General features: G+C 41.4%; 1 protein-coding gene and 13 non-coding genes across 14 annotated transcripts; 8 read left to right on the top strand and 6 right to left on the bottom strand.

The window, feature by feature from the left end:
* The first annotated feature begins 3,875 nt into the window (after positions 1-3,875).
* Positions 3,876-3,949, top strand: trnat-agu (transfer RNA threonine (anticodon AGU)). Its single transcript has one exon. It is a non-coding gene; the product is annotated as a tRNA-Thr (tRNA).
* Positions 3,950-4,553: 604 nt separating this feature from the next.
* trnat-ugu (transfer RNA threonine (anticodon UGU)) lies at positions 4,554-4,626 on the bottom strand. Its single transcript has one exon. It is a non-coding gene; the product is annotated as a tRNA-Thr (tRNA).
* A 12,114-nt stretch (positions 4,627-16,740) lies between these two features.
* Positions 16,741-17,648, bottom strand: LOC116683921 (cystatin-D). The gene is made up of 3 exons (XM_032510015.1): positions 17,373-17,648; positions 16,930-17,187; positions 16,741-16,827 (listed from the first exon to the last, which is right to left on the bottom strand). The coding sequence occupies exons 1-3, from the start codon at positions 17,586-17,588 to the stop codon at positions 16,741-16,743; spliced, it is 561 nt and encodes a 186-aa protein (XP_032365906.1). The 5' UTR covers positions 17,589-17,648.
* A 5,982-nt stretch (positions 17,649-23,630) lies between these two features.
* On the bottom strand, positions 23,631-23,712 carry trnal-uag (transfer RNA leucine (anticodon UAG)). Its single transcript has one exon. It is a non-coding gene; the product is annotated as a tRNA-Leu (tRNA).
* A 2,847-nt stretch (positions 23,713-26,559) lies between these two features.
* LOC116683924 (U5 spliceosomal RNA) lies at positions 26,560-26,676 on the bottom strand. Its single transcript, XR_004330731.1, has one exon. It is a non-coding gene; the product is annotated as a U5 spliceosomal RNA (small nuclear RNA).
* Positions 26,677-34,911: 8,235 nt separating this feature from the next.
* trnas-uga (transfer RNA serine (anticodon UGA)) lies at positions 34,912-34,993 on the top strand. The gene has a single exon. It is a non-coding gene; the product is annotated as a tRNA-Ser (tRNA).
* Positions 34,994-37,522: 2,529 nt separating this feature from the next.
* trnat-agu (transfer RNA threonine (anticodon AGU)) lies at positions 37,523-37,596 on the top strand. Its single transcript has one exon. It is a non-coding gene; the product is annotated as a tRNA-Thr (tRNA).
* Positions 37,597-38,197: 601 nt separating this feature from the next.
* trnat-agu (transfer RNA threonine (anticodon AGU)) lies at positions 38,198-38,271 on the top strand. Its single transcript has one exon. It is a non-coding gene; the product is annotated as a tRNA-Thr (tRNA).
* Positions 38,272-39,092: 821 nt separating this feature from the next.
* trnas-uga (transfer RNA serine (anticodon UGA)) lies at positions 39,093-39,174 on the top strand. The gene has a single exon. It is a non-coding gene; the product is annotated as a tRNA-Ser (tRNA).
* Positions 39,175-42,721: 3,547 nt separating this feature from the next.
* LOC116683923 (U5 spliceosomal RNA) lies at positions 42,722-42,838 on the top strand. Its single transcript, XR_004330730.1, has one exon. It is a non-coding gene; the product is annotated as a U5 spliceosomal RNA (small nuclear RNA).
* A 278-nt stretch (positions 42,839-43,116) lies between these two features.
* Positions 43,117-43,307, top strand: LOC116683922 (U2 spliceosomal RNA). Its single transcript, XR_004330729.1, has one exon. It is a non-coding gene; the product is annotated as a U2 spliceosomal RNA (small nuclear RNA).
* A 4,652-nt stretch (positions 43,308-47,959) lies between these two features.
* LOC116683925 (U5 spliceosomal RNA) lies at positions 47,960-48,070 on the top strand. Its single transcript, XR_004330732.1, has one exon. It is a non-coding gene; the product is annotated as a U5 spliceosomal RNA (small nuclear RNA).
* A 2,090-nt stretch (positions 48,071-50,160) lies between these two features.
* Positions 50,161-50,233, bottom strand: trnak-cuu (transfer RNA lysine (anticodon CUU)). Its single transcript has one exon. It is a non-coding gene; the product is annotated as a tRNA-Lys (tRNA).
* An 8,905-nt stretch (positions 50,234-59,138) lies between these two features.
* On the bottom strand, positions 59,139-59,212 carry trnak-cuu (transfer RNA lysine (anticodon CUU)). The gene has a single exon. It is a non-coding gene; the product is annotated as a tRNA-Lys (tRNA).
* Between the last annotated feature and the right edge of the window lie 1,411 nt (positions 59,213-60,623).

Here is a 60,623-nt window from a genome sequence, read left to right as displayed (position 1 = left end):
TCTTGAGAATGTCCAGTCCATGCTGGACAAGGTTACTTGAAAGGGTTAACACCTACTTTCTTGACTTTGTAATGCTTATGTCCGGTGTAAAAACGTAAACTGAGTTAAGCCTAATTCATTTTTTATTTCTAACTACCTTTGCTTTTTCCCTACTTTGACATGTGAGGTGGCATTGTTTTGAAAGCCCATCTCTACACATCCATGTTCCACTCCCACAGGTGTTTCCACTTAACTAATCAGACTGTATGGCCTTTACAGGCTCAGCTTGATTGCCATGTATTAAAGGGTTGGAACGTTACACTGAAGTCCCGTGTGGACGGGATGGCGCGTTGTAACGAGGTTTGCGTACATACAGCAAATACTTGAAGCCAGGTTACTCTACGAGTGGATACGGGGCGTTGAAGGTGATGTGGAAATCCTGATTGATTCAGTGATTTTTTTGGCCCTATTTGTTCTAAAGGCTGGTTAGCACTGTAGGAGGAGACGCTGGACAGTTTTTTTTGTCTCGTTCCAGTGATTGGCATGTCTGGGTGATGGCGTGGATATACGGTTTGAATCCAGCCTGAGGCCCTTTGCTGCATGTCACTCCCCCTCTCTCTCCCCCCTTTCATATCTTCAACTGTCCTCTCAATTAAAGGCCTAAAGCCCAAAAATAATCTTAAAAAAAAAAAAAAAAATCTGAACTTATTGTTAAATTATAGCCGATAGAGAGAGATCCACCCATTACCTTAATTTATATGCGTTGTACTTTTCCCTTACCGGTGAGTTAGGGAAACTGTTACAGCATAGCAGAGTTTTCTGTCCACCTCCACACGCGTAGTCTTCTCTTCAAGCAGACTTACTGCCTCCTGGTCTTGTCTTGACCTGGTTACCACTTTCTCATTTTGTGTGGCAGCACATCCAGCTGCAAAAGATTCTCAACAATCTGGAAGAGCTCCATGTTGGAAGGAACAGGTACGTTCGGCCGTACTGTTGCTCCACGATCCGTGCAGGGCTCTGAAACGTTCCCCCCAGTCTGGTTCAAATGGTGAGTGTTCCATCTGGTGGACCGAGCTTCACTGGCTCTATGGGGTTGAGATGTGGATGATCAGCACCAATTGGGAAGGAGTGGGCTGGCGTTCTCAAACTGCTGAAGGAGAGACCTGCCAGTACTTCTACCTCTTCTGCAGACTGACTGGATAGGATTGATCCGCCAAGCCTAGGCGAGCTAAGCCATTACTCCCAATACTGCCAGTCAGTGTACTGTATGTTTAGCTTATACAAGGTAAAAGACAAATTAAGACTTAACAGGGTAGCTACTTATGGAGGTGCTGTGGCTTAGTTGGTTAAAGTGCCTGTCTAGTAACGGAGCTCCTGGGTTCAATCCCAGCAGCATTGTTGTTGGAGAGATTACCTCTTTTGGCGTGTCATCATCAACCCAATCCCTGTGAAAGTACCCTGGTAGCAAATAAAAATTGCATGTTACATTTACTCAGAAACACTAATAACATGCCCAAAAGGTGTTCTATTTCCTGATAACTAATGAAATTATTAATAAATGCGCTACTTTGGCTCCACTACAGTTCTGTGTCAGTCAACTGCTCCATTTCACTCACCACTGAGTTAGACTTAATGCCCCGCCCACAACAACATCTGATTAGCAGGCAACTTAAAACAAGTCTGGGGATGAAAGTAAACACAGGCAATCTCTGCAGCAGCAAGGTGCTGCTGGGATTTGAACCCAGGCACTTCTGCTGACTAGACAGGCACTTCAACCAACTAAGCCACAGCACCTCCGGGGATGAACACGGATGCATGGCCATTATGGAGGTACTTGTGTAAACAACTGAGGTGGTTGGGTCATCTGGTAAGGATGCCTCCTAGGGTTCTCCGTAGAGAACTGGTCCAGGCACGTCCAGCTGGGAGGAGGCCTCGGGAAGACCCAGGACTAGGTGGAGAAAGTACATCTCCAACCTGGCCTGGGAACGCCTCGGGATCCCCCAGTTGGAGCTGGTTGATGTGGCTCGGCAAAGGAAAGTTTGGGGTCCCCTGCTGGAGCTGCTGGACTAAGATGGATGGAAGGAGGGAACCCTTTTCACTAGCTCATTGTATTCTTGCAAGACGGGCTTAGTTGCAGGAGGCGCTGTAGCTAGTGGTTAAAGCGCCTTTCTCGTAAACAGGAGATCCTGGGTCCAAATCCAGCAGTGCCTGGTCATCACGGTATGAAGTGTTACCACATGGTTGCCAATACTTAACGTGTGCAACCCAGTTATTGCCTGATTTTTTAGATCACTAAAGTGACATGTGATGTTGTATTTGTACCCTAACATTACATGTGTCCATGTAAAGCGAATAAAGCCTTTTATTGGGGTGTTTTTGTGCAACTTTAGTGTGAAGATTATAAAGGTTTTATTATCATGAATTTCAGTCTTACCTTGGAACTTAGGGCTCCTGCACACTGCCTGCATGGCGTGAGAGTGTCAGCTGAGGTTAGATGCCTACCGTATGGTCAATACTGTTACATGGGAGAAATAAAAACAGACGCCACACAGCAACACTATGTTGACTGTGAGGAGGACTAAATTAGGACTGTGTTTTATGCTTTCCATGGCTTTCCATGAGAAATGGCATGATGGGAAAGGGTCTCTCATCTCTCAAGGTCCTTGCATAAGACTTCTGTTGTTCTCGGTAGGCCTGCCTATCAACAGTGAGTCCTGAAGCGTCGCTCAAGGACACGTTCAGCTGTTTTCATTTGCCGGAGTTTGTAGGGGTCCCCTACTGGAGCTGCTGGACAATGATGGATGGATGGAAGCACCCTGTTCATTAGCTCATGTATTCTTGCAAGACAGGCTTATCTGTAGAAGGCGCTGTAGCTTAGTGGTTAAAGTGCGTGTTTTGTAAACGGAGATCCTGGGTCCAAATCCCAACAGTGCCTAGTTATCACTTAATGAAGATCCTGGGTCCAAATCCCAGCAATGTCTCATTATCAGTTAATATTTATGTTATCTGCACTACAAAGTGTATATATTTGTTATTTATTTTTGCTAAAGTGCTTAACAACCACAATTAATTTTGCCCAGTTGTGGCCTGTTGATGGGCAATACATATCTAAAGGAAATGGATTGGACCCATTTTTTAATGCTTTTAATCCTTGTTTTGTTGGGGCTGAACATGGCCCAGGTGTACACCAGTACCCTGTGACATCACTGTGGGTGAGTTTCAGGCGTGTGATGCTGACTGAGGTCAGAGGTGAAATAAACATGAACTTTACCGGCCAAGGCACTTTGGGCGCTGACTGTGTGATTTTAACGTCTTCGATGCTTCTGGAATGAAAATAATAAATTAATTATTTGATATTATTGACTATATCGGGATATGCAACTGAAGGAAGAATCACCTTCACCGCTCTATTACCTCCTCAGTTGAGGTCAACCGCCAATAAACTGTAATTTCTCAAAATATCATCCTTCCCTATATGCCTTTGCATCTTGGATATTATTCTGTTGTTTAAACATGGCTACATTGACATAAAGTATCCAAAGTGCACAATACTCCACTGTACTCTGTTCAGTTGTTTACTGAAACGTGTTCATCCCCAGAGGTGCTGTGGCTTAGTTGGTTAAAGTTCACTCAGTGGTGAGTGAAATGGAGCAGTTGACTGACACAGAACTGTAGTGGAGCCAAAGTAGTGCATTTATTAATTAATTTCATTAGTTATCAGGCAAATAGAACACCTTGTGGGCATGTTATTGGTGTTTCTGTGTAAATGTAACATGCCATTTTCATTTGCTACCAGGGTATCTTAACGGGAGTTGGGTTGACATGATGATGACACGCAAACAGAGGTAGTCTCTGCACCAAATAAATTAAGACTTAACACGGGTGGTACTCGTGGAGGTGCTGTGGCTTAGTTGGTTAAAGTGCCTGTCTAGTAAACAGGAGATCCTGGGTTCAAATCCCAGTAGCACCTTGTTGTTGCAGAGATTACCTCTGTTGGTGTGTCATCATCTCCTCTGGGGATAAACTTGGATTAGCAGCTACGAGGAACTTGGTGTAAGCAACTGAACAGAGTGCAGTATTGTACTCTTTGGATACTTTATGTGAATGTAGCCATATCTAAACAACAGAAAAGCATCCAAAATGCAAAGGCATAAAGATTCTTCCTTCAGTTGCATATCCCAATATAGTCAACTAATATCAAATAATAAATGTATTAATTTTTATTACAGCAGCATCGAAGATGTTAAAATCACACAGTCAGCGCCCAAAGTGCCTTGGCCTGTAAAGTTCATGTTCATTTCACCTCTGACCTCAGTCAGCATCACATGCACCTGAAACCCCACCCAACAGTGATGTCACAGGGTCATGGTGTACACCTGGGCCACGTTCAGCCCCAACAACAAGGTTTAAAAGCATTAAAAATGGGTCCAATCCATTTCACTTTAGATATTTATTGCCCCTCAACACGCCACAATTGGGCAAAATTATATAATGCTTGTTAAGCACTATAGCAAAAACAAATAACAAATAATACACTCTTTGTAGTGCAGATACATAAACATTAACTGATAATGAGGCACTGCTGGGATTTGGACCCAGGATCTCCTGTTTACAAGACAGGTGCTTTAACCACTAAGCTAGAGCGCCTCCTACAGGATTGCCTGTCATGCAAGATTACAATGAGCTAGTGACCAGGGTTCCAACCATCCATCTTTGTCAAGCAGCTCCAGAGAGAGCTATAGAGAGAGAGTCTTCCGCTGAAGGCTCTACCACATGACTGTGTTTCACCAATCAAACGTCGTTGTGCAGTCACGTGACCATACTCGATCTCAGCATACTCAATTTTTACTTTATTCAAGAAACTCATGCTTCAGAAGCAGACGCGTCATTTTGGAGGAGTCAATGGGGAAGAGATGAGTAGTTTTAGGTAATAGGTCGGCAGGGGTCGCTATACTGCAGGGAAAGTTCAAGAAACCATCCTCTGCTATAGGATTTAGTAGAGAATAGTTTTGATCCATTGACCTCTGGGTTATGGGCCCAGCACGCTTCCGCTGTGCTATTCTGCTCTGCTGCTTGCACTTAGGGGTAACATGTAACATGTAAAGCAGGAGCTCTACCACTGAGCTACATACCCTGAAGATTTTCAGATTTGTTGACTTTTTTCTGAGACAGACTCAGACTTATCTTTATTAATCCTTTTGGGATGACTTACCGCAAAGAAATTGAAATACTACAGAATAAAAGAAGAAAACTGGGTAAAACATGTAATGTTAATGTTGTATATGTTGTATATGGTTTCAAAACATGGCGGTGGCTGGAAAGTGAGCCTTGGCAAAATGCTTGCACTGCTATGGTGTAAATCTAGTCGAAAAGTAACACATCTGTTGCCCTTCTGCTGGACAATACAACACTCACTGCAATCTTGTAACACATCTGGGCATTGAGAAATGCACTGGTGGAGACGGGTTGCTTCCAGTACCTATGAGATAATACAATATTGTTTATGAAGCCACAAACTATGTAGGGTGTTGTTTTAATGCCCCGGATCCCTAACAGGGGGTCTACCTCCTTCAATGTTGAATTAGTTTTCTGATCGGTTAAGATTTCTATGGGGACCCCTACCCGGGAAAAATGTTGAAGTAAACTGTTGGCCGCTTGTCTAGCCTTGGTGTTTCTGAGGGAGAAAGCCTCTGGGTAACATGTTGCATAATCACAAATCACTACGATGTAGTGGTGACCTGCCCTACTCCTACTGTTAAGGAGTTTAGATCGGTGGTTAGAGTCACCTGCTGCCTCCATGTCCCTGCTCGACACCCTCTGCTACGATTCTCTTCTCTCTCTGTCTGTCTCTTTCTCTCACCCCCAACCAGTTGAGGTAGACGCCTCCCCACCCTCTTAAAGAATGCAAGAATGCCTTTCCTTGTCTCAATCTCAGAAATAACCACAGAATCACAACTTCCATTCATGTGCTTGTGCCAGTATTCAACCACCTGAAAGTAGCTGTATTTCCAGCATCAGTTGTGTTTTTAAAACACCTTCCCCGTGTGAGGGTTGAACTCACAACCTTCAGATTATGAGACTGACGCACTGCCTACTGCGCCAAAGCTGGGGAACAATAGTCTGTAAGGGGGGAAGAAGAGGAAAAAGGGGAAGAGGGAGGGAAGAAGGAAAAAGAGGAAAAGGAAGAGGAAAAAGGAGGAAAAGAAGAAATGAGAGAAAAGATGAGAAAGATGCTAAATTACACACATAGTGTAAGAGTTTTATATTTCTATTAAGTCAGATTTTAATTTAATTGCTGAAATTTGAATGTTTCTGGGAAATAAGGGAGTTTAACATAGATTCAAAGGTCACAGGTTCGATCCCCACCTAGCACCAGATCTTAGGTTCCATCCCCACCTAATGCCAGAAAATCCAATTACACTGTCCACAACTTTATTGTTCTACTAAACAAAGTTTTGGAGGAATAAGATATTAGTAAGGTTGGGAAACAATTGAAACAAATAATTTATAACGTTTAGATTGACTTTTGAACAATATATCTGATTTTAGTACTGCATACATTTAGTAATCGTGCTATATTTGGTCAATATTAAAAGTTAGTCTTTATAATAAGTATTGTTTAGTAATAAATAATTTTCTTTTTCTTTAAACAATGTACACAGGAAAAACCGGAGAGTATTTTTTCCAGAGTAACTATTATTTTCCTCTAAGGGAATACTATTGAATCATTTTGGAGTGTAACTATAACCTACAGCCACTAGAGTGACAGCAAAGATACAGAATAAATTCTATTGGAGTAATATAGCATGGCCACACCCACTAACGTTCCTTAAGTTTTGCTTCTGCCATACCTAACAGTCTTTCGCGCACTTGAAAAGAGCGGACTTACCCGTGGAACTTGCAGAACAGAAGACCTTTTCCCAATTTCATTTCGGCATGAAATGCCAGGTAACTTTACGTTTATTATTATAATTGTTTAACTTAATGTATGTAAGGTAACATTGTTGAGCAACAATAGCATTGCAGTGTAACGTTAGGCTAGCTAGCTTACTGAACTGTTGGGCATTAGTCAGATGCTAACGTTAGCTTAACATTACACTAGCTAGCAAAAGCTACTTTTGGCAGTTTATGGGCAATATTAATGCCAAGTGAATCAGTGCAACGTCTGTATTACGTTCTCTACAGAGCAGTAGCTAGCAGACAACAGGTAACGTTAAAACACGTTTTACTCTTTAAAGAGAGCCTTAGTTTATAGTTATGGGAGGTGAAAGTTTTACTCAAAGTAGAATCTTGGTTTAAAGATTATCGGCCAGTTTTTTTTCCCAGTAAAGTGTGGTCATGCAACACGTGTGTTTTACTCTGAACAGAGTTGGACAATTTTTAGAAGTTTAATGTAACAGTCTCGGTTTTTCTGTTGGTAGTGCAACACGTGTGTTTCTCTGAACAGTGACAATTTGGTTGATTTTACACAAGTAACAGAGTTTTGAGTTTTCTGTTAGGCGGGACAGTTTTTATTTTAAGTTTAGTATTGCAACACGTGTGTTTTACTCTGAACAGAATCGGATAGTTTCTTTAAAAGTTAGGTTGATTCAACACATGTAACAGAGTCTACGCAGACAATTTGTAGGTGACGTTTTGTCATGCAACACGTGTGTTTTACTCTGAACAGAGCACTGCACTGGGTTGACTGCTAAAACAAACTTCAGCTGGGCTTGACTAGCACGTTATGCTTTGAAAACTGAATAACGAAAGCAATTAGCATAACGGAAGCAATTGGCGTTTACAAATGTAGCTAATGTTCAACTAATTGTAACAGTCCTATTTTTTGTTGTTTGAAATGTTCCTTTTTTATAATAGTTCATTACAGTGGAGTTATAACATTACTTCATACATATTTGTTTGATGTTTGCATACAATGGTATTATTAATTGTTCATTTTATTTTCATCAAGGATGCAGGCTCTATGAGTAAAGTACAGAGATCATCAGAAGTACATTTGTTTTGAGGGGCAACTGATCTTCAAATCCTTTTTGGATTGCGGTGAGTGAAAATCTTACTAATTTCTAATACTTTTTCTGAATTTATCTTTGGAACAACCTAGGTCAGTTTATTCTTTGCAACTGAAAGATGCTTTTCCCTGCATGCCTTTCCTAGTCAGTATAGGTCTTCAAATAAAGAGAACCTATGACTTCTGTCTTTTTATTTTATTTTTTTTCTCTACAAATGCACAACAGATTTACTAACAAGCTTGTGCAACGCTATTTTGTCTTTACAGTTGCCAAAAAATTTGACATTCCCACCTTGGACTTAAAGGTCTATGATGAATCGCAGACTGAAGTTGACGAGGAGGTGTTTGAGTTTCTTCTAATGAAACAAGACCTTGGTGTGCTGGAGATTTGTTTACCCCGAAGCCAAATCTTGATGGTGAGTTGCTTATTGGCTTAGAGCCTCATATATATCCACCCAGTCCTGCCTAGCCTGAAAATGGGACACAAGCAGATAAATCTGCTAATTGTTTACTATTTTGAAGTTCTTTTGTTTTCTTTGCTAACCTGTTTCATTCTTTCTTTAACATTAATGGGTTTAATGTAATCTAATGTGAAATATTTGCATTCAGTTTTGTCATTAACTAAGTCCTACAAATGTAATGTTTCGATTTAAATTGTTATGGTGTTAATTTGTTACAGTGTTAATCACACCAATTAAATGTTAATATGGTTTTTAGATTTGTTGAGCTCCCCTGCAAGCAGTTCCTTTGGAAACTTGAGTGGAGACAATTCAAAGGACTCGGATGACACCATTATATTGCAGCAAAGTCCTGATACAAGAAAGAGAGCTGAGGATGCTCGTCTAGGTCAGGTAGGCTCTGCAGAGTTTCCCAAGTCCATTCTGAGTGATACAAAAACTTGATATTTCAGTACTGTTTTAAATCCAGAACACCCAACATCTTTTTTTTATTTTTATTTTTTTATTCCCACTAAGATGATCGAAGGCGTTCTCAAAAACAAACCTGGAGGAGAGAGGATCTTGAATGAGTATGCCCGGACAAAAAGCCTAACAGATAGCAGAAGACGCGATATGGTCAAGATATTGGTTGCTCATATGACAAGTGAACATGGGTATGTTGTCATATGCCTACACACCAAAAAATATATAGATTTAAAAGGCATTACAACACTCGTCTTTTTGCAGAAGGTGCCATTACACAATTAAGTTTTGATCGCATAAAGTGTGTGTGTGTGTGTGTGTGTGTGTGTGTGTGTGTAGGACCAGTCCTTCGAGACATATTAAAGAGGATTATGCAAAGGGAATCGCTGCCTTGTTTCCATACCTGGCTGATCCTAGGAGCAAGTTTGGCTATGTAAGTACTTTGAAACTAAATCTATCACTCCCTACGTCTCTGACTCTTAAATGTTCAATTTTTGCCCAGAATATAAATTGTTTAATTAAAAGGTGATGTTTTTAACGCAAGATCTGTTAACTTTTCTGTATGCCCATTATCTCTAAGTTTAACTATGGTGCCCAGTTGAGTAGCAACTTCACGTCATTTGTAGTTTTTGTGGACAAAAATGGAATAACTCTCTTTTACTTTAGGAGCATTTTTACAATGCAGAAGATGGGAGTGGGTATCTGGCATGGAGACTGAAATTTGTTCAAAAGGAATCATCAGAGGGACAAAAGAAGACCCCACGTCAGTCACTGACAGGTATATATATTTTTTGATTCTAGTTGGACTTTTACAGGGTTCCCATGGGTCCTTGAAATCTTTTTTATCATTTTGAATTTTAGGGCGTACAATTATTGAATGTTTTTGAAAATGGATATAAAGTCATATGGTTAGTGGACATGGCACTAGGGATCCCCGATCCAACTTTTTTCAGTACAGATGCCTGGGCTTTGTATCTGTCAATTACCAATACCGTTGAATTAATAATAATCTGTGTACCTTCCACCTTATACTTTCCTTCCACCATGTGGAAGAGACTTAAGTCACCAGACTTTCCTAACTAAAACAAAATAAGTATTGAATTCTTATTTATTTGTACACTCAACCCTTCCAGCATGCAACACACGTGCAACAGAGGGGGAAAAACAAACACAACTGGATCGGTCAGTGGATCTATTCATTGTTCCAATCCTAATATTGGATTGGTGCGTCCCTACGTGGCAATAGTAGTTTACTTCATCCGAAATGCTGGGGTAAATGTAACGTTACGTTTGCTTGCATAACTTTTCCACTACTGTTGCAGGTGGTCCAATAGCTGATAGAGAGCCCTACAGAGAGGAAAACTGGCTAACCACAGAAAGCCTGTGCTGTGAGGCCATTGCACTGATGAAGCATACAGCTGATGAAGCAATTGTCAAGGAGAAGATGAAGCAGACATTCAGCTATCGTCAAAAGATGGTTCATGACCCAATTAAGGCCTCTGAAATATTCACAGCTTTTCCAAGATTCCTAGACATAGCAGGAATGGTAGGTGGACCTTTTAACTACCTTGCCCTGTAACTGTCATGATAATAGTACCACACCATAAGGTTTACTGTTGTGTCTTGACTTATTTCATCTTGTCTGCAGATTGAGCAGGATTTTAATCTTATGTTTGGTGGTGCCACCTCTGCAAAGTTCCTGGAGAAGTGGCCCACTGTCTACAAGCAGAAAGTCCTTGAACAAAGCCGTGGCCTCACACAGACAGGGGAACTTCAAGACCTGGTTCAAAATGCTGAGTCCACAACAGAAGTGGAAAATGGTAAGCATAGAATAAAAGGATTACACTAATGGAATGGAGATTGTTTTTGAATGAAAATGCAATAACTTAAATGCAATATTTTAATTTTTGTTTTTTACTTGTATTGTCAGGATGGGACAATGACATGTCATCCATTTTGGTTCTTGTCCACCTTTTGCCACCGTCTCCCCATGGCCGCAAGCGACCAGGAAAGCTCTCAGCCAAACAAGCCAGTGACCATCTTGTAAAGTTCATCAAGGTGAGGTTAAATTAACCATTTTAGGATTATGGTCAAATGTTTATCTGGAAAAGGAAAACATTTTTGTTTTTTGCGAACCGTGACTAACTTCAATAGACTAATAATAAGGTTCTATGGTCACAGACTGGGACCAGTGTCCAAGGGCATCTGGACAACATCATGGAATGTCTTCAACCCTATCTGCTTGCTGTGGGGACCAAGAGAAGTGTAATTCACACTTACTTCATTGTGATTGACAAACATGCAATACCATGTAAGTCACCAGACTCTCTTGCCTGTTTTGATGAGCTTTTCAAAGCCCATTTTGTCTTTGGTACCTCGTACAACCCAGATCTGGCAAACGTGTACAACTTTTTGCAAACCACCATTTATGAAATAGATGTTGATTCCACTAAGGTGAATCCTAGGGTTGCAGAGGTGAGGGCTCGGATGCTGCGCTGAGTCAAAACCTAAGATGTTGTGTTTCATTTGCAAAAGCCACCAGGCAAATGCCAATTCCCTAACAAAGCACTTAAAATTGATCCATGGACTTTGTTCAGGAAAGTCACTTCGTCTGAAATGCTGTCAAGCTGGTTGTTCACAAGTTTATGGCACTTTTTCTGGGTTTAGAAAGCATCTCAATAAAGCACATGAACCTTGTTCTGATCCTGGTGAAGGCCCTTCTACAACTGAAGATTTAGCAGCATGTAATTTTGAGGACTTGCCATTAAGAAGTTCCCCTTCTGACTCAGTAAGAGTCTTGTAGACTGCTGCGCTACAACAGTAGCTGAACTTAAAGTGGCAGGTTTAGGCGAAACAACCATTAACTCTTTGGTCATTTCCATGAAAGAGATTGTTGATGATATTCATAATCAAGCAAAAGAATCTCTGAAGGAGTGTCTGTCTTTACAGGAGCCTATCAAAAGTGACGTTGAGCGTAAAATTGATCAGTGTTTTGAAAAAATGGAAAACCCTTTTGGTTTATTAAATTCTGAAACAAAGAGAAGGCAGTATTTTGCAGAGAAGTGGGGAATACGTTCTTGGTACAAGATTTGATACACTGCGCAATCGGACTACTGAGTCCTATGATCAGGTTGTTGTTACCGATAAATTTGTTTATATCCCAATTTTGAAAACATTGCAGTTTATTTACAACCACCCTAATATAAAGGAGATGATGCAGACTGATTTTAGTTCAAGAGAAAATCTTCTTAATGACTTGTGCGATGGAGATCTTTTCAAGAATCATGCTCTATTTACAAAACAGAAGCATGCAATTCAGATTCAGCTTTTCTATGATGATTTTGAAACTGCAAATCCGTTAGGATCAAAACGGGGAATACACAAATTGGGAGCAATCTATTTCACCTTGCGAAATGTTTCTCCAAAGTACAACTCAAGTCTGAATAATATTCATTTGGTTGCTTTATTTCATGCTCAAGACATTAAAACATATGGCTTTTCTAAAATACTTGATCCAATTGTGCAGGATATTAAAATCTTGGAGAAGGATGGAATAAAGGTTCCCTTGTATGATCAGCCAGTGTATGGAACTATTGTTCAAGTTACGGGTGACAACCTTGGTCTTCACTGTTTATTTGGTTTTGTCGAGTCTTTCAGTGCCAGATATTGTTGCCGCTTTTGTCTTGCTGAGAAAAGAGGACTTTCAGACAGAATTTATTGAAGATTCACCCAAGATAGTTATGCGAACTAAAGCACTTCATGCAGAACACTGCCAAAAAATGGAGGCAAATCCCAGTCTTCCCTATGTGATGGGTGTTAAACGTTCTTGCATTCTAAACTCCTTGCAGTACTTCAATACGTGTGAAAACTTTGCTGTTGATATTATGCATGATATCCTGGAGGGAGTGGCACAATACAAAATGAAACTGCTTCTACTACACTTGATAGAGAAGTACACAACATCAAAGGAAATAGACAGGAGAATAAAGAGCTTTAACTATGGTTACATGGAACAAAACAATAAACCTCCTGCAGTGAAGTTAAGAGAGGACTCAAATGACCTGGGGTTAAATGCCATCCAATCTTGGTGTTTACTTCACAATCTACCACTAATTTTTGGAGACTTGGTTTGTCCCAATGATCGGCACTGGTATCTGCTACAGTTGTTGCTTCACATTGTTAACATTATATTTTCTCCAATGTTATCAAAGGGTATTACTATTTTTTTGAAACACTTGATCGCAGAACACCACAGGTTATTCAAGCGTTTATTTCCAAACAAGAGACTGCTACCGAAGCATCATTTTATGGTGCATTACCCTACATGTATTCTTAAAAGTGGACCAATTTTGCATAGCTGGTGCATGCGCTATGAAGCAAAGCATAATTTCTTTAAAAAACAATTGAAAAGCTTTAAAAATATAACTAAAACATTGGCAAAGAAACACCAAAGTCACATAGCATACAGTTGGCAGACATTTGACCCCAACAGAGTAATGATGGGTCCAGGTAAAACAATTTCTTTAAATGTGATGGAATGGGGCTGTGAGATAGCTGCGACTCTTAAGGTACCAATGGACACCAAGGTTTTAAATGTTAGATGGGCCAAACACCATGGAAATGTGTATCGTGCAGGTTTAGTGGTTTGTCTTAAAGTCAATTGTGAGATGCCAGTTTTTCACAAAATCCACCATGTTATTATTAAGGATGAGAGGTTACTGTTGGTTACTTTTGCCCTACAAACGATATGTCTTGATGAGCATTTTAATGCATTTAAAGTTGTGTGTACTACAGAGGGACCTCATGTAGTCAATGTCAATGAGCTTTTCTGTCACAAAGCATTTGATGTACAGACCTCATACAGTTGTGGTGATTCAAGTTTGTTTATTGTCCAATACTGTTTCCTGTGATATAAAAAGAATCCGCGGAGTAACCACTTTAAAGCCCAGACAGTATCTTTATTTACATGTTAAGGATTGTTTCTGTGATAGTCTGCACAGTTAGATAATTAAAGGCCAGATGTATATAAATATCTATTGCCTTTCTTTTTATTTACATGTATTAAGGGTAAACCGAGGCCAAATGTTTTTCTTGATGTTAAACTGTGAAACATCAAATGTTTATATTTTTGTATCTTAAAGAAAAGAATAAAGTGTACTTTGTTAAATAACATGACGTGTGAAATCCTATTTTGAGTAAAATACCGAACTATACCGAGGAAAAACAATTCTATGTAGAGTAAAATACCAAACTATAGCAAGTAAAAACTATTCTCTATGGAGTAAAAAACCAAACTATACAGAGTAAAACCTATACTCTGTGGAGTAAAAAACCAAACTATACAGAGTAAAACCTATACTCTGTGGAGTAAAAAAACAAACTATACAGAGTAAAACTTATACTTTGTGGAGTAAAAAAACAAACTATACAGAGTAAAACCTATACTCCTGTGGAGTAAAAAACAAAACTATACAGAGTAAAACTTATACTTTGTGGAGTAAAAAAACCAAACGATACAGAGTAAAAACTATTCTACGTAGAGTAAAAACAATGTAAAATGGCAGTAGAGTTGTTTTCATTTTATTCTATATAGAGTAAATTGTCATCATGTGGAGTTAAATTTAAACACTGAATAGAGTAGAAATAACTCTGAAAATGTTACTCTGAAAGAAGAGTAAATTTCACTCTATTTAGACTGAGACCAAATGTTATATTTTTTAGAGTAAAATTTTATTCAATTTGAGTAAAATTTACTCTGACAATTTTACTGTGTAGCAAACCCTTGTAGCACTCCAAAAGGTTCCATGGTGTAATGGTTAGCACTCTGGACTCTGAATCCAGTGATCTGAGTTCAAATCCCGGGGAAACCTGTTTTTAAGCCACAGCAAAGGGTAAAAAGATCAACTTTCCCCATCTAGTTTAAAGTGAGCTTACAGGTTTAATGTCCTTGGTCATTTAGACTGTAAACTCCTAAACCAGGGATTGTGAGTTCGAGTCTAATCTAGGGTTATTTTCAACAGAGTGGTGCAGCGGAAGCGTGCTGGGCCCATAACCCAAAGGTCGATGGATTGAAACCATCCTCTGCTAATTCAATTTTGCTAGTGACACAATGTTAGACTCTCTTAAAAGGGGGATGAATCAAGAGATTATGACCCTCAACCTGATTTCCATGGTGAGATGAATCATAATATAACTGCTGGAAAAGTTGTTGACAGTCCATGAATAGTGGCAAGTCATGTTCTGGCAGTTTACTGTCCATTTTGATGAATCAACATCCACTACCCTGTCAGAACCCTGTAGTAATGCTGAAGGAAGGAGCTCCACTTTTGATAGTATTGACTGGAAGTGATAGGCTTTGAGTTACATGGGGGATACACACTTTGCATTCAGTCTCGTAATCACCATAAAAATTAGGTATCACAGAAATTTGAACTTGTGTTGCTGCAGTCAGAGTATACAGTGCTCATCCTGAATGGGCCAGTATAGTTCATCAGAATTGCTTGTTGAATGGTCTATTAGCTTTGGAACCCCCCTTTCCCCACAGCTTTCAATTGTCAGATATGGGTGGGTGAGTGGGCTCTGTGTCAAACCCTTTCTGTGTAAAAAAACAACTAAAGAAGTCTCTTGGATGAGGGACAAAACTTCTGCGGAGGACCTTTCACCAAGTCCAGTTGCCCTTGGCCTAGTTGTGAACTTTTGGGGTAATTGCATGGATCAGGAACCAAAACGGACACATCTGGACTCAACATCCCGCGCAATGTATTGCCATTGTCAAGCACATTGCCACCCTGGTGACTTTCTTCCATGTCTCCATGAACGCCCATATATTTGGGCTGACAGTTGAGAAACCTTCCCTTATTAACTATGACATGGATGACTGAGAACCTCCTATATCATGACATGTTTAATTCACTATTATAATTTTTGAGACAGGTCCTACTGACTATCTGTTGAATCAGGATGGCCGAACACTCCATGGCTCTGCGTTCAGGTCGCAGTCTCCACATGAGGCATGGGTTCAAATCCCACTTTTGACAACTAGTGTTTTCATCTGGAACTAATGTCTGAGATATGAAATTGGGAATAAAGAAGTTAGTTCTTTGTATTTACGAGGACATGAATGTGCTCAATTGCAAGTACAGCATTTTTTGAGTATCTTTGTCAACACATGTAAAGTTACTATGGGTTTGTACATTGTAGACATATCTACTGCTGTATTCACTGTCTGTGGCAAGTCTTTTAAAACCTTTGGACTTGCTTTTCCCCACATCCTCTGAACGCTTAACTAAATGACTTAAGTTGGCCAATCATTTTTGCTTCTTTGTGAGCCTTCAATATCTCCATTTAGCAGCCATGTGTTTAACACAAGCAGAGTGTTACAGCAATTGTAGCAGGAGCCACTGTTGGCATGTTAATGTCAGCCAGACTCCAGCATGCGCCTCTAGTTCCCAATTCAGTTGTGCTTTGGACTCACCATGCATCAATATTTAGTCATGTGTTTTAATCCGACAGAGTCGGAATTAAACCTTCCAACAGCAAAATATACAAATGTGCATTTCTTGTCTGGGTAAGATGCTTGCCTCAATGCAGAGTCCCTAGAACTGTGGTTGCAGAGTGGAGGTGTAGTCTCGTCTTCATTTAGCGGCCGTGTGTGACACAAGCTAAGCTTTACAGCACAGACAAGCGTCCCCTAGTCACTCCCTGGAATAATGTATATCAAATCAGAAGTGGCATATCTGTGAGCCAATGACATGCCTGGTTTATAGTGGCCCATTTAATAAATATTGGCACAGAAACCCAGTTCAATAAGTTTATTCACAACGTCAGTCAGAATCAGTGGTTGACTTTACATTCCTTTTGAAAAAGGACACGTGAATCTTCCCAAGGGACTTCATTAACGGTGAAGGTGCACTTAAGTTCCTGAAATATAAAAAGTAAACAATTAGTGCATCTTATTTAACATTGATGCACTGGGGCAAACCTGTGTTTTTCCCCTGAGTTTAAAACAACCTGAAGTCTTACACTTGCCTTGGGTTCAGAGTTGGAATCACAGTCGTTAGCAGCAGCGTTGCCTTTAACAGCAGCAGCGTTGCCTTTAACAGCAGCAGCGTTGCCTTTAACAGCAGCAGCGTTGCCTTTAACAGCAGCAGCGTTGCCTTTAACAGCAGCAGCGTTGCCTTTAACAGCAGCAGCGTTGCCTTTAACAGCAGCAGCGTTGCCAGTCTTGCACGTTGTACGTCCCAGGAGCATTTCCAGGAAGTAGTTAAATCCTCCGACAACCTAAAGTGAAAGGAAACAGGACTCAGACATGTGAGCGCCAATAATAAGACAATGCAAGTCAGTGAATATGAAAGGATTAAGGCCAATGTCAAATAGAAGAAATTCATGAGTTCAGAAATTAAGTGATAAGTTTGACATTGGCCAGACTCCTCTTCCGTAGTAGAAAAAAGGTTTTTTTACGTTACCTGAACTTCAGCCGATGTTATGTCCAAAATTGCGTAATTAAACATGTCTTCTGTGTTGGCTTTGTTGAATTCATCCACAGCAAACTGCGCCGCTTCTAAAACATCGGTACGGTTCACCGGGACTTCTTGATAGCTACCGGGAGGCGGAGGAGATTGTTCGGTTACAAAGCCGCCGGTGAAAGCAGAAACAAAAACGCAAAACCAGACAAACCGCATGATCGCAACAGGTTGTTCTGCAGTAGCTATTAGGAGTTCTGTTATCAGTTCTGAGTGGACTGGTTCAAAGCCGAGTTAATATACCGTCTAGAGAAACATACACACACCTGTTTCCTATCTGTTGATGAACACCCACACAGGTGTTTCCAGTTAATCTGGCTGATTAGACCACACCCCAGGACTCTGTGGGTGTCCTTTTGGTGCGTTCATGCCACCTGGGAATATCAGGGACCGACCCCATCAGTACATTGTTTTTCAGACTGTCAGCAAATGTCTAATAAGGGAGAACTCCCAGTCTCGGGAAACTTCCGGATTGGTACAATGGGGCTTAATAGGGAGTGAGATAGGGAGTGAACAGATGCGTGTTCCTCTTTTCTGTCATATTGGCGTTTGGCATAACAACTTGTTGCATTACTGCCACTAACTGTTGGGCGTAGCCTAGAGCATCAGGTGTGCGAAAACATGGAGGCCACAATGACAAAGGACACCCCAAAGCTCTTTAATTAGGCATTACGTTCCTCACTACAGTGTGTACAAGAGCTCAAAACATAGATCTACTTGACTTGAGTTGGTTTACTGTTTACTGGCAATGGCACTGTGTGAATTTTGTATATTTAGGAAACGTTTCTAACCATTCAACACATGAAGGTACGTCAGTCACCAACTGGGAAACTGTTCTAGCAAAACCTAGCCCCAGTTTCCTACCTCTGATTCCCACATGAGTGACGTGAATGAGGACGTTTTCACTGGGAAAAATGTTTTTTTCCAATGCCCATGACGTCCACTGATTGATTAGGCCAGTACAAATGAGACCTTTATTGTTCTTATTGGTCATAAAAAGATTTGACATAATACCTTCTGTCTGATGTGGTGGTGAGTGGTACAGGGGTCCCACAGGGGACTGTGCTGTCTCCTTTTCTGTTCACCTTATACACCACAGACTTCCAGTACAACTCAGAGTCATGTCACCTACAGAAGTTTTCTGATGACTCTGCAGTTGTTGGGTGTATAAGGGATGGACAGGAGGGGGAGTACAGGGCGCTGGTGGGTGACTTCGTGGAGCCAGCGACACAAACAGACTGAACAAACTGATCAGGAAGGCTTGCACATTGTGTTTTCCCATCCTCTATATATTTGAATATTTGTTCTAATATTTTATTCTTATATTTTATTCCTATTATTATTATTATTATATCATGTATACTGTATGTATGTATATTTTTTCCTAGTATCTCATTTATATTTATATTCTGTGTTGTGTGACTAATGTAACTGCTGTGACACCGTAATTTCCCATTTTTCATCTTAATGCTGTTACAATATTCTAATAATCAATAATGCCAGAGAAAAATGACAAAGAGTGATAACATTTTTTAATAAAGTACTGACATTTTTCAATAAAGTATTGCCTTTTGACTTGCAAAAGTTTTGTTCCAATAACATTAACAAGCATACCGTTAGTTACATCCCTGTGTTTGTCATGATGTGGAGGATTAGTAAAGGCAGGTAGTGTGGCTGAGCGGTCTAGGGTGCTGGATTTAGGTTCCAGTCGCTCTGGAGGCGTGGGTTCAAATCCCACCACTTCTGTTTGTAAATATTAAACAGCTGGAAAGGAAGCATCGTTGTATTACTTCTTTGGAACTCTTAGTTCATGTCTTAAAGTAACTAAAGTCATCTGTACGCACAATGACCACTCAATCGTAAGTGTTCAACGTGAAATACTCATTCATTGTCGATAACTGTGACTGGATGCATGTCGGCCATCACGGTAGTGAAGCGCTACCTATCCTGAGACTGTAGGTTTAATGTTATAAGCTCCTATACTAACGTGTTCATATGATTTGATAATTTTCACAATGTTTAAAATCATCAGTTAACCTAGCCATTCTCCATTTCCCCACAGTAATCCCGTAGCTTTCTTGTGCGCACTAAAACTACGGTGATTTACATGCTACTGCTACATTCATCAATCCGTCATTCTGTTTAAAACCATACCATACGTCACAAACATTACCTATTTACAATAACCACGCAACACTCACATCTCTGTTAACTATGTGTCTGTTTATTTAGTTTCAAAGTGTACACAGATTAAACATTAGTCATATCAGCGTCTTCTCTTTCTGTTTTAAAAAGTTCGCCGTGCACACCAGGTTTATAAGACGGTAAGACGTCCGGGGTGACAGGAAGTGACCCGTATTTTAAATGATAAAAATTGTAACCCTCAATATTGCTTGTGGTGTGTTTAAACGTATATCACCATCTTATCACAATGTCCATGCTTGTGTCCGTGCTTGTGTCCGTGCTTGTGTCTTTGTTATGCAAATACTCTGGAAGTCTACTTATTAAGACTCTGCGTTCCCCTTTTTCCCCATTGATTATAAAACACATGCCTGAGATTGTTGATCTCAGAAATAACAATAGAATCACAACTTCCATTCATGTGCTTGACCACCTGCAAGTCACTGTATTTTCAGCATGAGTTGTGTTTTTTTCGTTTGCAAATCTCTTGGAAGTCTACTTATTGAGAGGATAATTTCCCTTTATTCCCCCCATTGATTTTAAAGCACCTGCCCCGTGTGAGGGTTGAACTCACGACCTTCAGATTATGAGACTGACGCGCTGCCTACTGTAAAAGTGAAAGCAATGGTTGGGAAAATTTCGGAAAAACTAACAATTAGGTCTTTAATCTCAATAAAAACACAGTTTCTGGAAACCTATGTACTCACACAAAAGGTTAAGATTGACCCTAGATGCTTTGTCATGACCCCATGAAAAGGCCAGGACAAAAGACCGTGTGCAAGGTTGAAGGAAATGCAAGAATATGACCACAACAAAAGAAATGATAATTCAATGATGGTGGTAGTCAGTTTAGTCAGTTGTGAGTGTGTTTGCATGGATGAGTGTGATGATGATCAGATGCTGATGTTATCAGGTTCCCAACTGTTGGGTCTAGATCCTGGTCCTCAAAGCCTTCATCTTCCTGCTCCTCCCCAATGTTGATATCTTCCAGCAGATAATCTGTCTTCTCAGAGTCTGGGTTCATGTCCTGATTGGGCTGCCCTGTCTGATTATACAAGTAGTCAACACCAATAAGCTCTCCTGGGAGGTGGACAAAAATAATGCTGCTGCTAATAAAATGCATTATTAACTAAATGCATTATAATTAACCAATATGTGGCATCATACCTGAGAAGGTTTCCTGGCCATACTGAGGTTGGGCTTCAGTGTTGCAGTATGTGAGCCACCGAACCGTGGTTTGAATAACTGCGGAAGGATGAAATGTCACAAGTTACAGGAAATGATCATAGAGTTGTACAGGCCAAAGCAATATACATGTAATTAAAGCTATTGTTTGCAGGCTTTGATTCTGTTTATACTTTTACAATAATGTCAATAGTTTAAGAATACAAACTGACTATGTGACAGATGTGTAATCTGTCATGTCCTGCCTTCTGAAGCTCTAGCCAGGCGCCATTCCTCGCCTAAAACAATATGAGTCATTCCAGTAAGTGAAAAGAAAACTCACATCTACAAAGATAAATTTGATGGCTGTGACTCCCTGATGGTCTAGTGGCTATGATTCAGCGCTCTCACCTCTGCGGCCCGGGTTCAATTACCGGTCAGGTAATGGTCAGGACTTGAAAGATACAGGCGTAACATTTGAAAGAGTAAGTTCCTGGAGTTGACTTACATTTTTCAAATTCTTCCTCATTAGTTTAACGCTAGAACCCCAAAACTTTTAAAGAGGACCATTTCCTTTAAATCAGACCCCCGACCGAGGATGTCTCCTTTTGTCATCATTGATGGGTCATAAACACTTCATCTGCCTTTATCTCAAAAACAATTATTTTCCTTTTTTCAAACAGTAACTTGTAATGGAAAATTACATTTAACCAATGATTTTCATATTAATTATTCATGATAAGATCTCCAATGCCTCTCAGAGTATATGACTTCTGAATCTGTCCTCAGTGTCTTCTCCTTGTAGGAGACAACTGAATTTGTTATGACTTTGCATTTGTCCTCCAAGGACAAAATGGCTTAAAGTCTGAGAGAAACAGTTGTCTAAAGCTGGGTTTATCATAGCAGGTCCCAGGTTGAGACCAGAGCAGGTCCCAGGTCGAGACCAGAGCAGGTCCCAGGTCGAGACCAGAGCCTATCCACAGAGACGAGATGTTCTTTTTCAGCTAAGATAGAACAACCGGTCAAGAAACTTGACACGAGGAGGGCGGATTCAGAAATATGTAATAGCTCCAACTGTCTGCCTGAGGTCCACTGATTGTTATGTTTAAGATTAAACTGTGTTCCATGCAAGGGTTTTTTCTTTCCTCTGGGGGCACTATGTATAAGGAAGTGTGTTACTGATTGTATTCACACAGAACTGTTGGCACTTTGTGCATTGTTAGAGCTGTTCTTGTCATTTTTTTGCAGAAAACAATTAAACTTTCACCGGAGACTAAACTTTGATCCAGTTTGCAGCCTGTCTTTATTCTGTTTCAACAGAGTCTCACTTCCAACCAAATTCCTCCCTCGCTGTACAGAAACTTCCACAACAAACTTGGCGTTGTCGGCAGGACTTCAAGGAGGAATCAGAAAGGGACTCTGCTGGTGACTGATGAGGGCATGCATCCAGGGATCTGATGATCACCTGCCTCTAAACCTCGCCAAACATCTTTTGACATCTTTGAGAGACATTTCAAACAGCAGGGCTAAGTTAAAATTTCAATTCTGCTGAATGAATGATTTAATTTGAACATTGAGACGTTTTGTTTCGTGAGACAAATACTGACTGTGATTGGCTGTGAATTTGGTGAAAAAATAATTCAGTTTTATAAATCCTGAGGTTGTACAAAACGGAAATAAAGGTTAGGTTCTTTGTTGCATCCAGTCTGTTACGTATAACAGATAAAAAGCGCAAATTGACATCATTCCATCCAATACGGGCAAGACGGGGTTGACAGATAGATTTTAAAATCCTTACAGATAAACAGTCATCGTTGCTGCAGGATTTCCGCAAAGTTTACCGAGATTAAAATTGGCCGTATAGTGACGATTATACGAAAAGAGAGAAGTACTTCCACTCGTTGTTACCTGTCGTTGCTATGGGTAACAAGAGTTCACAGTCACATGTTTCCTTAGGGGCCCGTAGTGGATGAAATGGTAAAACATTTGGCCCTGGATGCATAGAAGGCCTGCCATATTGAGCGACAAAATGTGGGTGTCCTGAAAAAAGGTTCTTTAACTCTATCTCCCTCACCTCTTTTTTTGTTTCTTGTTATGTCTTGGCATGAAGTATTATGCTTTTGGATCGTCCGTCCATCTCTACATCAGAATCAGAAAATCTTTATTGATCCCTGAAGGGAAACTCTGGAAAAGACTGCTCCTTCGAGCCAGATTTGAACCAGCAACCGAAGGATTTCAACTTTAAGCCTCTACACACTTCCCATTCTTGTGAATGTGATAACACAGGACCCCCTGGAGGGACTTTCTGAATCATCAGGGGCTGTAGCTCAGTGATAGAGTGCACTTTCAGTCTCAATGCCCAAATGTATTACAAGATTTGAAGTGAACATTATATTGCCCAGCGATGGTGGTATAGTGGTGAGAATAGCTGCCTTCCAAGCAGTTGACCTGCTTGGAAGGTCAACTGCTTTAGGTTGACCTAAAGTTTCTGGTTCGATTCCCAGCCATCGCAGTAGCTTTCTTTGAGTGATGTTACTTGCTTTTTTTAAGCAAAGTCAGCAGAAAGGTTACTTGCCCAACCTGGTTTTATAAAACAGAAGATCTCTTTGGGCTGCACGATTATGACCAAGATTCTAATCATGTTAATTTTGACAAATATGGAGACCATGATTATTTATTTTCTACTCCAAAGTGCTGGAAAGGAAGGTTTCACCAATCGTTGAACCTCAGGTCAATATGGAACAATCTCAGCAAGGTGATTGATGGATGATTCTAGTTACTTCACCAAGTTCAGCCCAAAAGACACAGCTCTAAGACATCACACTGGTTGGCTTCCAGCTATGTTATACATGCAAATGGCAGTGGTGGGATTTGAACCCACGCCTCCAGAGAGACTGGAGCCTAAATCCAGCGCCTTAGACCGCTCGGCCACACTACCTGCAAATATCACTTCCCCACATCGTGAGAAACACAGGGAACGTAACTAACGGTATGCTTGTTAATGTCATTGGAAAAAAAACCTTCTCAAGGAAAAAGCCAATACTTTATTAAAAAATGTTATCACACTTTGTCATTTTTCTCTGTCATTGATGATTATTAGAATATTGTAACCAGCATTAAGTGAGTAGGTTTAGGTCTGTGTGAACCTGGACTGAACTTGTGAACATCTTCTTTTGCATATTCACTGTAAAGAGCCATTACTCCTCCAACTGCCAACTATTGTTCCAGAGACAATAGGATATACAGTTTTAGATTGCAAGGTAACTGTCCAAGACCAAAGACTTCACTGAAATACCTCAAGTGATCAAAAGGTTTGTCAAAATTTGCAGCACAGATATAAAACCACTCTTTAAAATATGTTTATGTACCATTCAAAAAGAAAAGTACAATCATGAAACACATACTACTTAGATACTGCAGCCATCCTGATCACAGGCACGGGGGGATCTGCATGTGCTTTCTTACCAGCAAGTTTCTGGAGGTTCAAATGGCATCTTTGATGGCGGCAAAGTGTATAGCTGTAAATCTGCTCCCTAAAAACAATAACAGGTCCGGCACTCCTTTCCCTCTTTTCTCCTTTGGCTTCTTCATCACTCTTTTTTGCACAGGAAATAAAAGATGGCTTGTTCCAGGTCTAAAATCACTTACAAAAAGAGCTGATGAGTAAATCAAAGCTAAAATCACTGCCTTTTTTTAAACTCCAATGTGAATAGTCAACTTGTGAGCAACCAGGGGGCTGTTGCACGAAAGTAGAATAAAGACATCCAGGATAAATGAAAAAGCGCAGCTTGACTTAGTGTGATCTGCTCATCGCGGCTTAATTGGTTGCACGTTTGCCGAGCCAGGATAAACAGGTGGAGCAATGTCCAGCCAGATGGAGATAACCAGGATGAACAGGTGGAGCTATGTCAAGCCAGGTGTAGATAGCTGGGATAAGTGCACGTTCACGGCTTTCTCAAATAGACCACGGTATCGATTACAGATTTACTGATGCAGAGATGGAGAAGACGCATGCGTCATATGTTTCACCCAATGAGCAGCAGCTTCTCATGGAAAATAACGAGGACGGGAAGAATATAATATACAGGAAGGGAAATACGGCTCTTATCAAACGGAGAGAAAAAGCCCAACATAGTGGACCGACTGAATGTGTGGGGTGTAAAAATATAGCCTTCGCCTCAAAAGTGAGCAGAGGGAACTAATGTTCCTCGGGAAATGGACCATGAGGAATTAGGCTTAATTTCAAACCCTTATCCACAACGTGAGAACATGTTTTACAACGATATGCACAAATCTCTATAAGCTATATCTAATTCTTTGTACAATTAATGTTCATACAGAACAATCAGAAAGAGACAACAACAAGAAAAAGTAGTAAGTGACTTCAATACACGCTGTGAGCATATGTAAAACAATATTCATCTTTTTTTATTCTTCTGAAAAGTGACCGCACCAAAATAAAAAGATTAAGAAGCATTGTGGTGTTCCCGGTGTGATGAATGTAAACTACACTGTATATGACCAGTCGGCCATTAATATCATCTGGAATATCGCTACATTAATATCGTCACACTTAATCTTCGGAGCACGTCCTGTATAAACCTGAAGCTGAGACCACGGACGCTGCGCTGCTCATCTCTACTTTTACAGAGAGAGTGGACACTGACGCGACTCGCAGGTCTGCTGGCAGGCAATAGCCACCGGCCACCGGCCACCGGGCACCAGGCACCGGGCAGCAGCCACCGGGCAGCTGCCGTACGCCAGGCAGCCTCGACACACTACCGTCCCACCGGGAAAAGTCCCACTCCGCATCAGGGTGCCAGTGCAATCATTACTAACCATCTAAACAACTGTAGTAGGGTTTAAATCAAACTCACTACAACAATAGTGACAAGTAGGCTAATGGATGTTAGTAAAAATAAAGCCGCAGCTGATTTGACACATGAGACTCCAGGATTAATCTTAGCCTGGCTGTTAGCCTGCTCTGGACCAGGCTAACCGCAAAGAATAAATCTCCATGGTTACTTGGCTGGGTTTAATTAAATCTGGTTACGTACAACCGAGTCAAAGCTAAATTCATCCAGGATAACTTGAATATCGCAGCTTAATTTCTTATCCTGGTTTCATGCAACAGGCCCTAGTACTTATGAGACTACACAATATTGTTCATGAAGGCACATCTTTAATTTGGTATACTTAAACATGTCATTGGTTCACTATCACTCTTGAAGAATGCCTTTCGTTGTCGGCAGGATTTGAACCTGCGCAGGGAGACCCCAATGGATTTCTAGTCCATCGCCTTAACCACTCGGCCATGACAACCGGAAAAGCTGTACTAGACCTGTTTGCACAAAATAGAATTGCAGTAATCCATCTTAAAAGTAACAAATGCATGGACTAGTTTTTATGCATGATTTGATTTTTAGACAGGATTCATGTATTCGATGTGATGACTAGTGCACTATGGAAACTTCGGGGCCACGATTTCACGACAAGGAGATTTTTCCGTGAAGGTTATTGAGAGTTCAACTCTGAACTCTGAAGTTTGATTGTGCGAAGACGACAAGAACAAAGAAATGTGTGTCCACCCTATTTATGAGTAAAAGCAAACTCCTTACCCTCCTTTATCCTTTGGGTTCTTCATCACTCTTCTTTGCACTCGTTCCCACTTGGACCTCCACAGGAAATAAAAGATGGCTGGTTCCAGGTCTAAAATCTCTTTTCTGGGTGGGATGAAAACAGAGCTGATGAGTAAAAGCAATGATAAGCAAAAGCAAGTACAAAAGGCTCGGCCAAACAGCGAAGCTCACCAAAAATAGTTTCAACTCATCAGCGTTCCCCTCCAAGGAAGTCTTTACTAAAAGTTGAAAGACTTGTGCGTTATGAAGAGAAACCAGAGTGAGTACAGCCGTCTGCTCGAGAGCAGCAGAAAACCCTAGTGGACCCAGTCCAAACCATCGCGGTAAGCCTCACTGGGTGTCCAAACTAAAATGATAAGAGACAACTTGGTAGACTCCTTACTGATGTTTGTATCTGTACTCACAATAACCTGTTTTTAAAACACCAGCCAATCATAAGTGTTAAATGTAAATAATAATGCGTGAGAAATCAGGAAGCTCACATAAACAATAGTTGCAAGTTCTACCAAATGTTTAACTTTACAACCCGTAAACTGTTCCCTCAACCTTCCCTCAAAATGTCAATCACAGATTTTCCAGCCCCTGCATTCGAGCAGCAGAGAAGGGGTTGGCACAGCGGAAGCGTGCTGGGCCCATAACCCAGAGGTCGATGGATCGAAACCCTCCTCTGCTAATTCCTATACTTCGTATAAGCATCAAGTATATCAAAGCATCTATTGCTGCAAGTGTCTAAAGTAAAATGTCTCCACCTGCTGAAAAGTAAGCTTAATGGCATGTCAAGTTTATTTCATCCATAAAAGAAACTACAGTGCTCCTACCTCCTGTCAGTGTAATACAGTACATATGCTACACTACAGGTAATAAATACTGTAAATACAAACTGTAAAACATGTATGTTTAAAGTGCTTGTTGTGCTGTCCACCAGCCAGATTACCACAGGAGGTAATATCTGTTGCAGCTCTTTTAAAGACTCTACCATAACACCTGCTGGAGATGCCAGGTCCTCATACATGTAAAGCATGAGCTCTACCACTGAGCTACACCCCCTGAAGATTTTGAAATTCTTTTGACTTTTTTCTGAGATAGACTCAGACTTATCTTTATTAATCCTTTTGAGATGACTCCCGCAAGGAAATTGAAATATGCGGTGGCTTGAAATCAAACCTGGGCAAAATGCTTGCAATGCTACGGTATAAATCATAGTCGAAAAGTAACACACCTGTTGCCTTTCTGCTGGACAATACAACGTTCACTGCAAATCTTGTAAGACAGATTGATAAGAAATACATTGGTGGAGACTGGTTGCTTCCAGTACCTATGAGATAAGACAATATTGTTTATGAAGGCACATCTTTGCTACCACTCGTAAAGAACGCCTCTTGTTGTCAACAGGATCTGAACCTGCGCAGGGAGACCCCAATGGATTTCTAGTCCATCGCCGTAACCGCTCGGCCACAACAACCTGTAAAGGAGAGCTATACCTGTTTGCACAAATGTACATAAACTTTTCAATTGGTTACTAGGAGTTCCCAGAAACTGGCAAAGGGAAAATCATAGTGCACTGCCTGTGTCTGTGGATCCTCGTGGAGGCAGCTTGATTGATTGATATGCTCCCTTATTTGTGCCATAACAGAGATCTGATGTTTTGGGACAACACAATTTTCACTGAAAATCTTGTAACACATCTGGGCATTGAGACTCAAAATGCGCTCTACCACTGAGCTGCAGCCCCTAAAGATTTTCAGATTTTTTTAAATTTTTTTGTGAGATCACTAAATAAGAGAAGAGAAGAAACCTGGGTGGAATATGTAATGTTAATGTTGTTTATGGCTTCAAAACCTGGTGGTGGCTGGAAATCAGACCATGGCAAAATGCTTGTACTGCTATTGTAGAGCGGGCGACGTCGAGTCTTATCTGAAACTGCTGGCTAAGGATAAACGTAAATACAGCAAGATTGTTATTCACGTTGGCGTTAATGACTCCCGGTTACGGCAATCGGAGGTTACTAAGATTAATGTTGAATCGGTGTGTACATACGCAAAGTCAATGTCGGACACCGTAGTTTTCTCTGGACCCCTGCCAAATCTAACCAGCGATGACATGTATAGCCGCATGTCGTCATTTCGCCGCTGGCTATCAAGGTGGTGTCCAGATAATGATGTGGGCTTTGTGGATCACTGGCAGTCTTTCTGGGGAAGACCTGGTCTGATTCGGAGAGACGGCATTCATCCCACTTGGGATGGAGCAGCTCTCATTTCTAGAAACATTGACAAGTTTATTAATGGACCTAATCCTTGACAATCCATAGTTGGGACCAGGAGGCAGAGTCCCAGTCTAACACACTTCTCTGCTCCTTTATTCCAGGTGTTACCTAGTAAAAATCCCATCGTGACGGTGTCTGCCCCCCGACCATTAAAATTATTTAAATCAAAGGTAAACAGAAGAGGAGCTGTGCATGAAAACCTCATAAAAATTAAAACCACAAGTGCAATAGTTTAAAAGATTAGGAGAATTAAATGTGGACTCTTAAACATCAGATCTCTCTCTTCTAAAGGTGTACTAGTAAATGAATTGATATCAGATTCTAATATTGATTTATTTTGTCTTACTGAAACCTGGCTGAGTAATGGAGAATATGTTAGTCTAAATGAATCCACCCCCCCCAGTCATATTAATACTCACATTCCTCGAGGCGCAGGCCGAGGAGGTGGAGTTGCAGCTATCTTTGATTCTAGTCTACTAATTAGCTCTAAACCTAAACTAAATTATAACTCATTTGAAAGTCTTGTTCTTAGTCTTTCACACCCAAGTTGGAAATCAATGCAACCAGTTCTATTTGTTATAATGTACCGAGCACCTGGTCCATACTCTGAATTTTTATCCGAATTTGCAGAGTTTCTATCGAACTTAGTGCTAAAAACGGACAAAGTTATTATTGTAGGGGATTTTAATATTCATGTGGACGATGAGAATGATAGCCTTAGCACTGCGTTTATCTCTCTATTAGATTCTATTGGCTTCTCTCAAAGTGTACATAAACCGACTCACCGTTTTAACCACACCCTCGATCTTGTTCTGGTATATGGTGTTGAAATTGAACATTTAATAGTGTTCCCACAGAATCCCTTCCTATCTGACCACTGTTTGATAACTTTTGAGTTTATACTACTGAACTACACGCCGTTAGGCAAAACATCCTATACAAGATGTCTATCTGATAGTGCTGTAGCTAAATTTAAGGATGCGATTCCGTTAGCATTTAATTCATTACCAAGTCCCAAAGTAACGGAGGACTCCTATGCTATTAGTCCCTCCCAAATCGATCATTTTGTTGATAGTGCAGCAGGCTCGCTACGAATGACTCTAGACTCTGTTGCCCCTCTAAAAAAGAAGATAATAAAACAAAGAAGGTTAGCTCCATGGTATAACACTGAAACTCGCAAATTAAAGCAAATATTGCGGAAACTTGAGAAGATCTGGCGCTCCACCAAACTGGAAAATTCTCGTTTAACCTGGCAAGATAGTCTTAAAACGTATAGGAAGGCCCTCCGTAATGCCAGAGCAGCGTACTACTCGTCATTGATAGAGGAAAATAGGAACAACCCCAGGTTTCTTTTCTGTACTGTAGCCAGGCTAACAGAAGGTCACACCTCTACTGAGCCAAGTATTCCCATAGCTCTTAGTAGTAACGACTTTATGAGGTTCTTCAATGATAAAATTATAACTATTAGAAGCAAAATTCACCAAGACCTGCCTTTAACTGGCTTATCTCTAAACTCAGGAACCTTAGAAACAGCTGTAAAACCAGATACATGTTTTGACTGCTTTGCTTCACTTGATCTTTATCAATTTAATTCAATTATTTCTTCATCTAAGCCATCAACCTGCCTCTTAGATCCCATCCCGACTAGGCTACTTAAAGAAGTTTTACCATTAGTCAACACTTCTCTACTGAATATAACCAATTTGTCTTTATTAACAGGCTATGTACCACAGTACTTTAAAGTAGCTGTAATTAAACCTCTTCTGAAAAAGCCAAACCTTGATCCAGATGTTTTAGCCAACTATAGACCTATATCCAACCTTCCATTTCTCTCTAAGATTCTTGAGAAAGCAGTCGCCAAACAGCTGTGCGACTTTCTGCATAGCAACACCTTTTTGAGGATTTTCAGTCAGGATTTAGAGTTCATCATAGCACAGAGACAGCACTTGTGAAAATTACTAATGACCTCCTAATTGCTTCAGAGAAAGGACTTATCTCTGTACTTGTGTTATTAGATCTTAGCGCTGCATTTGATACCATTGACCATTATATCTTATTACAGAGATTGGAACATTTAATTGGCATTAAAGGGACTGCTCTAAGCTGGTTTAAGTCTTATTTATCAGATCGATCTCAGTTTGTTCATGTTAACGATGAATCCTCTGTGCACGCCAAGGTTAGTCATGGAGTCCCACAAGGATCTGTGCTCGGTCCAATCCTGTTCACTTTATATATGCTTCCTTTAGGCAGTATTATTAGGAAACACTCCATAGACTTTCATTGCTATGCAGACGATACTCAATTATATCTATCAATCAAGCCGGATGAAACTAATCAGTTAGCTTAACCCTCTGAGACCGAGATACTCGCCCAGAAGTAAAAAAGTACCCCTGATTCATAGTTTAATAACTGTTGAACCATACAAGCGATTTACTCACTTTTGGTTTTGTTTAAATCCTGACGTTTTCAGGTTTTCGGCGGTCTTTTCCGGGTCTTTCTAGCCTCTGCAGGGGATTTTCTTTCCAGCCTGGAACTTCCAGCTTCTTTGTGCTTTAAATCCATACTGTTATATCCAAGATTGGCCCACTTTATGTCCATAATTCATCGCGTTTTGGCTCATTTCTGCCGCTGAATTGTTCGTCTAATCTCTGGTCTCTCGCTCTGTGTCTGTACTGTCTATTTTTCAGGAAGTACATGCCCATATATGGGAGATAAAGGCACCCCTCTTGTATGGAAGGCCAGAGGGGACAAAAATGCCTATATATTCTATGGAAGGCCAAATGTTGCACTTTTTAGACACATATTTGCTTGTATAACATTGCTGTGGGTGTAATATCAATAAATATGACATTATGTTATTATTGGCATAAGTAAATGTCATGAGAGCAAAACGTCTTGACTTTTTTGGAAAAAATGCATGTATTTTGTCAACTGTATAAGTTATAATGATTATTTCTTCACAGTGTGACTCCCAAGACATATGAGAAGTGTTTTAGAAAGGAAAATGGCTTAGCTTTTACTTATATGTCTGTGATATCAATACATATCTGATTCATTTATTTATTTCTTTATTTATTTATCTTAAAGGCCCTACAACCATTTTTAACATGCAAGTGACCTCACTGCAACCCACATATTCTAATAGCCAAATTTGTCCTAAAAAAAATGATGTTCATATCTTGACTGTAGACAACAGGGTTGATGTTTTACAAGCTTTTATATAAAATAAATCCAGACGGAAATTAAACTGTAAAAATGGCCTCAGGGCCCAGAGGGTTAACTTCAAATGTGCCTTCAGGATATTAAAACCTGGAGGACCTGTAATTTTCTAATGTTAAACTCAGATAAAACTGAAGTTATTGTTCTGGGGCCCAAGCCCCTCCATGATGCATTATCCAAAGAGATAGTTACTCTGGATGGCATCACCCTGGCCTCCAGCACCACTGTGAGGAATCTTGGAGTTATCTTTGATCAGGACATGTCGTTTAATTGTCACATAAAGCAAATTTGCAATAGTGCAAAAGAATAGGAGAATTAAATGTGGACTATTAAACATCAGATCTCTCTCTTCTAAAGGTGTACTAGTAAATTAATTAATATCAGATTTTAATATTGATTTATTTTGTCTTACTGCAACCTGGCTGGGTGATGGAGAATATCAGTGATCAGGCGGTGGAACCGGGCTATTGATGTCCCATCCATGCAACCGATGGATATGATCAAAACCTGTATACAGCCCAACCACTTACCAATCACATCACTGGAAAGTCAGCATTACTACAGGGTCTTGACAGGGTAGTGGATGTCAATTTTTTTAAATGGACAGTAAACTGCCAGAACGTGATTTGCTACTTTTCATGGGCTGTCAACAACTTTTCCAGCAGTTATATCATGATTTATCTCACCATGGAAATCATAATCTCTTGATTCATCTCCCTTTCAGAGTGTCTACCATTGTGTCTCCAGCAAAACAGAGCTGTCAAGTCAAGCTGTCAAGTCAAGCTGTCAAGTCAAGTAACATTCTAGAACTGTAACATTTCAGAAGTTTTAAGTGAAATTTTTAGAGAGTTTTAGAGAGTGGGAATGCCTGAGTTCTGCACCGTATAATGTGGCTGTATTGGGGCAGATCGTCTGTCAATCGCAAGATTAGCAGTTCCATCCCAGTGTAAAAATCCCTGTAATTTACCAGACTAAAATGTGCCTGCATTCTACAATCATGGCCTGTTCTGACCTCCTGTTCCTCAGATCAAACTAAAGTCTGGTAACAATGCATGTTCAAATTCTAAAACTTCAACCTATTGTTCTAGAATTGCAGCTTAACATTCTAGAACTACAATGTAACATTTTAGAACTGCAATTAACAGATCTATCTAGAACTGCATCTTTACATTCTAGAACTTCAACGTAACATTCTAGAACTGCAGCTTAACATTCTAGAATTTAAAGCTAACATTGTAGAATGGCAGCTTAACATTCTAGAACTTCAACCTAACATTCTAGAACTGCCAAGTAACATTCTAGAACTGTAACATTTCAGAACTTTTAAGTAAAATTTTTGGACCGCAACTCAAATCTAAAGACGTGCCAAGCTAGCTCAGTCGGTAGACCATGAGACTCTTGATCTCAGGATTGTGGGTTTGAGCCCCACGTTGGGTGGTTATGTTTTAGAGAGGGGGAACCCCTAAATTATGCACAGTATCAGGTACCTGTATTGGGGTGGATTGGGGTAAATCGCAAGATTAGCAGTTCCATCCCAGTGTAAAAATCCCTGTAATTTACCAGACTAAAATGTGCCTGCATTCAACAATCATGGTCTGTGCTGACCTCCTGTTCCTCAGATCAAACTAAAGTCTGGTGACAATGCATGTTTAAAGTTCTAAAACTATAACCTATTGTTCTAGAACTGCAGCTTAACATTCTAGAACTACAATGTAACATTTTAGAACTGTAATTAACAGTTTAGAACCGCAACTCTTAAAATTCTACAACTTCAACCTATTGTTCCAGAACTGCAACTTAACATTCCAGAACTGCAGGTTAACATTCTTGAAGTTTGACCTAACATTCTAGATTGACAGCTTAACATTCTAGAAATTAAACCTAACATTCTAGAACTACAACACAACATTGTAGAACTGTAAGTAACATTTTAGGACAATAACTCTTAATATTCTAAAACTACCTATTGTTCTACAACTGCAGCTTTACATTCTTGAACTTGAACCTAACATTCTAGAACTGCAGCTTACCATTCTAGAACTACAATGTAACCTTTTAGGACTTTGAGCAACCTTTTGGGAACGCATCTTATAAAAATTCTAAAACTTCAACCTATTGTTCTTGAATTGCAAACTTCTGAAATGTTACAGTTCTAGAATGTTACTTGGCAGTTCTAGAATGTTAGGTTGAAGTTCTAGAATGTAAAGATGCAGTTCTAGAAAGTTAAGCTTTCATTCTAGAAATTTGAGCTGCAATTTGGTAAGTTTGTTGTTTGTTCGTGAGTAGTATTCAAGGGGGTGCTGTGGTTTAGTTGGTTAAACTACCGGTTTGGTAAACAGGTGATCATGGGTTCAAATCTCAGCAGCACATTATTGTTGCAGCGATTACCTCTGTTTGCATCCCATCATCATGTCTTTCCCATGCCACTCATTAAGCCCTGGTAGCAAATGAAAAAGGCATGTTGCATTTACACAGAAACACTACATTAATACAGGCTTAAGATGATACATTAAAACACATGAAATTCAGAGCAATGCAAGTTTCATCTAGTTCATTCATCTGGTTTTGTGGTTCTGTTTATAGAAACTACATCCTGTTATATCGCGTGATCATACATTAATTTGCAAAATCCTGTGGGTCCTTGTGACTTCAGTGGTCCGTCATGGCCTTTAACAAATACGGACCTGGTGGGTGTTGATGGACTGCGGATCACGGAGCAGACACGAAGCGGAGTGGATCTGCAGCTGGTGGAAGTCAGGGGTAAGGCCTCCTGTGTAGCGTGAGCATGGCATTTTCTTGGTCTTTGCACACCAGAAACTTTTCTGACGTGGCGATGTTGCTGCTAATCTTGTCTGTACACATGGGACTGAAATGCTTAGGAATCCCCATCAGTCATTCAGAACTGCCCAAGGTACTTGTGAAATAGGCTCTTTTTTGTCTGATTGATGGTACCAACTGTAATGGAGTCTGTCAGGCCTCAGGGGTTCTCTGCTGTAAAAACAGAACATATTTCACAGCTGTGATAGCCGAGTGGTTAAGGTGTTGGACTTGAAATCCAATGGGGTCTCCCTGCGCAGGTTCAAACCCTGCTCATAGTGATTTCTAACTACAGAATAAATAAGATTTCGGTGATGTATACTGAAGATGTTAAAATCAGACAGGCAGTGCCCAATGTGCCATGGCCGGTCAAGTTCATATTTATTTCACCTCTGACCTCAGTCAGCATCACATGCACCTAAAACCCCACCTGACAGTAATGTCACAGGGTCCTGGTGTACACCTGGGCCACGTTCAGCCCCAACAAAAGAAGCATTATAAAATGGGTCCAATCCATTTCCCTTTATTACCCCTCGACAGGCCACAACCGGGCAAAATTAAATAATGCTTGTTAGGCACTATAGCAAAAAAAAAATATATATATATATATACACTCTTTCTAGTGCTGATAACATAAATATTGACTGATAATTAAGGCACTGAATTTGGACCCAGGATCTCTTGTTTACAAGACAGGTGCTTTAACCACTAAGCTACAGTGCCTCCTACAGGTTTGTGTGTCATGCAAGATTACAATGAGTTAGTGACCAAGGTTCCAACCATCCATCCATCTTTGTCAAGCAACTCCAGAAAGGGACCCCGAACTTCCCTTTTCTGAGCAACTGAGGGATCCTTAGGCATTCCCAGGCCAGGTTAGAGATATATTCCCTCCACCTAGTCCTGGATCCTCCCCGAGACCTACTCCCAGCTGGACGTGCCTGGACCACCTCCCTAGGGAGGTCCCCAGGAGGCATCTAGACCTGGTCACCACTTTCTCATTTTTGTATTGCAGCACATCCAGCTGATAGAGCTTCTCAACGATCTGGAAGAGCTCCATGTTGGAAGGAACAGTGGACGTCAGAAGGTACTGTTGCGGCCGTAGCTGTTGCTCCACGATTTGTGCTGGGCCCTGAAGCGTCCTCCCCAGTCTGGTTCAAATGGTGACTGGTCCACCTGGTGGACCGAGCTTCACTGGCTCCACTTTATTGTTTGTGTTTCTTGTTGTTTTAACAAGTATAATATTACTGAAATGTAATTAGTAATGAGTTATATTACTGTGTTAAAGCAAAAAGGAATACATTGCTTTATTTGCGTTACTTTTGTAACACGTTACTCCCAATACTGCCAATCAGTATACTGTATGTTTAGCTTATTCAAGGTAAAAGAGAAATTGAGAATTAACATTACACCTGCTAATGGTGCTGTTGCTTAGTTGGTTAAAGTGCCTGTTTAGTAAACAGGAGATCCTAGGTTCAAATCCCAGCAGCACCTTGTTGTTGCAGAGATTACCTCTGTTTGCATCCCATCATCATGTCCACCCAATCCCCCTGCTACCCATTAAACAGATCACTTTGCATTCAGTCTCGTAATCACCATAAAAATTAGGGATCACTGAAATTTGAACTTGTGTTGCTGCACTCAGAGTATACAGTGCTCATCCTGAATGGGCCAGTATAGTGCATCAGAATTGCTTGTTGAATGGTCTGTTAGCTTTGAAACCCCCCTTTCCCCACAGCTACTAAATGTCAGATATGGGTGGGGGAGTAGGCACTGCGTCCAACCCTTTCTGTGTAAAAAAAACAAACAACTAAAGAAGTCTCTTGGATGAGAGACAAAACTTCTGCAGAGAACTTTTCACCAAGTCCAGTTGCCCTTGGCCTAGTTGTGATCTTTAGGGGCAATAGCATAGATCAGGAACCAAAACGGACACACCTGGACTCAATGTGGGCATTGTACGGCAATATTTGACACGTTTAGACCATGAAGACAGTTATCAGTTTATTTCCCATCTGGCAGGTATACTTGTGGACTCAGTTGGACATTTTGAAGATAATTGCACAATGTAAGACCCAATTGTCAGTCTATTTCCCATCTGGCAGGGACATTTCTGGATTCAGGTGGACATTGTGGATAGAAACATTGGTGGATCTTGATTCCCACCATGGGATTTAGCCTGTATTGCACATTGGGGTACAAGGTCAATAAGATGCCATTAACATCTTGCGCAATGTATTGCCATTGTCAAGCAAATTGCCACCCTAGTGACTTTCTTCCATGTCTCCATGAACGCCCATATGTTTGGGCTGACAATTACAAGAGCAGCCGGAAACCCTAGTCGACCCAGTCCAAACGATTGCGGTAAGCCTCACTGGGTATCCAAACTAAAATGATACGAGGCTACTTGGTAGACTCCTTACTGATGTTTATATCTGTACTCACAATGCCCTGTTTTTAAAAAAACAGAAAATCACAAGTGTTACATGTGAATAATCAATGTGTGAGTAATCAGGAAGCTCACATAAAAGATAGTTGCAAGGTCTACCAAATCCTTAACTTTCCAACCCGTGATATGGGGGTGAGATGTGAATGATCAGCACCAATGAGAAGGAGTGGGCTGGCGTTCTCAAACTACTGAAGGGAGAGACCTGCCAGGTACTTATACGTCTTCTGCAGACTGACTGGATAGGATTGATCCGCCAAGCCTAGGCAAGCTAACCCGTTACTCCCAATACTGCCAGTCAGTATACTGTACGTTTAGCTTATACAAGGTAAAAGACAAATTAAGACTTAACAGGGTAGCTACTTGTGGAGGTGCTGTGGCTTAGTTGGTTAAAGTGCCTGTCTAGTAAACAGGAGATCCTGGGTTCAAATCCCAGCAGCACCTTGGTGTTGGAGAGATTACTTCTTTTGGCGTGTCATCATGTCAACCCAATCCCTGTGAAAGTACCCTGGTAGCAAATGAAAATTGCCTGTTACATTTACACAGAAACACCAATAACATGCCCACAAGGTGTTCTATTTGCCTGATAACTAATTAAATTAATTAATAAATGCGCTACTTTAGCTCCACTACAGTTCTGTGTCAGTCAAACTGCTCCATTTCTCTCACCACTGAGTCAGACTTAATGCCCCGCCCACAACAACATCTGATTAGCAGGCAACTTAAAAACAAGTACAGGTAATCTCTGCAACAACAATGTGCTGCTGGGATTTGAACCCAGGAACTTCTGCTGACGAGACAGGCGCTTTCACCAACTAAGCCACAGCACCTCTGGGGATGAACACGGATGCATGGCCATTATGGAGGTACTCGGTGTAAACAACTGAGGTGGTTGGGTCATTTGGTAAGGATGCCTCCTGGGGTGCTCCGTAGAGAGCTGGTCCAGGCACGTCCAGCTGGGAGGAGGCCTCGGGGAAGACCCAGGACTATGTGGCGAGGGTACATCTCCAACCTGGCCTGGGAACGCCTCAGGATCCCTCAAGGAGGTGCTGTGGCTTAGCTGGTTAAAGTGCCTGTCTAGTAAACAGGAGATCTAGGGTTCAAATCCCTACAGCACCTTGTTGTTGCAGTCATTACCTCTGTTTGCATCCCATCATCATGTCTACCCAATCCCCATGCTACTCATTAAGCCCTGGTAGCAAACGAAAAAGGCATGTTACATTTATACAGGAAGACTACATTAATACGGGCTTAAGAAGATACATGAAAACACATGAAATTCAGAGCAATGTAAATTTTAGGTAGTTCATTCATCAGGTTTTGTGGTTCTGTTTATAGAAACTACATCCTGTTATATCGCGTGATAATACATGAATTCACGAGATCCCGTGGGTCCTTGTGACTTCAGTGGTCCGTCATGGCCTGCAACAAATCCGGACCTGCTGGGTGTTGACGGACTGCGGATCATGGAGCAGACACGAAGCGGAGTTGATCCACAGTTGGTGGAAGTCAGGGGTAAGGCCTCCTGCACACTGCCTGTGTGGTGTGAGCATGGCATTTCTGTTGCGTGGCATTTTCTTGGTCTTTGCACACCAGAAACATTTCTGACGTGGCAATGTTGCTGCTAGCCTTGTCTGTACACAAGTATGTTTCTCATTGACATGTGATTCAATAACTTGTTAATTCTTCATCTGGACTGGTTCGGAAATGAATCAGATCAACTAAAGCGGGTGGATTAACTACCCACATTACAACTGAAATACCCACAAGATTTGAACGATCCTTTGGAACTGAAATGCTTAGGAATCCCTATGAGTCATTCAGAACTGCCCAGGGTACTTGTGAGATAGGCTCTTTTTTGTCTGATTGATGGTACCAACTGTAATGGAGTCTGTCAGGCCTTAGGGGTTCTCCGCTGTAAAAACAGAATATATTTTACAGCTGTGATGGCCGAGTGGTTAAGGCGTTGGACTTGAAATCCAATGGGGTCTCGCTGCGCAGGTTCAAGCCCTGCTCACAGCGGTTGCTGTTTTCTGAAGCTTCTAGTAATGAACCCATTTTCAAACCAATTCCTCTAAGTGGTTCAGTGCTTCACCAAAGCTTAATTTGCACTTCACTATGAGCACCTAGTTTCTTGACTTTGAAATGCCTTATGTCTACTGTAAAAATGTAAATTGAGTTGAGCCATAATTCATTTTTATTTATACCTTTGCTTTTCCCACTGTGACATGTCAAAATGTCAAAAGGTGCATTGTTTGAAAGCCCATCTCTACACATCCATGTTCCACTCCCACAGGTGGTTTCACACGTGCTAGTTGTCCCTTAAATGTACAGTTTATTTTTGTAATTTATTGGTGTTTTTTTTGTATTTAAATCTGTAAAGTTAACATAAAAATGTATGTGAAATTACAGATATTTTTTTTTCTTGACCATTCCCTGACCGGGAATTGAACCCGCACCGCAGCGGTGAGAGCGCCGAATCCTAGCCACTAGACCATCAGGGAGTCGTGAGCTGCATGCAGCTCTTTGCCTGCTGCTGTGAGGCTCTTGCCTTACTGCGTGGCTGGGTTAAAAAAAATAAATGAAGAGAAAAAACTTAATTTTACATATTTATAAATACATATACTGTGTATATAAGACCCTTTTGCGTTTGGCATCACGTCGGTCTGTAACATTATAGGACATAGAACAATTTTCAGTCCGATTGTGATTGGAACTATTGGCTAGTTAGCTAACGGTAGCTTCCATGATACATAAATAAGCCAGACAGAGTTCCATAGTTCCAAATGCTCCAGTCCTTTCTTTGCATTAATACTGGTTCTTAACATGCTTCCACTGGCTCAGATTATGGAAAACAACAAAATAAGTTACCATAGTTATACGGACAACACATAAACTTGCATAACCTTATCGCCGGGGACTATAGTCCAATACATAAACTGACTGAGTGCATCGAACAAATTAACGACTGGATGTGCCAGAACTTTCTGAAATTAAATGAAGGAAAAACTGAGGTGGTTGTTTTTTGAGCAAAAGAGGAACGATTAAAAGTCTGCGCTCAGCTTCAAACAACAATGTTAAAAACAACAGACAAAGCCAGAAATCTTGGTGTAGTCATGGACTCTGACCTGAATTTTAACAGCCACATTAAGACAATTACAAAGTCAGCCTATTATTACCTTAAGAATATATCAAGGGTTAAAGGACTTATGTGTCAACAGGATTTGGAAAAACTGGTCCATGCTTTCATATTAAGTAGACTTGACTACTGTAACGGGGTCTTTACAGGTCTCCCTAAAAAATCAATCAGACAGCTGCAGCTGATTCAGAACGCTGAAGGCTGAAGACCTTTCTTTTTGATGTTGCCTTTCTTTAAATGGTTGTTAATTTCTTTAATGTTTGATTTTGTATACTGCACTGTAACTTTTATTCTTGTGTTTTATCTGATTTTATTTTTTAACAGTTTATTCTTGTGTTTTATCTATTTCTATTGTTTAACTCTTTTTGTGTAAAGCACTTTGAATTGCCCTATGGCTGACAGGTGCAATACAAATAAAGCTTCCTTGCCTTGAATAGGTTATCACTTTTAGTGGAAATCGGTATTTCTCTGCTTTTTAGGTTGCCGTGGCTGAGTGGTTAAGGCGATGGACTCCATTGGGGACTCCCCTCGCAAGTTTGAATCCTGCCGACAAAGAAAGCCAGCCTTTAATGGTGGTCACACATCCTTCTATGGCAGATGTACCTTCATGGACAATATTGTAATACATAGGGATGAGCGAGTATAGCATTATCTGTATCTGTATCTGTTTACCACATGAATTATCTGTATCCGGATCTGTACTCGGACTGGGCGGGGCCTAAACTGGAAGTGGTCGGATTTAACCCGGAAGTGGGTCGGGTTCTCTTGAAATGTGCGGGGCTTTAACCGGTATGTTATTTAAGCATTTGAATGATATGAGTTGATCAAAAATTGTTATATTTATTGCTGATTTGAAAACTATTTACATGACAGCATCAAGCTTCAGATCAATGGTGTTCTCATGGTAACAAACAAACTATATACAGAACGTTTTGCAACAATGAATTCAACACATGCGGTTGCAATTATGAAGTAAAATGTAATGAACAAGAGTTTTCATACTCAATATAACTTTATTTTTTTAACTTGTTATTTTTGTATGATCAGTTTGATTTTTTTTGTTTTTGGTTCTTTTTTATTTTTTTTATTTTTTTTATTTCCACACAAGGTGTGTGTGTGTGTGTGTGTATGTGTGTGTGTGTTTGTGTGTGTGTGTGTGTGTGTGTGAGTAATAGAGAGACACAGAGAGAGAGGGGGTGGGGGGCAGCTGACAGTAAAAAAAAAAAAATCTCCAATGGCAGAGACGCAACAGGAGTTGCATTTAAACCAAGCAGCACGTCTGAACCCCACGTTCACCAGAAATCTACTGGTTACTATGTAAGGACTACAAACCCCACGTTCACCAGAAATCTACTGGTTACTATGTAAGGACTACAAACCCCACGTTCACCAGAAATCTACTGGTTACTATGTAAGGACTACAAACCCCACGTTCACCAGAAATCTACTGGTTACTATGTAAGGACTACAAACCCCACGTTCACCAGAAATCTACTGGTTACTATGTAAGGACTACAAACCGAAGTTAAAAACAAACCTGAAGCTGAAGAAACCCTAAACGTTAACGGAACAGATCCGCAGACCGAATTGACTGACGGAGCAGGAGAGAGCGAGAGAGAGAGCGAGCGAGAGCGCATTTCTCCATGTTCTGTGTGTGTGTGATTGATCCGAGCGGGTTTGTAGGCGGGGGGGGGGGGCGCTGTGATTATCACAGAACGCTGCGCGGCCAGTTGAGGAGTTTTATTCAATCCGAGCACGGATATTGACTCATATTACTCGGATAATACTTGTACTCGGCAAAAGTGCTTTAACCGTACCGGATACTCGTTTCAGCCGGATACTCGGATCACCCCTAGTGTATATGCAGTAATATAAAAGAAAGTTGATGTCATAATGAATTGTGATGATGACATAATGAATGGTGATGATGAATCAAAAAGAAAGTTGATGTGTATATGCAGTAATGTAAAAGAAAGTTGATGTGTATATGCACAAATCTAAACCCCACGCATCGACCCGGTATTGCAGCGTCACCGGGAACGGTGCACCCATCTTCTGTCTTCTGGAAAAACAATTAACGATGCACGTGGAGCTGCCCGTTGCCCAAACTGTCAACGGACCTGAAGAGACATGGCTGGCAGATTTTACCGCCAGAAATTGTCCTAAAAACTGAATGATCTGTGAAACCTCGTTGGGTTCCTGGTATCAAAACGTTGTTATAATACTTGACAAGATAAAGCCATACAAAAGTGTAGCAAGATTTGCACTTTTGATTGGCAGAAAAACAGCAAGGACAAAATATTGGCCCTGTGACAATGGGGGAATAGGTGAGGCCTTGGATTTGGAAAGCGGCACACCAAGTGAGAATTACCGCGAGGGTTGGGACTGGGAAGACTGGCGTTTTCGGCTGCTCTCGAGAGTGGGCTGTACTTACTCTGGTTTCTCTTCATAACGCACAAGTCTTTCGCCTTTTACTAAAGACTTCCGTGGAGAGGAACGCCTATGAGTTGAAGTTATTTTTGGTGGGCTTTGCTGTTTGGCTAAGCCTTTTGTACTTGTGAAAAACAAATGCGCTCTCCAAAAGGAAACTCAGATTCTTAAACGTAGCCAAAATGTGACAGCATGGGAATATTGCACGTTGGCAGGAGCTTGACCAATTGGGAAAACCACAATTGCCGTCTTTAACTAAAACTTTTTGTGCTTCCCCATGAAGCGCTTGGACGGGGGTGCTAAGCAGCAGCTGTTATGTCCATTTAAAATTACAGGACCGTGACAACTGAGAACCGTCCGGGGAGGTCGCATCTGACAGCATAGAGGTGGTGGTCATCGCTTCTCGGCCTTTTGGCTAAGATCAAGTGTAGTATCTGTTCTTATCAGTTTAATATCTGATATGTCCTCTATCAGAGGACAACATATTAAATGGATTTTTAGCAATGGGAGTTGAAAAAGGGGCTTGCTCCGTTCACTCCACGCATCGACCCGGTATTGCAGCGTCGCCGGGAACGGTGCACCCATCTTCTGTCTTGTGGAAAAACAATTAACGATGCACGTTGAGCTGCCCGTTGCCAAAACTGTCAATGGACCTGAAGAGACGTGGCTGGCAGATTTTACCGCTAGAAGTAATTTACTGGGAACTGCTAAGTAGCAGCTGTTATGTCCTTTTAATGAAAAAGAAAGTTGATGTGTTTATGCATTAATCAAAAAGAAAGTTGATGTGTTTATGCATTAATCTAAAAGAAAGTTGATGTGTATATGCATTTATTAAAAAGAAAGTTGATGTCATAATGAATTGCGATGATGACATAATGAATGGTGATGATAAATCAAAAAGAAAGTTGATGTGTATATGCATTTATTAAAAAGAAAGTTGATGTGTATATGCATTTATTAAAAAGAAAGTTGATGTGTATATGCATAAATCTAAAAGAAAGTTGATGTGTATATGCATTTATTAAAAGAAAGTTGATGTGTATATGCATAAATCTAAAAGAAAGTTGATGTGTATATGCATTAATCAAAAATTAAGTTGATGAGTATATGCATTAATCTAAAAGAAAGTTGATGTGTATATGCATTAATCAAAAAGAAATTTGATGTGTATATGCATTAATCTAAAAGAAAGTTGATGTGTATATGCATTAATCAAAAAGAAATTTGATTTGTATATGCATTTATTACAGTTTTGTCTGATTGCTTAAGCACATTTTTTGTAACTATTGGCTATTTTTGCAAAACTCTACACACAAATAAGAAAACCTTTCACCCAATTATCAAAACATTGTAGTTCTCTTGCAAAAGCGAACACAGCTAGATTAACTCTTCACACCTTCGTAAAAATGGTGTTTTCGTATCAAACAGTAAACACAAGCCATCATCTACTAAGCACACAATCTGCCAACTACACACTGATGGTATGAATACAAAACACATCTGGCTTTCTCTTTCTCTGTGTACAGATGTCAATTTGAGGTCATACTTTTGTCATTGTGTCATGTAAACATACAAGGATCCAAACTTCAAGTATTGGTGTTTATTCACACTCATCAAAACCAAGACAAAGTCAGAACACAAAATAGTAATTTCACAAAAAACAAAAAAACATTCAGCCTACATCATGTCGTCTTTCTGGGTCCGGCCACAAAATTTCGTCCACATCGCATGCGATATCCTCCAGTCCAAGGCACCGGGGAAAATATCTCCTTGAATGCCGTATCCAGGCCTGACATGATGCCTGGTCAATATCTCCACATGCCTCCTCCATTGCCTGTAAAAGGGCTACCTGTTGATGAGGATGACGGTCGGACACTTTCCAGCGCCAGGCAGAGAAGAAATCCTCGATGGGATTTAAGAATGGAGAATATGGAGGGAGGTTGAGTGCCATGAAGAATGGTTAGTCTGTAAACCAGTTGCGGACCAAAGCAGCCCTATGGAAACTAACATTGTCCCATATGATGACATATCGGGTATGCTCTGGTCTCTGAACAGTGAGCATGTCATGTAAGGTGTCCAGGAATGCAATAATGTGTGCAGTGTTGTATGGGCCTATGGTTGCATGATGGTGAACAACACCATTTTGGCTTATAGCTGCACACATGGTTATGTTACCACCCCGTTGTCCTGGGACATTGATGATGGCACGGTGTCCAATAATGTTCCTGCCACGTCTCCTGGTTTTGATGAGGTTAAAACCGGCCTCATCTACAAAAAGTAGCTCATGTCCCATGGCATCTGCTTCTAGTTCCATCACTCTCTGGACAAGACAAAACAAATGCATCACATCAGGCCCATGCACAGCACTACAGTATGCACTTCCAGATTCAGAACCAATGACACTATAGCTTACCTGCACATAGTCATATCGCAGTTGCTTTACACGTTCTGTGTTTCTCTCGAAAGGAACTCTGTAAATTTGCTTCATTCTTATTCTGTGGCGCGCAAGTACACGACTTAGTGCAGAAATGCTTACACTGTGTATATTTTGAAAGATGGTGTCATTATCAATTATGCGCTGCTGTATTTCGTGCAGTCTTATTGCATTATTGGCAATCACCATGAAGGTAGGAGGAGGTGGACGAGGAAGAGGAAGAGGAAGAGAAAGGCCAAGGACTGTAATCTCTGATGGGCAAAGAGTACAGCCAAAATGTGAGCAGGTACACTGTAGCATCCATCATCCGGACTTTCCAAAATGAGAATAGGTAAGAAATCTACTCTCACTAGAATATTGCAGTACTGCACAGTATTCCTACTTTGTATTCCTTCACAGTATTTACAGTATTTTACTATTTGTTTGGCAGAACAACACAAGGTGGTCGGGAACTTCTTCTGTCTCTTTGACAGGAAACTGAACTCATGAATATGGTCATATATTGCCATACACAACACTACGGTAAATACAAAGAAAAACAATGACATATTTCAAAATATTAATAGGGTGAGCTCATCAACACTGGTCCGTGTCTTGTGCAGAAATCATCTCAGGATGAAGCAGGTCTACAGGGGGCCATTTGAACGCAATTCAGAAAGAGTCAAAGAATTGCGATATTACTAACAAACAAATTATATTTGGGACAACGGAAGTTTCCATCGGGCTGCTCTGGTTCATCACTGGTTCACTGCCCCCCCCCCAGGCTTTTAGTTGTTTATCTCCCTCCATATTCTCCATTCCTCCTATTGAGGATTTTTTTCTGCCTGGAGATAGAAAGTGTATGACCGAAATCCACAAATGCTTATACCTCTTCTCCAAGCTATGGAGGACGCATGTGGACATATAGCAGCTGATGCTCTTCATGGCTGGAATCACCAGGCAATATTTCCCCCGCTGCTTGGCCCGGGAAAACATTGCTTGTGATGTGGATGAGTTGCTGAGGCCAGACCGCATCAGAAGAGAGGATGGAGCATAGTAGTTTTGTTTTTGTTTTTTACTGTAACTGTGTACAGTAAATTCTTCTGGTGTTTTGTATGTAGTGTATGTCCAACTTTGTGTTGGTTAGGAATGGGATGTTCACTGTGTACATTGTTTTTGTGGAACAAATGAAATGTATTTGTTTCTGTGTATTTATGTGTTCTGAGTATAAAAACAATATTCTCCAATATTTTACAACACACTTATGTATGTACTGTCTGTAGTAAGTGTAACACTGAACAAAAAAGGCCTAATTCATTCTAATGAATGGAGAAGAAATGTTTTCCATTCATCGTAGTGTTTTACACTGAGCACATCCGTGTTCAACTGGTTGTTATGAATGTCTGTTCATATGATGGTTTGTGTGTGTCATTTGAAAACAAAATACCATTTTGAGAAGAAATAACACTGTATTGAATGTAAAGTTTCATTTTGCTGGAGAATTGAGGGGTTTTGCCCATTGTGTGTGTGTTTTTTGATTTGTGTGTAGAGTTCTGAGAATATGAGGCATTCTTTCAGAAAATGTGTGTAAACAATCGAGAAAAACTGTAATTACACTGTGATAGTTTTAGACTGCCGGGGGAATTCCTTTGACACACTGAGCTCCTCTCTCCTTTATCTTTCCATTTGTGTGCATCCATGTCCCAGAATAGCTTCAGTCTGTGTTACCACGTTTGCAGTGAACATTGTATTGTCCAGCAGAAAGGCAACAGGTGTGTTACTTTTCGACTATGATTTATACCATAGCAGTGCAAGCATTTTGCCCAAGTTTGATTTCCAGCCATCGCAGTTGCATTTAAAGGTTTTGAAGCCATTTACAACATTAACATGACATGTTTTACCCAGGTTTCTTCTTTATCAGTGACGTTTCAATTTCCTTGCGGTAGTCATCCCAAAAGGATTAATAAAGATAAGTCTATGTCTATCTCAGAAAAAAAGTCCAAATAATCTGAAAATCTTCAGGGGATGTAGCTCAGTGGTAGAGCGCATGCTTTACATGTATGAGGACCTGGCATCTCCAGCAGGTATTATGGTAGAGTCTTTAAAAGAGTGCAGAAGATGTTACCTCCTGTGGTAATCTGACTGGTAGGGTTATAGAACGTTGTGGTAGACTAAGACCTCCTGTCACACAAACTAAGCGGTGTGTTCTCTCTTTTATACCTCAGACTATCAGCCAGCACAACAAGCACTTTAAATGTACATGTTTTACAGTCTCTATTTTATTTATGTACTTGTACTGTTGCGTAGCATATTTATTGTATTATGCAATGAGCATTGCAGAGATTTCACTTCAGACACTTGCAGCAACAGATGCATTGTTAAACATCAACAAACAGTACATAGACTTACTTTGAAACAAAGCATAGTAATTAGCAGAGGATGGTTTTGATCCATCGACCTCTGGGTTATGGGCCCAGCACGCTTCCGCTGCGCCACTCTGCTCCGCTTTTCAGATCTTCAGGTACGGGAAACTGTGGAAACCAAGGTACCAACAGCTTACAGGTTGTAAAGTTAAACATTTGGTAGACCTTGCAAATATCTTTTATGTGAGCTTCCTGATTACTCATACATTGATTATTCACATTTGACACTTGAGATTGGCTGGTGTTTCAAAACAGGGCATTGTGAGTACAGATATAAACATCAGTAAGTAGTCCACCATGTTTCCTCTTATCATTTCAGTTTGGACACCCAGTGAGGCTTACCACGATGGTTTGGACTGGGTCCACTAGGGTTTTCTGCTGCTCTCGATCAGACGGCTGTACTCACTCTGGTTTCTCTTCCAACACACAAGTCTTTCACCTTTTACTAAAGACTTCCTTGGAGGGAACGATGAGTTGAAACTATTTTTGGTGGGCTTTGCTGTTTGGCCGAGCCTTTTGTACTTGTGAAAAAAAATACGCTGTCCTTAACTAGACTCAGATTCTTAACAGCACCTAAATAATAGAAGCAAGATCCTTGCCAATTTTCATGGGCCGTGGACAGCTACTGAGACGACAGGACTCCCCCTGACTGAAAAATGGCTAGAATCTCTTTTCTGGGTGGGATACTTGTCAATTGATCTACGAGTTTATGTGAATGTTTTTGTTTCCCTCCAGGGGGTTTTGTATTAGCTCCCTTCAATAGCTCAGTTGGTAGAGCGGAGGACTGTAGAGGCTTAAAGTTGAAATCCTTCGGTTGCTGGTTCAAATCTGGCTCGAAGGAGCAATCTTCTCCAGAGTTTCCCTTCGGGATCTATAAAGTATTTCTGATTCTGATGTAGAGATGGACAGACGACCCAAAAGCATAATACTTCTTGCCGAGACATAACAAGAATCAAAAAGAAGAGGTGAGGGAGACAGAGTTAAAGGACCTTTTTTCAGGACACCCACATTTGTCTCTCAATATGGCAGGCATTCTATGCATCCAGGGCCAAATGTTTTACCATTTCATCCACTACGGGCCCCCAAGGAAACGTGTGAAAATGAACTCTTGTTACCCATAGCAACGACAGGTAACAACAAGTGGAAGTACTTCTCTCTTTTTGTATAATCGCCACTATACGGCCCAGTTTAATCTCGGTAAATTTTGCGGAAATTCTGCAAACAGCTACGATGACTGTTTATCTGTGTGGATTTTAAAATCTATCTGTCAACCCCGTCTTGCCCGTATTGGATGGAATGATGTCAATTTGCTGTTATACATAACAGCCTGGATGCAACAAAGAACCCTTTTCTCCTGTTTTGTACACAACCCAAAGTTTTACAAAACAAAAGATAACTTTCACCGAATCCCTCAGTTAAATCACAGTCAGTAACTTTATATGTGTGGACAATGAAGAGGCTCACAAACACTGTACTTGCAATTGCGTTTCTCGTGCACATTCATGTCCTCTTGAATACAAAGAACTGCTATGTTCTTTATTCCCAATATCATGTCTTAGATGTTAGTTCCAAATGAAAACAATTTTTGTCAGAAGTGGGATTTGAACCCAAAATGAAGACCATTGTTCAGAAAGCTTAATGAAGCTTCATTTGACCATAACTATTAACCACCTGAACCTGGTAAAAGGTATGAGGTACTCCTGCAATTTTGTATCAATTCGGGTGTGAGAGGTCCCGGGTTCAACTCCCGGACAAGCCCTGATGGCAGGACCTGTTAAAACCCTAATCTGTAATTTAAAATCCAGTTTATCCAGTTAATTTAACAAAGAATAGGAGCAGGCAATGTGTTGGCAATTTTTCATATCCTGCTTCGACTGCACGCAATAGAAAAAACTGGGTAAAAATGTGAGGAACAAACGAGCAGGACAGAACTCTCCTTGTTCGTTGGTCTAGGTTTATGATTCTCCCTTAGGGTGGTGCGATAGTTCCTGGATGAGAATACTTTGCATAGAGGTGGAGTTATGGATTGAATAATCTGGTTTATTTATTGAGTGTGATGGATGAGAAGTGTCACCTATTTGGCAAATTCATCACAATATTACTATTACTTTTTACTGGCAAAATCAAGTCTGTGTTTTGGTAATAATATTCTGTATCAATGTTTCCTGTTGGCAAATGATATCGGGAAACTGACTCAAGCTGCATTTCCTTTTTACGAATATGAATGTTAACCTGCAGTTCTGGAATGTTAAGTTGCAGTTCTGGAACAATAGGTTGAAGTTGTAGAATTTCAAGAGTTGCGGTCCTAAACTGTTAATTACAGTTCTAAAATGGTACATTGTAGTTCTAGAATGTTAAGCTGCAGTTCTAGCACAATAGGTTGAAGTTTTAGAATTTGAACATGCATTGTCACCAGACTTTAGTTTGATCTGAGGAACAGGAGTTCAGCACAGGCCATGATTGTAGAATGCACGCACATTTTAGTCTGGTAAATTACAGGTATTTTTACACTGGGATGGAACTGCTATTCTTGCGATTGACAGACCCAATACAGCCACATTATACAGTGCAGAACTCTGGCATTCCTACTCTCTAAACACCACAGCCCAACGTGGGGCTCGAACCCACGACCCTGAGATTAAGAGTCTCATGCTCTACCGACTGAGCTAGCCAGGCACTTCTTAACCTTTTGTTGTCCTTCGGGTCCGGGGACCCTTGCAGTTTTACCCATAGTGTTGTCCTTCGAGTCCCCGGGACCCGTGGCGTTGTACTTTGGGTTCCAGGGAGCCGTAGCATTGTCCTACCCAAAGGACCACGTCAAGGGTCCTTTGGGTCCCGGGGACCCTTGACATTGTCCTTCGGGTCCATAGGACCCGTGGCATTGGCCTTGCGGGTCCCAAGGACCTGTGGCATTGTCCTTCGGGTCCCGGGACCCTTTACGTTGTCCTTCGGGTCCATAGGACCCTTGCCATTGTCCCTCGGGTCCATAGGACCCTTTACATTGTCCTTTGGGTCCATAGGACCCTTGACGTTGTCCTTTGGGTCCCGGGGACCCTTGACGTTGTCCTTCGGGTCCATAGGACCTGTGGCATTGGCCTTGCGGGTCCCAAGGACCCGTGGCATTGTCCTTCGGGTCCGGGCACCCTTGACGTTGTCCTTTGGGTTCCAGGGACCCGTGGCATTGGCCTTATGGGTTCTTGGGACCCGTGGCATTGTCCTTCGGGTCCCTGGGACCCGTGGCATTGTCCTTCGGGTCCCGAGGACCCTTGACGTTGTCTTTCGGGTTCCAGGGACCCGTGGCATTGACCTTATGGGTCCTTGGGACCCGTGGCACTGTTCCTTCGGGTCCCGGGGACCCTTGACGTTGTCCTTTGGGTCCTAGGGACCCGTGGCATTGTTCTTTCGGGTCACATGGACCCGTGGCGTTGTCCTTTTGGGTCACGGGGACACGTGTTGTTGTCCTTCGGGTCCCTAGGACCCGCGACATTGTCCTTCGGGTCCCAGGGACTCGTGGAATTGTCCTTCAGGTCACAGGGACCCTTGGCATTGGTGGTACACTCAATCGGACGTATTAGTTCTGCTACCCTCCCATCGTCCTGCTTTTGAGTCCCCGGGATTCTGGCCAGTGGCTTGTAGTTGTAGTAAAAACAGGAAAGGCAAAGGCGAGTGGAAAGGGAGGTTAAAAAATAAAACTAAAGGCTTGACATCAGTCTACTCATTATTTTTATTACACACACAATATACACTTTAGACACATTTGTCTTCTTGTTGTCGTCATTTTTTTTCACGTCATCTTGTTTTGGACCTGTGCACTTGTTGCACGTGGCTCGGCACAGCCGGGGGAGCAGCTGCAGCATGGCCCGTCGTTTGACTCTGGAGTTGAAGCTGCATCGGATTCTCGTGAGCGGCGTTGCCGCTAGCAATGTCCCGCTGAAGTCAAGGTACAAAAAGGAGAAACCCACAAGAGGCCTGCGACAAACACGACGACGACAACCACCACCGTGACTGTGATGGCGGTGGGTGTGCGTCACAAGAGGACCAACACATACACGACCACAGCGGCAAAAAAGACTACTGCTACTACGACGACGACAACAAAGATGATGACCAAGGCCAATGGACGTTGAAGTTCAAGACAAAGAAGGAGAACAAGTGAATGAAGAAGAAGAAGTAGAGGAAGAAGAAGACAAAGACAAAAAGTATAAGTAGGAGAAGACGACGAAGAAGAAGAAGAAGAAGAAGAAGAAGAAGAAGATGGTAGTGAAGACGAGGGGCAAGAGGAGGATGAGGAAACATTTCTGTCAAAAGATGGCAAAGTCAAATGTCCTCGAAAACGTGTCATCCCAGTGTCCCTAGACCTCATTGCCATGCCACCGAAAAAGACAAACCCGACCAAGAAGAGGACACAACAGACGCTGCTGTTTGTGGCTGCCACAAATCTCGAGGGTCAAAGGAGATGCGCCACAGCCGGAAAGTGGAAAGAGATGGACGTCACGGACCTGCGAGCCTACCTCGGGCTGCTGCTCCTCGCGGGCGTGTACCGGTCCCGCAACGAGGCCTTGGAGAGCCTGTGGCACGAGAGCGGCAGGGCCATTTTCCGTGCCACGATGCCAATCAAGCAGTTCCACGCGTACTCTAGACTGTTGCGATTCGACGACCGTGAGTCAAGAGCTGTCCGCCAAGCCTTGGACAAACTGGCGGCCGTACGAGAGGTGTGTGACGGTGGACGAGCAGCTGGTGCCCTTTAGAGGTGTTGTATTTGTTGCTTTGTTGTTGTTTTCGGGGTTTTTTTGTACCATTGCCGTACAATTGTCTTAGTGTGTGTGTGTGTGTGTGTGTGTGTGTGTTAAATTTTTTCTTCCATCTCTTTCCATCATGTTCCATCTTCTTGTTTGGACACGCCACTTTCACACACCCGAGAGGAATCTGGTCGCCCGCGTGGTGCTGGACGTGACCTAGGGCCTGAGGGGCCTGCGTAACGTGACGTGCGACAACTTTTTCACCTCCTACGTGCTGGTCCAGCGGCTGCTGGTCCAGCGGCTGCTCGTTGAGCGGCTGCTCGTTGAGCGGCGCCTCACCGCGGTGGGCACGATGGGCAAAAACAAGCCTGAGCTGCCGGGGGCGTTGCTCGCCACAAAGGGCCGTGCGGTTCTTCTCGTCCAAGTTTGCCTTCACGCCCGTCCCCACTCTGGTGTCCTACGTGCCCAAGAGGCACAGGAACGTGGTGCTGCTGAGCACGCTGCACACGGGGGATGCGCGCGTTGGCGCCGGCAGGCAAGCCAAACCTGACATCATCCTCCACTACAACCACACCAAGGGATGCGTGGACAACCTGGACAAGCTCGTGGACACATACAGCTGTCGCAGGAAGATGGTGCGCTGGACCCTCGCCGTGTTCCACAACATCCTCGACGTGTCCGCCTACAACGCCTTTGTGCTGTGGCGAGAGCTCAGGCCCGAGTGGATCGCGGGCAAGCTCAACGAGAGGAGGGTGTTCCTCGAGCAGTTGGGAAGGGCGTTTGTGAATCCGCTCATCGAGAGACGGCGGCGTCTGCCTCGCACGGAGGCGTCCGCCGCACTTGTCAAAGCCGTCATCAAACCGAGGAGGTCCTGTGGTGGTGGCGGCTGTAGTGGCGGCAGCGGCGGCGGCACAGTCACAAGGGGCCTAGAGGAGGACGGGGATTCTGAACCGGACACACCGAGGGTGCAAAGCAAAAGGAAGCAGTGTCAGCTCTGTCCAGAGGGAAAGGACTGCAAATCACACATTGTGTGCGGTGGCTGCAAGAGATACATCTGCGGGAGCTTTACGCGGGCCTACTACTGTGCAGACTGTGTTTGTCCTTAGCCTCTTGGCCCGCGTGGACAAAGCCCCGAACAAACCTTGAACCTTTTGGATAAACACACACACCACACACACACACACACACACCCCTGGGTCCCAGGTACCCGCATGGCGAGGCTTAGGCATCAAGGAGTAGGAAAGATGACATCGAAGGATGAGGGCGCCACGGCATTGGTGGAACTTACGTATAATGGCATGATAAATAAGACAGGGGGTCTCCGAGACCCGAAGGATGAGGCCACGATGGCATTTGACATGGAATGAAAGCGGAGTCTGGGGAGCCCGAAGCGGAACAGCAGGCTGGTACAAAAGGTCCCAGAAGCTAAACATGTCCCTGTGACACAAAGGCCAATACAAGGTTTAAATGACACAACAATGTCTGAAAGTGTTCAGGCATGCCAAAGTGTACAACTCATCATGGCAGCAAGCAGAATGTGCAACTCTACGCCTGAACAGGGACTTGAACCCTGGACCCTCAGATTAAAAGTCTGATGCTCTACCGACTGAGCTACCAAGGCTTCTAAACTGAGTGCCTATGGAAAAACAAATCTCCTGAACTACAGATTGAAGTGCAATTAAGTGAAGACCATTAAGCTGTTGCCATGATCACGGTCTTCTGGACAGCAGGAGGGTAGACCATAATTTACACAATGCCTGAGAACACTAATTGTTATTACACAAACTGGTTGAAAATTGGCTAAATTGGCCAAAAAACGGTTAAAAAGCTCAAAGTCACAACTCATCAGGGCCACTAGCAGACTGTGAAAATCCAGCAAACCTGCATGACAGATGACAATAGCGAGAACTTCACATATATCTCACAGTCAAGCTGTTGCCTTACCAGGGACTTGAGCTGTGGTATTCTTTTTCGCTCAAACGTTGATAACCTAATGCAATTTTATGACTACAGACAAATAAACTTTACTGCTAGTGGTACAATAAAACAACTCTCCCTCTGGTTCCGCTTCTATTCTCTTAGTGTCCTCATGCGGAAGCACAATACGTAAATCAAGCAAAAGCCCTCGTGAGAGGAAACATCCACCAGATGACTTGCCATCCAAACAGGGAGATGAGTACAGAGATTTGGATGCTAGCAAGATGGATGTAGGTTGCCCATTGTTCATTTAGACGTACCACCAACATTGAAAACAGAGGTCTGTGGAAAAAACAATCTCCTGAACTACAAATTGAGGTGCAAGTAAATGAAGAAGATTAAGCTGTTGCCATGGAAGGACAAATCCACCAGATGACTTGCCATCAAAGCATAGAGATCAGTACTTCATACATATCCCAATAAAGCTGTCGCCTTACCAAATACTTGAGTTGTGGTATTCGTTTTTACTCAAAACATTGATAATCTAATTCAAACAACACAGCTTCAGACAAGTAAAATTTACTACTGTTTGGGTGCAAAAAAATAACTCTCCCTCTTGTTCCGTTTCTATACTCTTAGCCCTCGTGACAGGAAAAATGCACCAGATGACCTTCTATCCAAGCAGGGAGATGAGTACAGAGATTTGGGTGCTAGCAAGATGGATGTAGGTTGCCCATTGTTCATTTAGACTTACCAGCAACATTGTTATGATACAAACCTGCTTGAAAAGCAGCCACAATTCTTTTTAAAGACTTATGCATGGAACACAAATGATATGGCAGTGTCTGAAGTATTCAGGCATGACAAATGTACAACTCATCTAGCAGAATGTGCAACTCTACGCTTGAACAGGGACTTGAACCCTGGACCCTCAGATTAAAAGTCTGATGCTATACCGACTGAGCTACCCAGGCTTCCAAAACAAGGGTGGTGGAAAAACAACCCTCCGGAACTACAAATTAAAGTGCACTTAAATGAAGACCATTAAGCTGTTGCCATGATCACGGTCTCCTGGACAGCAGGAGGGTAGACCACGATTTACACATTGCCTGAGAACACCAATTGTTATTGCACAAACTGGTTGAAATTGGCTAAATTGACCAAAACGGTTAAAAAGCTCAAAGTCACAACTCATCATGGCCACTAGCAGACTGTGAACATCCTGCAAACCTGCATGACAGATGACGATAGCGAGCACTTCATACATATCCCAGAATCAAGCTGTTGCCTTACCAGGGACTTGAGCTGTGGTATTCTTTTTCGCTGAAAACGTTGATAACCTAATGCAATTTGTGGACAAATTAACTTTATTGCTGGTGAGTACAATAAAACAACTCTCCCCTTGATGGGAAAAATCCACCAGATGACTTGCCATCCAAGCAGGGAGATCAGCACAGAGATTTGGGTGCCATCAAGATGGATGGAGGTTGGCCATTGTTCATTTAGAGATAGCACCACATTGTTATGATGCAAACCTGCATGAAAAACAGCCACATTTCTTTTTAAAGACTTGTGCATGTTACTTAAATGATACAGTGTCTGAAAGTGTTAAGGATTGCCAAAGTGTACAATTTATCATGGCATCAAGCAAAATGCACAACTGTACGCCTGAACAGGGACTTGAACCCTGGACCCTCAGATTAAAAGTCTGATGCTCTACCGACTGAGCTACCCATGCGTCTAAAAAAGAGGCTGTGGGAAAAAAAGTGCCGTTATTGCTTCCTAAACCAACCGTCCCATTGTGTCCTGCGTGTCATGGTTAACACAAATATGCCCGTTTCGTACAAGGGCTAATCCCGAATATTAGTAAAGGAAAGTTGCATTAGCCGGGAATTGGACCCGGGTCTCCCCGCGCGGCACTCGGGAATTCTTTAGCTATAGCGCCCTAAACTGATTCCCATTCATTTCCTATGGTACTGCTAAACCACTACGGATGTAATATATCCTTGGCCGCTAGAGGGCGCACTCGCCTGCTGTGGTTACTAACACTTGAGTGGATGTGTTTGCATTTACAGTATGTGTGTCATGTTGCTTCCCCCTGCTTAGGTTAAATTCAAATGAGTAACTACTAAATATTAATCCTTTAAAAATGCACACAATGCATGTGTATGAATGAACACATTCTTTATATTGTTATAAGAAAGTCTGTTTCACTATATAAGACTGAGATAAGCAGGTGAAGTAAAAGATGGGTGTCTTTACTTACTTACTAACACAAGTTTTTGTATTTTGCCGAAAATATAAATGACTGAACATACTTTTTCTGTTGTAGCACCATCAACTAAACTGAAGAGCTCACAAGAAGACGGTAAATTAACTGTTTTGCTTCATCCATTCAAAGCTTTGTCGTAAGTCAAGTTTATTTCATCCATACAAGTAGAAATTACAGTGCTCACACTCGCCATCATACCCATAAAAACTAGAGAATAAATACAATACCACAAATACACTATACAATATTACACATAAATACAATAAAAAAAATAAGATAACAAACTTATAAAAATATACGTTTAAAGTGCTTGTTGTGCTGTCTAATAGCCTGAGGAATAAAAGAGAGAGCATACCGTTTAGTTTGTGTTTTGCTTCATCCATTTAAAGCTTTGTCATACTCCCTATGCTTTTGTCCGTTATAAACTAATAATTGATTTTTGTTGTTGTCCTTCCCTTTTGAAACCCAAGTCCTGCCAGCTGTAAAGAGACCTGTGCCCCTTCCTCATGAGCTGAGGTTTCTGATGCCAACAACAGCAGGTCCTCTGCCAACAAAGACGACTGTAACAGTTCCTGGTGTGTATTATTAAAACCATATTTGCATCTTTAAAAATATCCATCTGTTGTGTCCATCGTAACTGTTGTAAATCCTTAAAATGTTTAAATTGTTGTATATCCGATACTGTTCCACAGTTTTAAGACAAGCCGACATTTAGGTGTACAGTCTACTAAGAAAACTGTAATATAAGTAGTTATTAGCCATGAGTAAGTCAAGTAGAACCGTGTATTTTTATATTTTAGTTTTGTTTGGCTTTAGTATTTTTGTGATCATACACTACCTTAAATTGTATAATTTAGGTATTTACTTGACTTAAGATAAAAAAATCTAATAAATACCTATTTATCTTTAATAATGCATCACAGACATGGCCCCAACTGGGATTTGAACCTGCGTCCAGATAATAATTATTAAATATTCAGGAAAAAAAACTCGGCTGGTTCAGCACCTCGGACAGCGTTATTAATGCTGCAACTTCATTGGCTGTCAGCGAATGCCACCTATATGCGACAGGCCCCCACATGGCAGGCGAGAATTCTACCACTGAACCACCATGCTAGACATGCTTTGAATTGCACCACTGAAAGAAGTAGTCTGCATGTCTACATTATGTTTTCACAAGTGTCAGCAAAAAGATAATTTTATCCATCTTCCATCAAACACGGATCACAGCCTATGGGCTGCCTAGTGCACCAACAATCAAAATGGAGCTAACATGCATGACTGAAATCTAGAAGTTAACATCACCAGAAATTTGCTGTTTGCCTTCACACAAACATTCCCCTTAAGTGCAAGGGCTAATTCAGAATAGTACTAAAGGAAACCTGCATTGGCCGGGATCGGACCCAGGTCTCCCGCATGGCAGGCGAGAATTTGACCACTGAACCACCAATGCTTGACGCACATTAAACTGCACCACTGAAAAAAATCTGTCTGCATGGCACCATTATGTTTTCACAAGTGTCAGCAAAAGGTAATTTTATCCGTCTTCAAGCAACCCCGGATCCCAGTCTCTTGGCTGCCTAGTGCACCAACAAACAAAATGGAGCTAACATGCATGACTGAAATCAAGTGGTTAACATGACCAGAAATAAGTTGTTTGCCTTCACACAAACATGCCCCTTTTGTGCAGGGGTTAATTCCAAATAGTAGTGAAGGAAAAGTTCATTGGCTGGGAATCAGACCCAGGTCGCCCACACGGCAGACAAGAATTCTACCACTGAACCACCAATGCTTGATTGGGTCAAAATTGCACCAGTGAAAACAATCAGTCCGCATGGCCACATTATGTTTTCACAAATGTCAGCAAAAAAATCTAATTACAAAAAGAATTAAAGGAAAACTGCATTGGCCAAGAACCGGACCCCGGTCTCAAGACTACGGGGTTGAGAGAGCACAAGACTCCAGGAAAGGGAAGAAGTTGAGTTAGTAACATGCATTAATGGGATGAGATTGCATACAGATGGAGAGAAGGAGGAGAGAGGTGCTTAGTGCTCAAATCAAAATCAAAAAGAAGCAGAAACAGATAGTGGCAATAAAGTCAGATATTTTAATAAGTGGAAGAAACATATGATTATATTATTAGAGTCTACTTGAAGCTTTTTATATTTGTCACTCTCTCTCACTCACAGACCTACACACACACACACACACAGTGTACTACCACGTTGTTCTGCATCTATCTCCTCCAGCCTTGACATTTAGCAGCCCACTCCCACACACACAGACACACCACACACACACACACACACACACACACACACGCCACAAGGTCTACTTACTAATGCATATACACATCAACTTTATTTTGGATTAATGCATATACACAACTTTATTTTGGATTAATGCAAATACAAATCAACTTTCTTTTTAGAATTTGAACATGCATTGTCACCAGACTTTAGTTTGATCTGAGGAACAGGAGGTCAGCACAGGCCATGATCGTAGAATGCAGGCACATTTTGGTCTGGTAAATTACAAGGATTTTTACACTGGGATGGAACTCCTAATCTTGCGATTGACAGCATATCCACCGCAATACACAGCCACCTGATACTGTGCAGAACTCAGGCATTCCCACTCTCTAAAACATCACCGCCCAACGTGGGGCTCGAACCCACGACCCTGAGATTAAGAGTCTCATGCTCTACCGACTGAGCCTAGCCAGGCACTTCTCAAGTTTAAAGTTGCGGTCCAAAAGTTTTACTTAAAACTTCTGAAATGTTACAGTTCTAGAATGTTACTTGGCAGTTCTAGAATGTTAGGTTGAAGTTCTAGAATGTTAAGCTGCCATTCTACAATGTTAGCTTTAAATTATAAAATGTTAAGCTGCAGTTCTAGAATGTTATGATGAAGTACTAGAATGTAAAGATGCAGTTCTAGAAAGTTAAGCTGCAAATCAAGAACAATGGTTGAAGTCTTAGAATTTTTAAAAGTTCCGTTCCAAAGGTTGCTCATAGTCCTAAAATGTTACATTGTAGTTCGAGATATTAAGTTGCAGATCTAGAATGTTAGGTTTAAGTTTTAGAATATTTAACTGCAGTTCTGGAATGTTCAATTGCAGTTCTAGAACAATAAGATGTAGTTTTTGAATATTACGAGTTATGGTCCTAAAATGTTACTACAGTTCTACATGTTATTTGTAGTTCTAGAATGTTAGGTTTAATTTCTAGAATGTTAAGTTGTCGATCTAGAATGTTAGGTCAAACTTCAAGAATGTTAACCTGCAGTTCTGGAATGTTAGGTTGCAGTTCTGGAACAATAGTTTGAAGTTGTAGAATTTTAAGAGTAGTGGTCCTAAACTGTTAATTACAGTTTTAAAATGTTACATTATAGTTCTAGAATGTTAAGTTGCAGTTCTAGAACAATAGGTAAGTTTTAGAATTTGAACATGCATTGTCACCAGACTTTAGTTTGATCTGAGGAACAGGAGGTCAGCACAGGCCATGATTGTAGAATACAGACACTTTTTAGTCTGGTAAATAACAGGGATTGCTAATCTTGTGATTGACAGACGATCTGCCCCAATACAGCCACATTATACGGTGCAGAACTCAAGCAATCCCTCTCTCTAAACACCAACGCCCAACGTGGCGCTCGAACCCACGACCCTAAGATTAAGAGTCTCATGCTCTACCGACTGAGCTAGCCAGGAATTTCTCAAGTTTTGAGCTGCGGTCCAAAAATTTTACTTAAAGGTTTGAAATGTTACAGTTCTAGAATGTTACTTGGCAGTTCTAGAATGTTAGGTTGAAGTTCTAGAATGTTAAGCTGCAATTCTACAATTTTAGCTTTAAATCTAGAATGTTAAGCTGCAGTTGTAGAATTTTAGGTTGAAGTTCAAGAATGTAAAGATGCAGTTCTAGAAAGTTAAGCTTTCATTCTGGAAATCTGAGTTGCAATTCAAGAACAATAGGTTGAAGTTTTAGAATTTTTAAAAGTTCCGTTGAAACAGTTTGCTCCGTTGTGGGGAACCACATTAAATATGAACTTAATTATTTAATATGCGCTAACGCTACCAACTCTGCACACACAAGTTCTCAGGTTACCCTCTATTACCCGCTGTATTGACCAAACAATG

Source organism: Etheostoma spectabile, unplaced genomic scaffold (assembly GCF_008692095.1).
Source record: "Etheostoma spectabile isolate EspeVRDwgs_2016 unplaced genomic scaffold, UIUC_Espe_1.0 scaffold00019153, whole genome shotgun sequence".
NCBI classification, from domain to species: domain Eukaryota; kingdom Metazoa; phylum Chordata; class Actinopteri; order Perciformes; family Percidae; genus Etheostoma; species Etheostoma spectabile.
Note: the sequence above shows the minus strand (reverse complement) of the source record. Positions and strands in the feature narration are given on the sequence as shown.

What these genes read in the sequence shown, in the direction of transcription:
- LOC116683921 (XM_032510015.1), bottom strand. Translation starts at nt 17,588, where the DNA reads ATGCGGTTTGTCTGGTTTTGCGTTTTTGTTTCTGCTTTCACCGGCGGC. An exon ending in TAACATCGGCTGAAGTTCAG is followed by an intron (nt 17,188 to 17,372) that starts GTAACGTAAAAA and finishes CTTTCACTTTAG; the next exon opens with GTTGTCGGAGGATTTAACTA. An exon ending in ACTCTGAACCCAAGGCAAGT is followed by an intron (nt 16,828 to 16,929) that starts GTAAGACTTCAG and finishes TTTATATTTCAG; the next exon opens with GAACTTAAGTGCACCTTCAC.